The sequence below is a fragment of the Brassica napus genome, chromosome C6, assembly GCF_020379485.1.
Source record: "Brassica napus cultivar Da-Ae chromosome C6, Da-Ae, whole genome shotgun sequence".
NCBI classification, from domain to species: Eukaryota; Viridiplantae; Streptophyta; class Magnoliopsida; order Brassicales; family Brassicaceae; genus Brassica; species Brassica napus.
In genome coordinates, this window is record NC_063449.1 from 20,076,505 (window position 1) to 20,148,593 (window position 72,089).

General features: G+C 35.6%; 2 protein-coding genes across 3 annotated transcripts; one reads left to right on the forward strand and one right to left on the reverse strand.

Annotated features, from left to right (window-relative positions):
- The first annotated feature begins 28,541 nt into the window (after window positions 1-28,541).
- Window positions 28,542-31,290, forward strand: LOC106437979 (eIF5-mimic protein 1). The gene is made up of 8 exons (XM_013879010.3): window positions 28,542-28,752; window positions 28,945-28,968; window positions 29,277-29,382; window positions 29,456-29,524; window positions 29,608-30,101; window positions 30,311-30,572; window positions 30,709-30,917; window positions 31,011-31,290. The coding sequence occupies exons 1-8, from the start codon at window positions 28,748-28,750 to the stop codon at window positions 31,075-31,077; spliced, it is 1,236 nt and encodes a 411-aa protein (XP_013734464.2). The 5' UTR covers window positions 28,542-28,747; the 3' UTR covers window positions 31,078-31,290.
- Window positions 31,291-45,428: 14,138 nt separating this feature from the next.
- Window positions 45,429-52,464, reverse strand: LOC106373504 (aspartic proteinase 36-like). Of its 2 annotated transcripts, XM_013813670.3 has the most exons (10): window positions 51,211-52,464; window positions 51,012-51,141; window positions 50,464-50,930; window positions 50,229-50,391; window positions 50,085-50,155; window positions 49,863-49,953; window positions 49,627-49,702; window positions 49,479-49,550; window positions 49,302-49,405; window positions 45,429-45,705 (listed from the first exon to the last, which is right to left on the reverse strand). In XM_013813670.3, the coding sequence occupies exons 1-10, from the start codon at window positions 51,423-51,425 to the stop codon at window positions 45,673-45,675; spliced, it is 1,422 nt and encodes a 473-aa protein (XP_013669124.3). In that variant the 5' UTR covers window positions 51,426-52,464; the 3' UTR covers window positions 45,429-45,672. The 2 variants fall into 2 exon arrangements, with proteins under 2 accessions (XP_013669124.3, XP_048616518.1); XM_048760561.1 differs by having other exon boundaries at window positions 50,464-51,141.
- Window positions 52,465-72,089: the final 19,625 nt, after the last annotated feature.

Consider the following 72,089-nt stretch of genomic DNA (forward strand, 5'->3'; position numbering starts at 1 on the left):
TTATCAAGCTGAGATTTTTCGAACCAACCCTGGCACTACAGTGGATATCGAAACCATCCCTGGACCGACAGTAGGAAGTAAACAGAGGTTTTTTCCGGCTATATGTTTGCTTTCATGCGCAGAAGGAGACTTGGAAGACTTCTTGTAGGCCAATAATGGGTTTAGATGGAGCATTTCTAAAGTGGGACATAAAGGGTCATCTCTTGGCTGCTGTAGGACGTGATGGAGACAATCGGATTGTTCCGATTGCATGGGCAGTAGTAGAAGTGGAGAATGACACGAATTGGGACTGGTTTGTGAGACACCTCGCAAATGACTTGGGCTTAAAGGATGGCAAATGTTATGCTATATTGTCTGACAAACAAAAGGTAAACGTCTGATCTTGATTTTTTTAAAGCTTTTAGTGCTTAAATCATTACTGTATCTTAGTGTTTTTAACTGTCTCATGCTTGTAATTGGCAGGGTTTAGTGAAAGCAGTCCACACCATTCTTCCAGAGGTTGAGCATAGACAGTGTTGTAGACACATTTTCGATAATTGGAAGAAGAGCAGCCATGACATGCAGCTACAAAGACTCTTCTGGCGAATAGCAAGGAGTTATACTATTGGAGATTATAAAATGTGGAGTGAGAGGCTGAAAGAGTACAATCCAGGCGCCTATGCTACTCTTCAAGTCACCAAACCAGAAACTTGGTCCAGAGCATATTTCAAATTAGGGACCTTGTGCAACGATAATCTCAATAACCTAAGTGAGTCCTTCAACAGAACCATCTGTGAAGCAAGAAGGAAGCCATTATTGGAGATGTTACAGGATATAAGGAGACAGTGTATGGTTCGAAACTTCAGAAGGGCTGTCAAAGAATTTAAATGTCATAAAATGTAAGCCTTAAATTTAGTACTATTTATGCCAAGAACACAGATCAGTGTTGGTTACAAATGTCAGTACTTATGTTCAGCGTACGTAAGGTAAACCCTCTGTTTTCTAGAAGGCGAGAAACGTACAATATATTTTTTTTTTTCTTTTTTTTTTTGCAAAAAACAATATTATTCACTGTTGAGAAAAGAGATGTGTGATTCGATTTTAAAAACCTGGGTCTAAACACTAAACCCCTAGGTGATTTGATAATAGAAAATAACAACATAAATAGAATTCAAACTGTTAAGATTTCTGTATTTTAGCTAAAAAAATCATTTTTTGGTTTTTTTTCAAAATCTCAAAAGTGTGTAAAGTCTTGGTTAACCTGTAAACTATAAACACTTATTATATTATTTTTATATTTTCAAAATAATGGTTAACTTGATTAAAACACGAAAATAAATCGTTAATTATTAGTTGTGTAGTTTAAAGATATAAAAATTAAACATATATAAAAAGTTTTAACTCAATCAAATTATAAAATAGTCTTCGAACAAAAAAAATGACTTGCAAATTGTTGGTTCTATCATTAAACATTTGTTCAGTTTCATTTACAATACATAAATATTGAAGAAAATAATTAATTATATTGCTCCTAACATTTTTTGTTTCATAAGAGGATTTGAAAATATCAAAAAACGACATGAAAAACATAAAATTATACACAGTCGTGAATAAAATATTTTTAATTTAATTTAAGATAACATATTATAAACTTAGAAATCTCTTGAACTATATGATGCAAAAATTTAAGAGTAGTCTGATAAAAAAATTACTAGAGCTTCATTCTACCTTTAGGAACTTATTTCCATATATATAAACCGGCCTAGAGCATAATTATAATATTTTTCCTTTTACCATGTTTATAGATTTTGTTAGTTCTTAAAGTGATGATTTGATCATGTCCCCTCTCAAATTCATTTTTCAGAATCAAATTAAATTATTCGTATTAAATGGATAAATATGTTCTTGAAATGAACATTCTTGCATTCGTGGTACTAATAATGTAACCCCAATAAATAAAAAATAAAACATCATTTTTCTTGAGATCGTAAAATTGACAATCTTTCATAACACAACACAACATCCTAACAAATAAAATATTTCGAAAACATGCCCAAAAAAAAAAATCCAGCCTGCTAATTAAAATATTCAAACACCACCTAACAAATCACCTTATAAACAATAGTGATGGGATAATTACATGATGTGTCAAAGATCCGGGAAAAGGATTCGCTGATGAGATAGATTTATTGTAACTCTCTCGACGATGAGAGAATAATCACCTTGGTTTTGTCTTGGTGAGACATTTGAACAAACGATGGAGCCGCTCTCAGAAACTAGGGGTGGGCAAAAAACCCAAACCAAACCGATCCAAACAAAACCAACCAGAGTTAAACCGATCCAAACCAAACCGTGCTCTTTAGATAACCCAATTGGTTCATGTTTTACTCAACCCGATTGGTTCATGTTTTACTCAACCCGAATGGTTTGGTTTGGTTTGGGTTCAAACCGAACCAAACCAATAATCCAATATATTTTTATCTATAAATATATATATATATATATATATATATATATTGTAAATTTTAGTTAAAGTTTCGTTTTCCATTTTTTCTTAACTTCCATATATTTAAAAAAAAAATCCAAATATGATTCAAATAATCCTAATACCTAAAGATTGTACTAAAAACAAAACCTAAAAACTATAAACATCTAAATCGTAGCCATCTCGTTTCGTTCATCTTCTTCAATTTTTATTCTCTAAATTATGTAACAAAGTTATTATAGGATCAATAAAAACAAAAAGGTAGATGCAAATAGTCTTTTAGTTAATAGGTTTTGGAATGCTTACAAGTCTTTGTTACGCTAATTAGATTACAAATAGTCTGCTCTTTGCTTCTTATGTATTTCTTTCTTCGACGTGGTTAAGAGTTTTCTCATCGAGTTTTAAATTGTTTTTTGTTTCATAGATTTTTAAAGAAAACCAAACTAAATCTAAACCAAACCGAACTAAACCGAACTAAACCGAACCAAACTAAACCCAAACCGAACCCAAACCAAAGCTACTTTGGTTTTAATTGGGTTGAGTTTTATAAAACCCAAATTAACCAAACCAAACCGAACCCAAACCGAACCCGAAACTAAACCGATATGCCCACCCCTATCAGAAACAAGTCTCAAGAAAAAGTATTTATGAATAGAGAAATAGACAAGTAAAATAAATCTACCAGATATAATCTCTCATCCAATGAAACCATCCACCTAATCCATATCTTAAGTCATAAACATTATCACACATATCAATTTCATTCGCAAGTTAACCACACATATAACAAAATATAACAAAAATAGTACAAACCATAATATATGGAAATTCACATCCCGCGCGTAGCGTGGACCGACTCTAGTCTATATATATATAAAGTTAGATTTTTCCTTCTTATGACAAGTGGCAAGGAGGTTTGATGACATGTGTCTCCTTGTATTTTTTGTTTTTTCATTTTAGGTTTTTGTTCTTTTACACTATTGCAATTTAGCTTAGTACTTTTTAATTGTGCACTATAATGATTTCCACATTAACCATTATTATATGAAATTTTATAATCTACTTTATTGGTCAATACAATTGAAGATGAATAAAAAATAAATAAAATTATATAAATATATTTTAAATATTTTATTTATTCACAATTAAAAAATAACATAAACTTTACTATTTTATTATTTTTTACTATTTTCTGTTATTTTATTTACAAATTATAATTTACTTTACTATTAAAAATCACAAAATAACTAAACTAAAAAAAACTAGAGTACAATACATAATCTAAACCTAAATCTCTACAATCACAAAGAAAAAACAAAATGTTATAGTAACACTAACTCAATAAAGGTCTTGAACACAAATGAACGCGATTAAGCACCAATCTAAAACACCAAAAAAACATATCAGAGGAAGAATAATCACCGGAAGACCAAAGTCACCATGAAGCTGGAAAACACATGCCTAAAGCAGGAAAACACATGCCTAAAGCACAGCCACCAACTAAGAGGTAAGAAGCACCTCACAAACAAAACAACTCCATATAAGGAGCCCATGCCAACGAAGAACCACAAAGTTCTGAATAGAAGAGACCAAAGCTCCAAGAGACTAAATCCACACACCCATACCAAGGGAAGCAGGGGAAGAAGAAAAGCAACATAAGGGAGGGAGAATGGAAGCCAACCACAGAGAAACCATAACTCAAATTTGAGACAAGAAATAATATTCCAAACCTACAAAACATACACGAAGGAAAACACTATCCAAACCTGGAATGGCAAACATGGTGAAATGGTGAGCCACCAGAGACGCAACCAGCGATGAAAAGTGCAACGAGATGAGAGAACAAAGAAAGAAAAAGAGACTACACAAAATCAGCAAACTGTGGAACCGTGCTCGAACTACGAAGAGAACATAAAAGTCAGATCACCAAAAAACAGATCTTGAAAACCAAGACGAGCAGGGACTATCAACGGCAAGCCAACTACGATTCAGAAAACATTAAAGATAACTAAACTCTGATCCAACCCAAGGAGATGTAGTCCCTAACATTAGCCAAATCTAAGGAAGAAGAGGGAAAATATTGACCAGAACAGCGTACAACATCATGAGAAACAACCGCACAACTGGGAACTCATAAACCTGATCTACAACAAATATCAAATAATCTCACAAGAGAAGAAAACGAGGAAAAACAAGAGCAACAAAGGTGACTCTTTTACCGGTGATGGTAAGAAACACCGCATACCGGAAATGTAAACAAAATAAATAGATGGTGACGGCTCAAGTCAAAATATGCGGAGACGAAAAAAACATCTTAGGAGAATAATTTTCAATGTTGTTAAAAAAAAGAATAATGTTTAAAAATGTTAAAATATGAAATACAATTTTGACGCTGAAACCGTTAATTTTAGAATCAACAAACGCTTAAATTCAAAGTTATTGAAATTCAATATGTGTTATATTAGAAGCTCAATTCACCACTAAAAAAATACTACTATACACACAACAACACATTATTGAAAAGACGAACACATAATATATTAACATATAACCTAATACTACATAACACAATAAAATATTAAATCATGTTCTTCACAAATAAATAAGGACCACATAATTACATCATTCAAAAACATCATACTTAACCATAATAAAATATGACAAAAAAAACTTAACCATAATAAAATAATATTCCGCGCACCCCCTAGTTTGTAAATAATGAAATGTTGTTTCAGTATTGTTCTGATTTTTTTTTCAAACGAAACTATATTTCTTTAAACCAATCTGGGTAATCCAACACCTAACCAGATACATTCTCATAATCTGAATATCAAAATTTGTACACTGATCGACATGGCAAACGCCAAACTTAAACATCTTATTAAAATATAAACAATGTGTTGGACCTAACATCTATTTTGTAAATTTTAAACTAAATATATATATTTCTACTTTATAGTTAAACCTATATTAAATTACTAATATTCTTTTTTTTATACTACTATCAATGTTTCCAAACAATATTCTCATTTTTATATTATTATCCATGTTTCTAAACAACACTATAATTAATATTGTGTCCAAACAATACAAAATATTAGATCTCATTTTTAATAGTTTCTAACAATTTTCTTTCAAATTGTTCAGATAAATTAAATAATTGACAAATTCAAATAATTTATAAACAACAAAAATAAAGAGAACTTATTTTTACAGGTTTAAATACTACAAAACATTTCAATCAATAATAAATCAATTAAATTAACAGATTATTTTTATTTATATTTCCTAAATAATGGTTATATCATTTGTTTAAGTAAAATAATAATTCAATAATAGCCATTACAGATATATATATATATAAACGTTGTGTAATAAATATAATAACAAAATAATTATGAAAAATGTTCAAAATATAGGGAGAATTTCATATTTACCACTTTCATGATATATTTATTCATCTTTACCACCACTAAAGAGACATTTCAACAATACTTTCTTCATGAAGTGGCAAAATACTCTTATACACTTGTTTTTTATATATATAATAAATAATTATTTAAATAAATAAAAAAATATATTTTTTTTTATGTTTTTGAATTATATTTTTTCAAATTCGAACTTTTTATATAATTTTTTTTAATTTTCTTTTTTCGAATTTGTTTTTTTTCAAAATTTCTTTTTGAAAATCGAATATTATGTTTGAAACTATTGTTTAAAATTTTATAATTTTAAAGTATTTATTTATATATTTATTAGAATCCTAAATTTCACATTCCAAAAACTCTACCACACCCCTCAATTCTAAACTCTAAGTCTAGATTAGTTAACTCTAAGGGTATAAATGTCTTTTACCCTTCCTTAAAAGTGAGGGTAAAAATGGTACTATGAATGTGGTATTTGTGACAATTAACCCAAAATATATGTTATCTAAGGAAAAATGTTTAACACTAATTATTAACAACAAATTAAAACTGATTATAATATAAACGAAATTAGTAACAAGATAAATTACAGAAAACAATTATAATAAAATTAATTAAGCTATATAAAAAGAAGTAATATGATAAAGGCATATTTATATTTTATCTATCAATTTCTCTATCAAAATTTTGTATAAACGTCATTTCATAAAACTGCAAAACAATGAACTTTTTAAAAATTTGGATTAAAAGTTGACAAATTATGAAACTATAACAATTTAAATAAAATTGGATTACATATCGATCATTTTTTTTGTCAGCACATATCGATCATTTATCGGTTCAATCAGTTAGTCTCGGGTTTTAGTGATTTTTTTAACTATTGATATTTTTAAAAATCTAAATCGAATTATCGGATCACCGAATTAACCGGTTTGACCGTGGGTTGGGGTCAAATTTAAAAGCACTGATTTAAATGTAAAATATTTTAAATACGAAAAATTCTTACAAATTAACAAAATATTAGTTAAGTTATTAATGAAACTTTTCATCATAAAATATTTCGGGCTTGCAAAGCACGGATGAAGATCTAGTTAAACATTAAAAGTAAATATCTATCAATCTTATTAAAGTAGAAATACGTTTTGGAATTGTTTGGAGACATAGATAGCAGAATAAAAAAAATATAATGTTGTTTGAAAATATAGATAGCAGTATAGTATATCAAGAAGAAAAAAGTAATAAACTTATATTGTTAATAAAAACTGGAAATTCATTACATTATATTAACGTAAAACCCTCCAATTAAGTTTATTTTGGGTAAACACCCCTAAATTAAAAGATTCAACGGAAAAACCCCCGACCTAAGTAATCTTAATGAATTACCCCCTCCGTTACTCGTCGCGTTAAGATTTTGAAAACCCCCGTTAGTTGAAACACAGCGTTTAGTGTCAACAGAAAAACGACCCGACTTTCTTTCTTCATATTTGAGACTCGAAAATTCCCAAATATAAACTAGGGTTCTTCAAAATTTTGAGTTTATATTTGTTCCTCAAGTTAAAGCTTTCGTTTTTCTCTTCCCAATTAAGTTTTAGTGTCGTAATCAAACACGTACGGTGTTGCCGTGTTGGTTTCAACTGATTTTATTCTCGAAAAGTTTATGTTGCTTGTGTCTGTGTGTTGTAGCTTGTGTCTTTGAATATCATTGTGGTTCAAGGACTGTCATTGTGGTTGTAGCTGTTGAGATTGAACCTTGATTAAATCCTTCAAGAGAAGCAAAGAAGCTTGCCACACAAGAAAATGAACAAGAAGAAGAAGTGACCAAGGAGTCACGCAGAAGAAGAATGAAGAAGTGGAAGCAAGAGATTGCTTACCACCCAAGGAAAGAAGAAGAAACAAAAGCCAACTAAAAAAATAAGTCCAACGAAAAGTTGAGATATGACTTTAGTCACAAAGAATCAAGTTGAAAAGAAAACAAAAACAGAGAGCGTGAGTGAAGTAAAACAGAGTGAGGGCGAGAGAAGTTCACCAAGTATGAACAAGTGAAGAAAGAAAGGCTGGCCGTGAGAAGAGTGAGAGGTCAAGCCAACAGAAAAAGTTCAACAGTATCTTGTTCTAGTACTATCATCATTGTGGTTTAAGTGATATTTTTAACTGGTCTGTATGACATTTGATAGTGTTTCAAGTGTTGTTTTTAACTTGTTTTTCTACTGTTGTGCTTGAAGAGTTGATTAATAACATGACCCTTTAAGACAATATGTCTTACACTTGTCGTTGGAAGAAACAAATAACATGACCTTTCAAGACACATAGCAACAAGCAAAACGTAGTTCACTTCGTTTTAATGGTTCTAACGACCATAACCTGAGTTATAACAAAACACCAAAACATGGTTCAAATGAACTTAATCCTAGTTAACTGAAACACCAAAACATGGTTCAAATGAACTTAATCCTAGTTAATCTGAAACACCAAAACATGGTTTCTAAATCTGAGTTCCAAAATTAAAAAAAAAAAACAGCAAGTTCTTAGATGAGACGACTTCTGTGTCTGTTTCTCCTACTTCAGTGGTTGATTCGCCAAGTTGAGTGATTGGCTTCTGTTTCTTAGATGGTCATCCTGATCGCATATTTGGTGGCTTGGGCACATAAGGCAACGTGCATTTGCGTTTGTTGTGCCCAGTTTGGCGACAATTACCACATGTCTACAAACAAATAACAAGACAATCAATTCCAGAATCAACTCTTTCCCTTTCACTTTCACTTTTCGATTTCAAAAATACAGGAACTCAGCTTCTCGATTTCAACTTTTTCACCAGTCTCAAACTCACGAACTCAGCCTCTCTTGAATTCTCACAAGAATCAAACGATACCCAAAATCTCACTCTTTCGAAAATTAGGGTTCATCCCTCGTATCTCTCAGTAATTATGGGACTTTTACGACACTTGAAGATTAAAAGTGATAATGGTGAACTACATGACATTCCAATTACACATTGTGTTGTTTTTATTAACAGTTCGTGTTGTTTCACGAACTTCCCAAGACGCTGCGTTGTGCTTTAACGGTATATAAGTAACAGATGGCCTAATTCATTAAGATAATTTAGCCTGGGGGTTTTCTGTTAAATATTTAATTTATGGGTTTTTACCCGAAATAAATTTAATTGGGGGAGTTTTACGTTTGATTTTTATTCATATAGTATATATACGACTTTAATCTATTGTTATATCAAAAATTCATTCAAAAATATACATATATTAAAATTTTGATTTTTACTAAAATATTTTCTAATAACCATTATAAAAAAATGTTTATATATAAGAAAAATACAATACAAAGCCCAATTTCAAACACATTTAAATTATGGTTTTTATCTTTCACATTAAATTTTAAAAATATAATATATAGATTATTTATATGATGGTACATATAAAACACTATTAATTATATGATTACTTTATGATATGTACAAAATACGATTAATTATATGATGATACCTATATGATAGATAATATTGACTAGGGGTGGGTAGTCAGATACCCATTCGTGTTCGGTTCGGTTTTGTTTGAGTTTCGGGTTTTCTGAGTCAAAGATTCAGCCCCATTCGGATATTTCTAAATTTTGTTTCGGGTTCGGTTCGGATCTTTGTGGGTTCAGATTCAGATAACCCATTTAAATTATTTTTGAAATTTTAAAATTAATTATATACTTTAAAATTTTCAAAATCTATAAAAATTAATACATTACATACAAAATTTTAATAACACATGTAAGTGTACGTAAATTTAACATATAAATTGGTTTGGTTTATATATTTGGATTGAGAATCAATAATTATTTTAAGTATTTTGGTGTTTTGAGTATACTTTAACTATTTTAGATATTTACTTTTGACTTTTAGCTATTTTATATATTTAACTTAAAAGTATCATATATATTTTGGATGATTTTGTATACATTAAATCTAAAAATAATTTATATACAAGTATATAAATTTATTTAGGATAAATTCGGATACGCGAAATACTTCGGTTTAGATCGGATTATGTTTCAGTTCTCTAAATACCAAACTTTTGAATAATTCAGATATTTCTGTTTAGGTTTGGTACTACTTTTTTGGATCGGAATCGGTTTGGTTCTTCAAATTCAGATTTTTTGCTTAATCCTAGATATTGACATGAAAAATAAATAGCAACATATTTTTGAAAAAAATACACCAGCACACTTGCGCGGGTCAAAGTCTAGTTAACGTTAAACCACCGTAAACCATTACTTAAAATACCTAAATCATTAACCCAACCCTCAAAAATAAACCCTAAACTCTAACTGTAAACTAAGGACCCAAAATCCAAAACAATATCTTAGAAATTAAACCCAGAAACTACAACAATAACCCAGATAATATTACATTTTGACAATATTAATGTTGATTGATATCTGAACAGCAAATTAAATAGCGGATAAAAATAACATAGTGGGTTTAAATGTGGCATCCGTTATTGTAATTATGAGGAAGTGATAAATGGTTTTGAGGAAAAACAAGAGACAAACACACATAATTTATATATCCATTTAGGCAAAATCATATACATTCATTGGAATTCGAATCATTTGATCATTAGAAATTGTAAAAATGTGTATTATAACATATGCGTATGTCCCATGAGGTGATTACGTGGAGACGCCAATATTTTGGGAGATTGCATCAACTGTATGGTCGGGGCTGACTATCCAAGTATTATGTTAATATCACATTAACACTAACCCATCAGCCCTAAAGCCTTATCAGAAATACCTAAATCCTAAACCAAAATACTAAACCATAAAGCCTCAAAACTCAAAAGTAAACCGTAAACTATGAACACTAAACCCAGCCCTAAACCCTAATTGATTGTTAGTCTTAATAACTTAATCCGGTTTCATCTACACTTAGTGTATTTCCTTCAAAGTTTATATCTTATTTATTTGTGTTTTTTTAAATTTCTATGTGACATTGATGTAAAAATCAGTATAATTAATATTTCTTACATGATATAAGCTGCTCTCTGTTTTCTACAAAATGAGATTCATTATGTAAAATTTGTTGATAGTTTATATAATGTACTAAGTGGTAGGGGTGGTCACTTTACCCGATATCCGAAGCCGCATCCGAACCCGATCCGAAAAATCCGAACCGAAATCCGAACTGAAATAGCAAAATATCCGAACGGGGTATTGAATTAGGAGAGATTGGATATCCGAACTCGAACGGGTAATATCCGAACCCAAATGGATATCCGAAGATAACTGAACATATGTATAATTAATCATATATTTCTAGTTTACATCTCTCATTCTATATAAAATATTTATATTGATACCCACTTAAAATGCATGTCAAACTTTTTATTTCAAGAATTAACAAAAAGTTACATCCAAAATTTTAAAACAATAACCAAATTAATGTCTTTTTTAGTTTCAAAATGTTATGTCCAAATCTATTAATCATTCAATCTATTAAAAATAAAAAATTAGTTAAGTGAAAGTTATATTTTTAAATACAAGAAATTTGAGAAATGAAAAATTTAAAAAAAAATTTCAAAATCTAAATATCCGAACCCGAACTAAAAATACCCGAACCCGGCCCGAAATACAGAAATACCTGAACGGGTTCTATACCTCTATACCGAAATACCCGATCTGAACCTGAACGGATATCCGAACGGCCAGTGGCTAAGTACTTAAGTATATTTGCATTTTATTTTGGCTTAGATTTGTAATATGGTTTATTCGGTAAAAGAATGTTTCTCATATATAATAACGTATTTAATTTTTTTGTAGTGCCATGATTTTGTGAGTCAATGATTGTTTGCTTCGTTCATGTGGTTTATTGAATAGAAATGAATTTGTTAGGGTAAAAATCAAGTAATAAATGGTATCTGATACAACAATTAATGTTTGTATTGTTATAAATCATGAAGTGTATTGCTATTAACCAAGACCAGAAGAGAATGCCCATCAGCTACGACCAGGCCCAACTGCGGCCGCGACCAAGGGGAGAGAGAGTCGACTAGTTTTGGACCGGATTATGACGTTTTCCTTTTCTTGTTATCTTTAGTAGTTTTCCTATTTCCTCTTGTATTAGGTTTTTTACTCTTTCCATTTATCTCTTCTTTGTAACCCCTATATAAAGAGAACTTATTATTCAGAAATAAATACACAGTTTCCCCATTCTTTTACAACACGTTATCACCACGATAGTCTCCAAAACCCTGAGACAAAATCGAAACCTAAAAGCTTAAAACCGGCAACTCCTCTTAAACCCTAAGGACGTTCTTCATTTGTTCTAAACTCAGATGATCCATCTAAACTCTGTCCGTTCGGATCCAACGTCCCCAGCTCACGCTCCAGCTCAGACGAAACCCGATCAGCACACGGATCGCGTCCGAGACACCTCGTACCCGAGACAAGCCCCAGCTCGCGTCCGTCCCGATTTTGCGACCCGATAGGAGACTGCAAGCGTCCGTTCATCTCGTCTTGAAGTTCCATCTGTTCTCTCTCTCTCTTTCTTTGGTGGTCCGGTTCTAAACCTCTACAAAGCAAAGGTATATCATGATCTGAGAACCTAGAAATATCAAAACCCTAATCCATTATTATGGAAACTTTGTTCTTGATGAAACCCTAGAAATTACATAATTAAAACATACAAATCTCATAACTAGTAACAAGGATCGATTCCATTAGAACATAATTGATTGATTATTTGTTTCTGATCTGAATCTAATTTTGGAATCAAAAACCCTAAACCTAAAGCTTGAATTCGATTTTTATTTATTCTTGCTTGATTGATTGATTTGAGAAATCTGAGGTTTAGGATTGTTAAATTGATTAAAGTAATCTGATCTAGAATTTAAATCCTAAAGGCCTTGAAACCTTAATCTTAAAATCGACTTCTACTAGTGATTAATCAAAACCCTAGAATTAATTAAGGTTGCTTGCTTTGACATATGAATCTGAATATGGATTGCATTCATACTGTTTTTAAAGGATCGACCAGCATATATTTTATACAAAGTTGAAACCGTTTGCATTAGTATAACTACATGGTCGTGTGGCTTGATGATTGATTCGCACCATGATCGATTAGATTGCTTGTTTTTCATAAATGCGTAAGACATGTTTGTGGCCGAGCTTGTTAATTACCCTGCGGCCACATGATCACATTGTGAACCTAAGTTATGAATGATAATGTGATTCAGATGTCGAAAATCTCAAACAGAGACTATGCAGCCCTTAATCTCTCCGGAGATAACTACTTGCAGTGGGCGCTAGATACAAAGATCAGCTTAAGGTCAAAGGGACTTAGTGATACAATCATCAAGGGCAACAATGAGACCAATAAGAATCGGTACAGGGCAATAAGTATTATACGCCATCATCTCATTGAATGACTAAAAGATCAGTACATCACGATGGAAAATCCACTAGAACTTTGGGATGCTTTACAGCATAGATATGATCACCAGAAAATGGTGTTACTCCCAAAGGCTAGAAATGACTGGAAGAATCTCAGATTCATGGATTATAAATCAGTGGATGAGTACAATTCAGTCTTATTTAAGACTGTCTTGATGCTGAGACTTTGTGGTGAAGTAGTAACCGAATAAGAGTTACTTGAGAAGACAATCTCTACATTCCATTCATCGAACATAATACTGCAACAGCAGTACATGATGAAAGGCTTCGCCACATATACTGATCTGATCTCGTGCCTGCTACTGGCCGAGGCAAATAATGAGCTCCTGATGAAGAACAGTGAAGCTAGACCTGTTGGAACAGCAGCATTACCAGAGGCCAATGAGGTTGAAAAGAAAGATCCCAACGAGTGCAATTACATCCAGAATGATAAGAGATCACACGACAAAGGCCGACGTGGATACATGAACCGTGGTCGTGACAATTACTCGAACAGCCGAGACAACTACTCGACCGGCCGGAAAGGAAACCACAATAACCGTGGTCGTGGTTCCAATCCTGGCCGTGGCCGAGGTAGTTATGGCCGAGGTCGAGGCGGCATATCCAAACCGTCTTACTCGACCAAATCCGTTTGTCACAGATGTGGGATGGGCAACCATTGGGCCAAGAATTGTAGAGCTCTACCAAGAAAGTCTTAAGAACAAGAACCCGGAGGCTCACATGGTTCACGATTCCGGATATGAGGCTGATGATGATTCCGACATTGTTTAAGATGACTTAATGGATTTTGAGACTTCTGATTGTCTCAAAGACTAAATTTTTCGATACGACTTGTCTTATTGCTTTATGATTGCTTTGGTGTTTTTAATTTTATTGTCGGCGTTCTGAAATTTTAATACAGAAAGTTTTAAAGTTTTATAAAGTCTCTGAGATTAGAAATCTTATTACTTATAGAATGAAAGATGATATGAGCATACTCGTGGTGGATAGTGGCACAAGTCACACAATACTTAGAGACAAAAGATATTTCATAAATCTCGCAATGCAAAGTGCAAACGTACACACCATTACAGGTGTAGTCGGCCTGATTGAAGGTCACGGCCAGACATATGTATTGATGCCTAAAGGCACTCATCTAGAGATCAAAACTGCCTTGTATTCCCCAAGCTCTAAAATAATCTTATTGAGTTTCAAAGACATAAGATTGAATGGTTTCCATCTTGAAACATGAGAAGAAGGAAATAAAGAATTCCTTAACATAATTTCGATCACCAAAGGCAATAGAAAGATCCTAGAAACCATACCTGCAATATCTACTGGTCTATACCATGCAAAGATCAGTATGATCGAGGCTAATGCCTGCGAAATTTTCACTCTATGGCATAACCGGCTTGGCCATCCCGGTAATAACATGATGCAAAAAGTTGATAATGAATTCACAAGGGCACACGATTAAAGGAGTTGTCCCATACAATCTCACATGTGCAGCATGTGCACAGGGAAAACTCATAACTAGGCCATCACCAGCCAAAGTTAATAAAGAGATCATAAATTTTCTGGAAAGGATTCAGGGAGACATATGTGGACCAATACACTCACCTAGTAGGAAATTCAGATACTTTATGGTTCTGATTGATGCATCGACCAGATGGTCACATGTTTGTCTACTATCCACACGAAACTTGGCATTTGTACGCCTGCTTGCTCAGATAATAAGACTGAGGGCACACTTTCCAGATTTCCCTCTAAAGACTATACGTCTAGACAATGCTGGTAAGTTTACGTCTCATGCGTTTAATGAGTATTGTATGTCCATGGGGGTAAGTGTAGAACACTCCGTGGCACATGTACATACACAGAACAACTTGGCCGAATCTTTCATTAAACGTATCCAGCTGATAGCCCGACCATTACTAATGAGGTCTCAACTCCCGGTATCAGCATGGGGACATGCAGTATTACATGCAGCAGAACTGATTCGCATCAGGCCATCTAGTGAGCATAGATATTCAACATCCCAGTTACTTACGGGTCATGAGCCAGACGTGTCCCATATCAAAACATTCGGACGTGCCGTCTACGTTCCAATTGCTCCACCACAGAGAATTAAAATGGGACCACAGAGAAGGATGAGAATATATGTTGGATATGACTCCCCAACCATTATAAAGTATCTTGAGCCAACAACCGGTGATTTGTTTAAGGCCAGATACGCAGACTCACAGTTTGATGAGTCCACATATCCGACCTTAGGGGGAGATAACAGTCGGTTGAGCAATGAAATAGAATGGTCTCGACCATCAATATCTTGGCAAGATCCTCAGACTAAAGAATGTGATATGGAAGTCTAAAAGATAATACATCTTCAAAAGCTAGCTAATCAATTGCCAGATTCATTTGCTGACCAAAATAGAGTGACAAAGTCATACATACCGGCTTATAATGCACCAATAAGAAAAGACGTCCAGAAGGGACAAGGTCAAATGGCAACAGAGTCTAAACAACATCTCAAACGTGGTAGACCTATTGGTTCCAAAGATAAACAGCCTCGGAAGTCCAAGAGAGGTGCTGGATCCGAGAGCATCAAGGAAACCGTCCAGAACATTGATGGACCGGCCGAGCCGACCAGAACGGTCGAGCCAAGCGAGCCGGCCACATGAACTGATCCGACCATTCCAAATGATGGGTTTCGGGACACCGAACTTCATGGGACACAAGGGCCAGACAATCAAGAGATCTCTTTAAATTATATAATGTCTGGAACGAAATGGAACAGAAAAGATATCGACGTCGATGATATATTTGCATATAAAGTAGCACTTGAGATCATGGAAATAGATGAGGATCTAGAACCCACGTCCATATATGAATGCATGCAAAGATCAGATTGGATCAAATGGAAAGAAGCTATAAACGTGGAGTTAGAATCATTAAAGAAAAGAGACGTTTTTGGCCCTATAACCGTGACACCAAGATATGTCAAACCAGTGGGATACAAATGGGTATTTGTGAGAAAGAGAAATGAGAAAGGAGAAATAGTGAGATACAAAGCACGGCCTGTAGCACAAGGATTCTCACAGAGACCAAGAATAGATTATGAGGAGACTTACTCCCCTGTGGTGGATGCAACTACATTGCGATATTTAATCAGTCTGGCCGTAAAAGAGAAACTTGATTTACGCCTAATGGATGTAGTAGCTGCATACTTGTACGGTCCACTGGATAATGAAATTCATATGAGAGTTCCAGAGGGTATTGAGCTCAAAGATAAGAAAGGTTCTCGAGAACAACATTGTATTAAGCTGAATAAAGCCTTACATGGTTTGAAACAATCAGGTCGAATGTGGTACAACAGATTATCAGAGTACCTAATGAAAGAGGGTTATAAGAACGATCCAATAAGTCCATGTATTTTTATAAAGAGATTCGACAGCAAGGGCTTCGTGATCATGTCGGTTTATGTGGACGACCTGAATATAATAGGAACCCCTGGAGAGATTTCCCAAACAGTCGAATGTCTAAAGAAAGAATTCGAAATGAAAGACTTAGGAAAAACTAAGTTCTGTTTGGGACTGCAATTTGAGTATGTAGACAAAGGAATCTTTGTGCATCAAAAGACATATACAGAAAAGATACTCAAGCAGTTTAATATGGACAAGGCTCATTCCTTGTCAAGTCCTATGGTCGTAAGGTCCTTAGACCTAGAGAAGGACCCATTCGGACCAAAGAAACTGGACGAGGAGACACTCGGACCGGAAGTGCCTTACCTAAGTGGCATTGGAGCATTAATGTACTTGGCTAGTCATACTAGACCGGACATCAGTTTTGCTGTGAGTTTACTATCTAGATTCAGTTCATGTCCTACTCTTAGGCACTGGAACGGAATAAAACATCTGTTTAGATATCTGCAAGGAACAAAGGACCTCGGGTTGTTCTATATGAGCCGACTAGGAGATAGCTTGGCCGGATATGCAGATGCTGGGTACCTATATGACCCACACAATGCTAGATCTCAGACAGGATATGTGTTTATACACAGTGGGGCGCAGTATGTTGGCGGTCCATAAAACAATCCTTAGTGGCCACATCCTCTAATCATGCCGAGATCATAGCCATGTTTGAAGCAAGCCGAGAGTTTGTGTGGTTGAGGAACATGACCGGCCATATCCTAAAGGAGAGTGGCCTGGCCGTGGGAAAGGAAAAAGAAGAGCCAACGATCATCTATAAGGACAATGCAGCCTGTATAGCTCAGCTCAAAGATGGATACATTAAGGTAGATAGAACAAAACACATCTTGCCCAAATTCTTTTTCACCCACGACCTGCAGAAGGCTAAAGAAGTTCAAGTGGTTCAAGTTCGGTCCAGTGACAATTCAGCCGATCTTTTCACCAAGTCTCTGCCAACCTCAACGTTCAAGAAGCTGGTTCATCAGATGGGAATGCGCCAGCTGAAGGATCTTCAGTGATGCCTTCATCAGGGGGAGTGTCATGTGTTGTACTCTTTTTCCTGTCTACGGTTTCCATTTTTCCCACCTTGGGTTTTTGGTTTTCCTAGAGAGGTTTTAATGAGGGAACGTCGTGCATGAAACAAACCCATATGGTTATAGCATCCAATGGGGAGTGTTATAAATCATGGAGTGGATTGCTATTAACCAAGACCAGAAGAGAAGGCCCATCAGCCACGACCAGGCCCATCCGCGGCCGCGACCAAGGGGAGAGAGAGTCGGCTAGTTTTGGACCGACTTAGGATTTGGACGTCTTCCTTTTCTTGTTATCTTTAGTAGTTTTCCTATTTTCTCTTGGATTAGGTTTTATACTCTTTCCATTTATCTGTTCCTTGTAACCCCTATATAAAGGGAACTTATTATTCAGAAATAAATACACAGTTCCCCCATTCTTTTACAACATGTATTAAATTAAATTTCATATTAAGGCCACTATTTAGTTTTCAAATATCTAATGAGATTTGTTGATTAAAATGCATGACTAACCTTTGTTGTTTAATTTAATTTCATTTGATTGCATGAAATTATAACATGGTGGAAAAGAAAAGTATTTCAAAAGACTATAACTGAAGAAGAACATTTTCCACGCTTCAGACACAATAAGGATTAGAAACATTCTTCTTACAACTAGGGATCGTTACCCGCGCCAAGGCGCGGAGTTTTTGCCTCTTGCTTACTAATTTAGCATTCAGTTTTTCAATGCATTTTATCTTCATCCTCTCCTTTTGTCTTGTTTACATTTGTTTTCATGTTCAGTCGTTTGATTTGTCTTAGTTTTGGTTTGTGTAATAACTTAACCCTACTCATTCTTCTTTCATTCTTTACTGATTGATATTTTTATCTCGTTTAGCTCTGTGTTGCCACTAATTTTCTCTAATCATTTTTCATCATCTGCTTCGTATTCTTTTCATATTCATTAACTATTGTCTCCAACCTCTTTAAATCCTAAAAATCCTACGTGTTCTTTTGTTTATTAAATCACATATTAAATATTGTTGAAACTGTTTATTTATTCTAATAAATCATTACGTTTATAACTAAGATGATATGGATAAAAGACTGATTATAATTTAGTTGAAATTAAAGTCTAAAGTATAAGTTATTAAACTTGCAATCCTTATTTTTGTAATCCAAGATAGCTTTAGTCAAATCAATTATATTGATTTAGAAAACCCATAAGCTATTTCAATCCCAAACAACAAAAAAACAGGCGCATTTGTTATTGACGCTGCGATGAGTTTCCTTTACTATAAACATAATTGCTTGTCATAACTGTTAATAAACCCAAATGTGTTTACAAAAGCTACCCATATAAGAGATTCATACTCATTTCTCTTTCTCTAGTCATCTCCTATGTTAGTAGCTATCATAATACAATCATCATACAAAGGATATATCTCTGGGTTCCATATAGAACATGCAAAATGACTGTTTTCTGCAGATTCCATGATCACTGAGTATTATAAATATCAAACTCTGTCTATGGTCTATTTATATGTTGAGGAAAGGCCTCGAAATGTAGATTCTAAATAATGATTTCCAGGTCAACACATTGCATGTTAACCTCCACAATGGGATCAGTGGATTTGCAGATACCGCTACATGTCGAGTCGAACGCAGCGACACATATGTTCCCTGCTTGTGCCTTTCATTCACAATATGAAATTCTCCCAAGTACCAGAATCAATGTTAAATGATGTAAAAGTTTTAGAGTCACAACAGACTTTGTATAGCCAAGCCCAATAAACCCAAGCACCCAACGCAACATCCTCACTTGCCTATTTGTGCAAAAATGACTTGATCATTATATAGTAGCACCGAGAAGTTAGATGGAGAATGAGGTATGAATGCAAAGTAGACAAAACAGTTAAAATCTTACTGATTATGGGAAATATAAGAAATCAATTCTCTTGAAATGACGTATAACTATCCAATAGCGTGACAGAAGTACTTATTTATGTTCTCACCAAACATAATTGCTTGTCATAACTGTTAATAAACCCAAATGTGTTTACAAAAGCTACCCATATAAGAGATTCATACTCATTTCTCTTTCTCTAGTCATCTCCTATGTTAGTAGCTATCATAATACAATCATCATACAAAGGATATATCTCTGGGTTCCATATAGAACATGCAAAATGACTGTTTTCTGCAGATTCCATGATCACTGAGTATTATAAATATCAAACTCTGTCTATGGTCTATTTATATGTTGAGGAAAGGCCTCGAAATGTAGATTCTAAATAATGATTTCCAGGTCAACACATTGCATGTTAACCTCCACAATGGGATCAGTGGATTTGCAGATACCGCTACATGTCGAGTCGAACGCAGCGACACATATGTTCCCTGCTTGTGCCTTTCATTCACAATATGAAATTCTCCCAAGTACCAGAATCAATGTTAAATGATGTAAAAGTTTTAGAGTCACAACAGATTTTGTATAGCCAAGCCCAATAAACCCAAGCACCCAACGCAACATCCTCACTTGCCTATTTGTGCAAAAATGACTTGATCATTATATAGTAGCACCGAGAAGTTAGATGGAGAATGAGGTATGAATGCAAAGTAGACAAAACAGTTAAAATCTTACTGATTATGGGAAATATAAAAAATCAATTCTCTTGAAATGACGTATAACTATCCAATAGCGTGACAGAAGTACTTATTTATGTTCTCACCAAACTTCCTATTCTAAATGTAAATATAAATTTATTAGAGTTATTGCCAGCGCTCTATTGCAATATTTGTTAGCTAAAATAATCCATCCAACATAATAGGAAAAAGAAACCAACGAAATTGTAAAGCTAACCAGCTGAGATGCTTTTGCTGTCCTGACACATTACAAGCTTAGTGATTTCACTGTCAAAAGCAACAAAATCAGCAGTCATATACATCTGAGACATTTATTTACAAACGGTTCATAGCACAGAAAAAGCATATTATTATGCTACGGATGATAAGTTTGATGCATAAATACAGTTTAGAATTTTTTTTAACTGAACATTTGTGCCTACTGAATTACCTTACAACACCCACTGCATTGTGATTTTGGCATGTTAAAGCTGAGAATCAACATTGGAGCTTGCGTTAGCATTTGGAACATGAAATATAGCACCATCAATTTCAAGTGTTAATTCCATTGACAATAGCGGTGCAAAAGAACTCTGCTAGTAAGGTAATCGTGATTGGTAATTCTTTACATCTTAGTGCCGTGCAACTTCAAAACGATAGACACTTATAATCGACGGCTCTCAAAGATGGAGCGCAAACCATCTAATGATATGCTTACCTCGTCGTATAAGTAATCCATGTCACTTCCCTCCCACGGGTAACGTTGCTGGTGCAGATCAATTCCCTCCACCTCTTCCTCGTCATTAGGATGCTCTGCAATGTACCCTCTGTAAGGTTCAAATTTATGTCGCTAGAATTATCAGAGAAAGAAATATAAAGTACCCTCTAAATCTTCTGGATAATCGACATTTTCTTTATTCAATGATCTTCATTCAACATAACAACCATCAAAATAACAAGAATGTGAGGCACATAATCTTCAAAATCCAAGTTTAATTGATGGAAAAAAAAAAACTCAGGAAGACAGAAAATGTCAAACACTTCTTTTTCTTTTACTTCTTGGCTCCCGTAAATGAACTGTCAAAGCCATCATTATTTACAGGAAAAAAGATTAAACAAAGCAACTGATGAAAAGAAACAAATATGTTTCACAGCACATAAACTCTTCTTGAACAATCAGGCAATGAATAGTATGTCTCTCGTGTGACTCAGCTGAGTCCTCGATGGCATCCTGAACGGCAAATGTCTTCTTCTTCTTCTTGGTTAGATCAAAGGGTGCAAGCTAAGGATGACCAAAGAAAATTAAAACCACACAATCATGATTTACCAGGCAAAATAAAAGAACCGATGATGAATTTATTAAAGATGGGGAGATGTAGAGACTAAAGAAGATAAACTGATTCATGGAACTTAAAGAGCCAATATGTGTTTCTTAGATGAGTCATGAACCGATGATTAAAAATTGAAAGCCCTAAACTTTCATTGAAGAGAACGCTTACAGACCAAAGATGTCTATTGGACCTTTTTTTTAACGAAACTCATTTTAAAACGTGAGTTATAAAGTATTTATTAAATCATTAGATAAAAAAAATTAAGTTTGGGTCCCACAGAGAAAACAGAAGAAGCAAAGGTTTCCGACCTTCATAAATATATATTAGTTTCGGCCATCAATGTACAAAGTATCATTTAGTTTAGTGGTATAAATGTTGGTGTTTATAACTCAATAACCCGGGTTCGAGCCACAGACTTGACACTTTTTCACAATTTTTAAAAGTGAGACCCACTTACCTGCTGTCGTGGCGGCTCAGAAATGAGGCAACTGCCTCATTATATTATAGATTTTCTTTTTAATAAATAACTGAATTGAAATGACCAATTCTTGAGAAGAATGCAAGGTCTAATAGGATTAGAGATTTGAATGAAACATTGCCTTATTATTTTGGATTAGTTTTGATATTGAATTAATGTTGCATATCTGAGTTGATTTTATGATTGTGTTTGATGTATAAAATTTTAACTCATAATGAAAAAAAACTGTATAAGATTCTTCCAAACAAATGCAAACAAATTGATTAACTAACTGTAAGAATAGCTAACAGAAATGTAGAAGTCCAACAAGTTTCTTCTTGTAGATTAAATCTAGAAGAATCAAAAGTAATATTTTAGACAAAATAAAATTCTTATATTCAATAAATATTAAGCAACAAGAAAATAAATGGAATTCATTCCAACTAAAAATAACATACCTCGTCACTCCTCTCCTTCAAAAGTTGTTGAAAACTCTTTGAAAAAAATATTCATGACTTACCATCTTTGTCCACAATCAAAAATTTTAATCATTTTTGTAAGTGACTTCTGAAATAGCCACATAGAACTGTCCCGAGAAAACCCAGCCTAAGTAGGAAGAGACCAACTTATGAGAAAAATTATCTTTGACTTTTCTATATTGTTATAGCGAAATAAACTGCCAAAAGCAATTGACTTCGAGCATTTCAAAATGCAATATTGTATCGGGTGGTGTTATCATCAATCTTGGAATATACTATATTCCCAACCTTTTCTCTAGTGATAACTTAAACAATAAAATACATCTATTACTTATTGAGTAATCTGTAATCTTGTTTCATTGAGGAACCTTCATATAGGGTCAATATTCTTGAGAACCATCACATGACCAATGGCGGACCCAGGACTAAGTTTTAAGAACCATCACATGACCAATGGCGGACCCAGGACTAAGTTTTACCTGGGTCAAACCATGGAAAACAAATTTAAAGGTGTTAACTGTGGTCTTTGAAGTTGGGTTTAGGGGTGTCACACGTGGTCATTACCAACAGAGCTAGTGGTATTTCATTGTTTACCTATACAAATTAAATATTTATCAGATTTAAGGTGTGTCATGTGACACCCCATCCTCTCACGTGGGTCCGTCTCTGCACATGACAACTGATCTTCAGTCTAAGGCTATGATTCGGTAATCCATACACTTTAATACTGTTTAGAAAACTTGGACCAAGTGCTTCATCATTAACAGATTTCTTATCAGTGGAATCAATATTATATGCACTGAAATAAATCTTTTCTTCACATAAATAGAAATCATGTTTATTATAATATATAAATAAAATCCAAAATTTTAAAATGGTAATTAGAAATAAATGAAATACATTACCATCTAACTTATCGAGTATGTAATCATTAATCATATTGTCACTAGAAAACAGTTCATGTTTTTTGTTAGTTTGAACATTTTAGAGTGCTCCCAATGAAACGAAGAATTCATCGACGCCTAAATGATTTCATCCCTACAAGGTCCATTTATTTCAGGAAGAAATTGTCTAAATCACCTCCAAATACAACCACCTTTCTACCAAAAGTGTTGTTACTCTGCTTCCCAATAACATCAGAAAAATTTCAATTCAATGCTTCGAAACAATGCTTACTCATCTTTGGGGAATCATCCCATATAATGAGTGCTACCTCTTTCACTAAATTAGCTTGGTATGTTCCATGAGCCACAATAAATGAAGAAAACTTATCTGGATTAAGTGGTATCCTAAATCTTGAATAAGCTGTCCTACCGCCTTGTAACAACAAAGAAGCACTCTCATTTGATGCAAGATTAAGAACAATTTCCCTTGAGATCTAATAGATGCAGAGAGTAATCTCCAAATGAAAGTTTTCCCAGTGCCACCAAATCCATAAGCAAAAAACATTCCCCCTCTTTCTTCACTAACAACACTTACGATCTCATCATATATATTTTTTTGTTCATCATTCATCTTTGGAACATCTCTATCAATAGTTTCTAACAACGTGCCACTATCATAGCTTTCCTCATCTAGAATCGACATGTTTGAATCATTACTACATGTCTTTGGTAGCTTTGGCATATAAGTAAATCTTACAAAAGAAGTCACATTACGCTCAGAATCTTCTCAATCTTTTGTAAAGAATACTTTTTTGTCCTTGTCACTTAACAATAGTCCTACATAAACAAACACACACTTTGAAACATACACAAATACAACATGCAGATTTTCATTAAAAATCGTAAATTATAATAAAGTAAACGACATGGCCTATTGAAATCTTTCTCTTTTTATGCTTAATACCTTCAGAAAGATACTCCCAAGTTTTTTTCCCAAACCTTCTATGGCATAACTAAACTATCATTCATTAGCATCATAACAAACACTTGCCGTAAAACACTTGTTGAACATCAATTCAAAAAAAAAAACACTTGTTGAACTTTCATAACTTCTCCTTACTAAATATCAATGTACCCTTGATCATCATCCAACAACCCCAAGCAAAACATGCTTTTTGTAGCCAATATAAAGAACACCTTCAAATGATTTTATGTCATCATAACAGGTAGGGCCTTTGATAATGTTCAACAACACATGAAAGAATAACCATATTCCTTCTTACGTGGAACATGGTTAATTCGGCCAACGATAAATCCCATTTGAGAATGTTCATCAACCGGGAAAGCATTGGGATTTTCGCGAGCGGACGCCTCTGTTGCCTGATGAGGAACATGGAGGATGTCCTCAGCAAGAGTCGTCGGGATATCTAGGGTTAACTCGCCCGACTCTCCTCCTTCCAATATTTTCTTCTTTTTTGGTAAAGGCCCCTCTCTTTCCCCATCTGGGCTAGGGACATCATAATTCTAACTCGATGCTGAAAATGAAACCCGCACCAAACGGTGGTTATTAAAACTTCAAAAGAGCTGCGGGGGGGGGGGGGGGGGGTGGGGGGGGGGGGTTGAAACACAAAAAAAAAAGGAAAGAACTGACCTCCCATTATGCGAGAAAGGCATTCCCTAATCCTCATCTCACTAATTCCTAACCATGTGATATGCTCAAATTTCCTATAGAGCACTCTCTCAAATAAGAGATCGATTGTAGTATTTGGGGATTGAATCTACAGAGAGCGTGGATTACAAAATATACTATCAGTTATTGGTAAAGCTAGAAAAAATTTAGAAAGCAGTAAATCAAGCAAAACAAGATATCGGTTTGTAAGCAACTAGGGAAAACGTTAGATCCAGCAAAATCAAATGGGCAATCAAAACTCATATTAATAGTTTCTAAGGGTTTATTAAGTTCAATCCCATGACTCGAATTCAGTTATCAGTTATCCAACTCTCGAAGCGAAAAACTGTCTAAGTATAAATCCTCAAAAGCCAACTCTCGCTGCGTCTAACAACCTAGCTCATGCAGGATTCAGATCAGGAAATCAGTCACCCTCTCATTTATTTCAATTATCCTAAGATCAAGTTCTCAGTTAATTACACTAAGAGGGTAAGAACAATCTTGATGAAGGAGACAATGGATTACCCTAGCATATCTAACAATCACAACTCACAAGTTCATAAGACCTTAGAAGATCTCTAGATCTAACAAGTGGATTACTCAAACATGATACAAGAAACACAAATCATAATCTGAAAAAAACTGCATAAAGATTAAGGGTCAAAAATACTGGAGTTCCAATCAATCTCTGAAGGAGTTCTGATATTCTCTTTAAAGCCTCTCTAAGAATAATAAAGCGTAGCCTAAACAGTGGCCAGAAAATAGATATAAATAGGTTAAAACACGTCCATGAGTTTCTTTGCAAATAAGGAGACTTTTGGGCGAAAGTGCAATTCTTGAAAGTCCCGTCGGTTTAGTCATTCCGCACCAGCGTCGATTGACGCCAAGGAAGAGCCGCTCTACAATCACATCAGCTCGGTTTTGCTCCATAATCACCAAAGTGCTCCAAAACGCACCTAGCTTGACCAATAAATGACCTAAAACATACTCGAAGCAGATAATAAAGACTTTAAATATTGCCTAAAAGTATTTAATTCTAGTCCGTCATCTCGATGCTGCTTCCTGCTCGGCGTGTTTCTTAAGTCCATCATCCCCATTCGGGCAGGAAGCAACATCGGGATGACGGACAACAAGGGCTTATACGAGAAGAAATGTCTTTGTTAGTTCAATCGAAGAATTTAAAACTCAAAGAGGATTGCGATGACTTACCAACTTTGGGAGCCCACAATACACGAAGACCAATCGGCGGCTCATATATTGCTTTCCAACCCAACTTAACATAAAAGTAACTACACTGCCAATCGTGCATTTTGTTTGGGTGATCGGTGATGACATTCATAGGAGTCTTCATCTTCGTGAAAATATATCCGGTCGTGTTCGTTGTGACCGACAACAAACACAACTTCTCGGAAGTCCGGACATTCAAAGGAATGTCCATATCGACTTCCTTTACTAACAGTGACACTGCCAGTCTGACAGAACCGTCATCCACTAGGATAGTGGCATATCCTTTTATGGTAGTAAGCCGTAATAAGTCGAGGAATAGGAAACCACAGCTTGGTGTCTTTCCTGAACCACACCTCGTTGACGCATGTGAAACCTTCCGGAGGGGACCAAGCCCACATATCTCCCTGTGGGAAATTAAACGAAAGACCGGGGGTGCACCTTCTCAAGCCAGTAAACCCACCAATCTCGCTACCTTCGAACAATTCGGTTGAACGTTGGCCAGTCTTGACCGACAAACTTGGAAGGCCTAAGACAATCTCCCAAAAGATGAGGCAATGCGGCAAAGCCTCCATTCTCTTCTAGTCGAATTGGATAAACCGACATATCTAGGGTACTATTCCTCGTGGCCTCCATTGCATGAGTTTTCTACTTCATCAAAGAACGATCACTTCCAAAACTCCCAATTGACAGTATTCTAGTAGCTCCGACATGATGGTTCTCGGCGCTCCCACCCTCAACACTTCCACCTTCGACCCGTCTGCTATTGGCGTTCACAACCTTAACATGTATATTTCAATAGTTAACGTCTTCGGTAGACGAACCACCCTCTGTTATCAAACCGGCAGCCCTCGATGGGCTCTGCTGCTGCGCGAGAATCCTTAACTGCTGCTACTCAAATTTCAGCGCATCGGTCTCTCTCAGAGCACGGCGATGCTTCTTGATTGGATTTACAGCAAGCAGCGATCCATCTGATTTAGAGACTCTTTTTCCTTTTCGCAAGTTTTTGCGAATAAGATCCATCTCTTACGTCAACAAAGGGTAGGCACGAAATCGTCAAAACAGAAGATCAGAAACAATCAGAGTTAGAGAGAGAAAGTAGAGAAAAGCGAGGGAGAAGGATCGAAAAGTTAGAAATCGAAAAATGAATCCACAACAATCCACTCTGACCTTTTATAAAGGAAGCGCCACAATTACCTAGGCAGCACCATCATTACACGCTGGGTAATTAATACAATAATGACCCAAAAACCCTAATGATATGCCACGTTGCATCTTTCTATTGGAGTGGCGATTCCCCTTCCCGAGAGGGTCCAACGTTGATAAAGTTGGTTCTCAATCTCCATATATAGCCCGGTTTAGTCCCAAGGGAGCACTGCAAAACTCCCTTCGCCGAGCTCAGTATTTGAAAAACCAACATTCCAAAATTCATTACGAATGTCTCTATCCTTCGTAACGAACTGGGGGGGGGGCTTACTCTGTTGAAGAGGGATAACACCCCTCACCAAAGCCCATCAAATACATAACTCAGTCCGATCTTATCAAAGAACTCCGCCAAAACAACTCGGCCTAGCCGATTAGGTCAATGGCGATTCGAGGGCTTTAGGAAGCCTAGTTTAAAGAGAGACGAGGGGAAAAGAAGGCAATTATCCTGAAACGAAAGACAAGACCGAGAACGGCTAGAATTAAGGTTTATCATCTTGAGCCATGATTCTCTTCGGAAAGACCTTTTCGTTCTTGTTAATCATTCGAACATTCTTGTAATATTCTTCTTGATTGATCAATACTTGATGACCCAAAAAATCATATTCAAATACTCTTAGCAACAACACCGAACACATTCAACAACAGTGATTCTTTGATTAAGAATAAGTGTTTCACTTTGATATAAAAAGTTAGGTTCATGCAGTTTCTGACTACATGATTTTGTTAGTGTTGTGCAAAAAGCAGAAGTTGTTTTCATTAAAAAGAATGTGTTTAGAAGGGGATTTAGAGGTACCACCACCATTAGAAATAGCATGCCTTGGAGCTGCTAATGGTATGGAAGAAATTGTTATAGTAAAACGGTTTAATCTTAAACCAATCGACCATTGAGATAATTATAATCACAAACATCCGAACCGGGTGAGAAGATAGATATTTTAGGTGGTGAGGGTTATAGTCGCCTTCTTTCACAGCATCGGCCTACTTCACCTTTCCTTCCTCTTTCTTCTTCACACTCGATACGCTTCTCAGATCCACAGAGTCTCATCTCTTCTTTGATCCTTCTTCATCTTGGTTTATGAGGTAAGAATCTCCCACTGAGCGATGGATCGATACTTTCATTTGTTCAATATTCTTTGAAAGAGTATCTCCATCCATTACTACAATAATTAGGGTTCCTTGATTTTCGATTGCTAGGGTTTCTTCTGATAAAGAGCATCTGTATATCTATTATCTTCCAGTTTACTAATATGGTTGGTTCGTTTTGTTGTGCAGCTCGAAGGAGAAACCCACTCTCGGGTAAGTCATCTGGGCAATTTTGTGTTTCCCCTCAACAGTTTTAAATCTTTATCAACAGTTTTACTTTGTTGTTTGAAAACTAATCAGAACTTCAGTTTGGGTTTTCTGCATTTTCTTTTTGTGTATTTTCATCTCTTCGTGTGGTGATGTTGTTTGAACCATCATTTGTTTTGTGTTTGAAACTTGAGTGACCCATGATTGTTTTAATTCACAGTTAGAGGGGGGGGAAGGACTGTTATTTTGACTTGAGATTTCCTATTCTTCCATGATCTTTCTTTGCTTATAATATTCTTCGTATGTACGAGCAGAGGTACGCGGATTAAGACCCGCAAGCGGAATATTGCTGCTCCTCTGGACCCTGCAGCTTTTTCTGATGCAGTAGTCCAGATTTACCTTGATAATGCTGGTGATTTGGTATGTTTCGTGTCCTCCTACTCGTTATTAGTATATATCTGTTTGGTCTAAACTTGTATCTCTTGATTCTTAGGAACTTGTTGCCAAAAGTATTGAATCAACAGATCTTAATTTCTCAAGATACGGTGACATCTTCTTTGAGGTAATCTTTTGGACAAATCATTTATCCACTCTCTTGTTTGTTTTCCGTATCTCTTTTATGATTGGGAGATGTTTTTCTTGAAGGTTGTTTTCATAGGACGACGTACACAACCTGGAACAGTGAAGCCTGATGAGGGTGAACGCCATCCTTACTCTGTAATCGACTGCGAGCCCAAGCGTGAAGCCATTCTGCCGTCTGTTGTCTATATACAGAAGATTCTGCGGAGGAGGCCGTCGCTCATAAAGAACCTTGAAAATGTCACAAGGAGATTCCTGCAGTCGCTGGAGCTTTTTGAGGAAAATGAAAGGAAGAAGCTTGCGATCTTCACAGCACTTGCCTTTTCCCAGAAGCTCTCTGGATTGCCTCCGGAGACTGTCTTCCAGCCTTTGCTCAAGGATAATCTTGTTGCAAAAGGGATAGTGCTCACTTTTGTGACCGACTTCTTCAAGGAGTATTTGGTTGAGAACAGCCTTGAAGACTTGATTTCTATTCTGAGGCGTGGCAAAATGGAAGACAACCTTTTGGATTTCTTACCACCTGTAAGGCGAACTGCTGAAAGCTTTGCAGAGCATTTCACGTGAGTTTTCCTCCCTTTAAGTTTGTTCCATTTCAATATCATAGTTTTGATTATTACATCTTTGATCATTGTTCATTAATCAATCATATGGTGTTATATCCCTCTTTCGTCTGCCTCTACATGCCAAGTTTGCATTCTTATCTTCTGTTTTACGTTGTTAGTACAATTAGTTAACAAATAGTTTGTGTTTTACTTTTTTGGATTTTCAGGAAAGAGGGGTTGACTGATCTAGTTGAGTACCATTCAAAGAAAATGTTTGAGGTGAAGCTGAAGGAAATCAAAACCGTTCTTACAAGCAAGGTTACAGAGGAAAGTAGTGTAGATGAAGTCATTGAGACAGTGAAGCAGCTAGTCAAAGACGCCAAACTCCCAGAGATTGAGGTTGTGCGTGTCGTTTGGGATGGTTTAATGGATGCTGTTCAGTGGTCTGGTAAAAATCAGCAGCAAAATGCTAATTCTGTTCTCCGCCAGGTAAGATTCAGTTTGCAACTGTCATGTAACAGTTGCATATAGTCTATGTGTTTTATTCCATCTAGGAGTTGTATGTGATGATCCCTATTATGTATGGTCACGGTTATATCTCTTGATTTCTTTTACCTGTGCGCAGGTGAAAGCATGGGCTCCGCTTTTGAACACGGTCTGCAGCAGCGGAAAGCTAGAGCTCGAGCTTATGTACAAGGTCCAAATGCAATGCTATGAGGACGCCAAGCTTATGAAAGTTTTCCCAGAAGTAGTGAGGTCGCTCTATGATCTGGATGTCCTCGCTGAAGACACCATCCTCCACTGGTTCCGTAAAGGAACCAACACGAAGGGCAGGTATGCGCTTTGGTCCCGTAGCACTATACTCATTTGGAATGCTTTGTTTAACAAATTTATCTGATGGTTTTGTTCTTGTGGTAAATGTTGCAGGCAAACCTTTGTGAAGAGCCTTGAGCCATTTGTGAATTGGCTTGAAGAGGCAGAGGAAGAAGAGTGAGTGAACCGTGTTTCCAATAAAAAGAGCCTGCTCAGTGTGTTTGTGTTTCTTAAGCTAAAGACAATAAATCCACAGAGTTTATTTTCTAAACTCTTTTGCTGCACTCTGTTTTTCTTGATGTATTTTGGCAATATTTCTGCTCTGAGATGATTGTATTTCCTTTTTGTGTTGAATATTTTACTCTCTGTTTTCAATATGGGGTTTTGAATTCTTCTTGCTAACGGTTTATTCGAGAGGTGGGATGAAGTCGTCCACTCCTTGCAAGTTTGTTTGCCACGTGATTGTCTCCAAGGGCATCATTAACGGAGTGTGCAACTCCAGTCTCTTAGTTTAATTGGATTTAAAAAAAAAAGAAAATTAGTATAATTATGAGAAAACGTATCTTAATTAGGGGAAATAAGAAATGGCCTTTGCTGAGACACGTGTTGTCTTTTGGTTGTTCTTGTGTGTTTCTCTCTCTCCACGGAAGCAAATCACCGCATCTCTCTATCTCTGCAAACCTATGCCTCTATCGATTATCGATAGATCGTAATCGAATTCGGGAGGTGTAGAGGAACCGATCAACATGGGAAACATCTTTGTCTCGCTTCTCGCCTTGACGCTGTTGTTGCTCGCTTAGACACCCAGGCTAAGATGGACACCATCACCAAATCCATGACTAACATCGTCAAATCCCTTGAATCTTCCCTCGCCACAGGTATGTCGATTGTCATTAGGCGCTTTTGATTTGCTGATAATCGTTAATTAGGGTTTAGGTGAATGTGGATTTGCATGATTGTTTCTGGGTAGAGAGAGGTTTTTTCTTTATGGAAACCCAAGAGGAAAGTAGCGTCCTTTAGTCTTAATTGCATACTTCTTCTCTTAAGTGGAATGTAGCATGAACGAAGGGGAATGCATAGCATGAAGTAGACAAGTCTAAGTAGATTCATTGACTTGTATTGTATGCAATTTGAGGTTTTGTCTGTTGCAGACAAAATGTGTTTGATTGTAATGTTGGTTCTATCTGTTGATTTGATGCAGCAGGTAGCAGATGACTATGGTCTTGAAGTATCTGTTTGATTACCTCAGCCTGCTGATCATAATGTTTCCTCAACGTGAGCTTCACCACCAAGCAGGCCCATGGTTTTGCTTTTTCGAAATCTGGTCAACAACCCATGGTTATACAACTGACCAGTCCCGACTTGTGATGACTAAGCGTTGTAGTAGAACTCACGAGCTTCCTCTGCTGGTGTCAAATTCTAGACCAACGTAAGGTTCGGCTCCTGAGCTTTGACACTGGTAAGCTCACTGCAAATGATCCAAAGAAGGGGAAGAAAATACACACACGAGTTCATCGAAAATCTCACATCAGACAATGAGTTCCTAACTATTGTAAAAAGCTAAGAAAGCTAGAGAATTCAGAAGAAAGGAGGAGACTTTATCAACCAACCCCAGAGAAGATGCACTCTCATCTGAACTGAATTGAATTGAAGCCAACAACACAAGAACGTAAAAGCCAGACCAGAAATGTTATCTGTTTGATTGAAGTATCTGTTTGCTTGGACTATCTGCCACTTAGGACGAGTTCCTTATCATAATGTTACAGCTATTATCTGCAAACACTTATTGAAGCCACACATCAAGCCCACAACAAGCCCAAGACTGTCATTGGAGAGGTCCATAGAAACCCATGTAACTAGGGTTCTACCATCTTTATATATAAAGTTAAGTTTGCTCTCTCCTTAGGGCCTCCACGTTGGATTACACTTCACTAATTTGGATACTGTCAAGCTGACATGTGTCCACTTTAACAAAACACAACGTTTTAATAAGACGCTTTTAAACTCTGCTTTCCATAGCACCAGTTTGCTCTCTCCTTAGGGTCTCCACGTTCGATTACATCTCACTAATTTGGATGCTGTCAAGCTGACACGTGTCCACTTTAACAAAACACAACGTTTTAAGAAGGCGCTTTTAAACTCTACTTTCCATAGCACCAGCCGCAAATTTTTTTAAGGGTTTAGTGTTTTTCCACGACGAATCGAATAGTCATTTTCTTCTTTAATCTCTTGAGTATCTATATTCCTTTAAAATGGCTAATTCATCAAATCCTTTTCCTTTGATTAATTTTGTCGAAATTAGACATTCTGTAAACAACGTCTCCTTTTGGAGACTCCGCCATACAAACTCACAGATAGAAAATTCTGGAAACGTAACGTTTCCAATCGTGACCTTCGATGGGCTCATTAACAAGATCTTTACTTCCCTTCTCAGAATTTTTGACTATAAAAGGTATGTCTTAACCCCTGGATTTCATCAGTATTATCCTCTCAATCACTAGCTTTTCAAACATCCCAGTGATAACAATGATTTCGATTTTGTTTTCTGGGAAATGATTTCAATTTTGGTTTTGTTTGTTAACTTAGCTTACATTTGTTCATGTATAGATTATCTTTTTTTATTCCAGGGTTTTTGTGTATCGATGAAGATTTAGATTTGTTTGTTGATCTCTTTGATTGTTGCTTTTGATTTCATTAGTTTCGTCACCGGCTTGATCGGAAATCAAGTAAGCAAATCACGAACAGGGAGAGATGGGTTTGGGTTTGATCTTGGACTCGACGAAGGATGATGAACCAGATCCATATACTCGCGGATATGGTAGTTACTTAGCCTCGGACCCGATATGCTTCTTTTTTGAAAAAAGGCTCTTACTTGGCTTAGACCATTGTGGAATAAAGATCACTTTCGCCTGATTGTTTTTTTTAATGTCCTCAACTTCTCCATCTTTAATGCTGTAGCCTGTAGCCTGTATTTCCTGTACTCTCCAGTCTCTTTGTTATGTAGCTAAGTGCTGGTCTTCTCATCATCAGATGTTGTGGTCACTTCTTGGAAGGTATGTAAGAGTTGTTTCTCTTTCCCAAGTTTATATTAATGTCTCAACTCATACTTAGATTCATGCTTTTTTTGTTCCCATGATTATAGTAAAGGGAGTGCTGTACAGTTATGGACATGGCTTCTCAAGGTTTTGCAGCGAAACTTACCAAGTCCCAAGCCAAACAAATAACAGGTATTTTGTCTCATATTCTTGGCTTTCTTGGAAACAAACACCTAAGTCATACATTTACATGACGTTTCATTTCTCTCAAACACATACGATGTGTTTCTCATTGCTAATGCTCTGTGCCAACAGATTTACCAGAAGTTGTTCATGTCACACTTGATAGTTTATATGAACCTTTCTGCTGCCAATCCGAAAAATCTTAATATGGTGAAGAAGTTATCATTGGCAATGTTAACACAGGTACGTCTGTTTATTTTTACATACCTGTCATATCGCTTATGGTTCCTCTACTTAGATCTCAATCAATAAAAAAATATTCTGATATTTCAGGAGTGTGGCAAAAATCTGAAGTCTTTAACGACAATGGGATCGGAGGGCTGCCAAAACGCTGGGAAGGAGGTTGTGAATCACGAGAGGATTTCAACTCCTGCAACGAAAAGCTCATAAGAGCCAAATATTTAACCAATGGGTTCCACCCATTCCTGGAACACAGTGTTTGCACTTTGCATATTTTCTTAAGTTTTTTCGAGAGGTATCTTTTCCAAGTACCATCTCCATCTAAACGTTTTCTTTGATTTTCAAAGGGCACTGACCATGTTATAGTTATTTTGGTCCTCATGATTTGTGAAATTACCAATTAGGTTTACCCATTATGAGATGCCTTTACATTTTTGTAAAAGATTTTGCTGGAAATGAATCTTAAAGGAAAGACACGAGACCATGTTAACATTTAAAGGATTCTTTTGTTTTTTAAGGTCAGCCCATGTTATATTTACTTCAGTTTTGTGCTTAAAAATCTGCAAAGGGAGAAAAAAGTTTGTTGATGATCGTTTGCGTCTCTGTCAGTCCCTAGGTCAAAGCAAATCTTAACTCTCCCATTTTTTATTTGATTTGTTGTTTCATGGATGCTTATTTCAAATTTAAAGTGAATTCCAAGTGAAACTATGTACCGCCAAAAAGTATAGGTAACCTAAGCATTATATTTGTTTTCGTCCCTGTTCTAAGGTCTATGTTTCATTGATTTTGAAGCATATTGGATCACTTATGTTGCTTTGTAAAACTATGTTCTGTCCAATGGAATAAGGCGTCTCTCTTGAAAACATATTAGATCAAAGTAATTATATTTCCGTTGGTCTGCTAGAAATTTTGTGTAACAAAACAAATCCACATTTAAATTTTCGTAACTATACAATTTCTATGTGCATCCCCTTCCGAAATGTAAAACATAATATTCTATTATTTCAAAGTGTTTCTAAAGAAAAAAAGAATAATATAAGGTTATACAATACGTCTATGTAAAAAATTAATATATTTTCATGTATATATATATATATTCAAATTTTAGTTATGTTTGATAATCGTAAAATCATTGATGTGTGAGTGAAATAAAATTAATATATTTATAAATCTACTCTTCAAAAATTTCATAGAAAATATCCTAAATTTATAAAACTCGCTTAAGAAACATATTAGTAGTAAAACCATGTATTTAAACAAAGTAAACAAACTTATGATCTTTTGAAAATAACAAAATAAAATTAAAATACATTTATAATTACAGATGCTCTTTCATATATAAAATGTTTCTATACTATTTTTAATGTATTGTCCCGCCCGTAGGGCGGGTTTACCCTAGTTTAATATAAATAGTAGTTTAAGACTTTGTAAAAACTAATCGTGGCTGCCGTAAGAGCAGCCCTCTTCCACTTAATGAAATAACAATTCAGCTACTTGTGTTCTTGGTGACAATCTAGAGTTCATCCTCTCTTTACTTTCTTGCTTATGAATAAAGTTCTATGAGCTATTAGTCTTGCAATAGAGCTCTTTAGAGCACAAATCTATCTTATCTTCAAATGTTCACATGCTATCAGAGCTTCAGTCGGTTCATGGGTTATCATATCCTCGTCTAGCTTCTGCACACTCTTTCTAAGCCATCTCAAGCTTCCAACAAGCTCTCTCGGAAAAACAAGGAGTTAATGGGTGTTCTTTCATCACGTTCAACTTCCTCAACCTTAAGTCAGCTTCATTGTTTCGAAAATTATGAAGCGATGAAAATTTAAGAAGAACGAGTCAGCAAGGTTGTGGTAATGTTGGAAGCCATGGACGCTCGTTTCTGAAGACGTGAAGGCAGTAGAGTCACAAGTTCCTCAAGTTTTTCAGAGACACGTTAGAGCAAGGATGTAATGACAGTGCTAAAGCTTCTCATCTTTGTTCAAAAAAAAAAAAACTTCTCATCTTATCATCCACGAAGGTGCTCGATAAAAGGCCAAAGAGAAAGTCAGAAAGTCTGATGCAGATTGTAGATGGTTATTGAATGGAAGAAAGATGGTGGGTACGATACAAGTTGTTGTGAGAAGGTCCCTTTTTGTTATAAGACAAAAATTTTTTTTTGAGTTAAACGGGTCACAAGAGAATCCGGACTCTTTGTGGGAAAGAAAGGTCACAATGTACCTCTGAGTTAGATCGACTAAGCTCTCCAAGTTCAAGAGAAACTTCTGAGTGAAGCCATACGATACTCTCCAAGTATAGACCAACAATCTCTTTTATGTGGTGAATTGAAGACTACACCTAGCCATGTGATCATGCTTCCACTACTCATTCCACCAAGCCATCTGCATTTGCGGTTCAAACTTGTCATCTTGCATTCACCCGACGCCAATTTTCCGGGAGAGTTTTGAAGCCACACAGCAAGCCCACAACAAGCCCACGGCTGTCATTGGAGAAGTCCATAGAAACCCATGTAACTAGGGTTCTACCATTTAGTATAAATAGTAGTTTAAAACTTTGTAAAAACTAATCTTGGCTGCCGTAAGAGCAGCCCTCTTCCACTTAATGAAATATCAATTCAGCTACTTGTTTTCTTGGTGACAATCTAGAGTTCATCCTCTCTTTACTTTCTTGCTTATGAATAAAGCTCTATGAGCTATTAGTCTTGCAATAAAGCTCATTAGAGCACAAATCTATCTTATCTTCAAATGTTCACAACTCTGATGCATTTGTCTATATTGCTCACTTTGAGATTTGCTTTGTTTATCAGCTTTATATAAAAAACCCTTCGTGTGTTCAATGGTATGCTTTTGAGTTGTGCAACAAAAACATTTCTTTTTGAGTCAAGTTTGGCTTCATTGTCTAGGATACATCTTAGTGAGGATGATAGGTCTACGTTTGATCGTCCTATCATCCTTTACCGAAAGGAACCAGTAGATTCCAGAAACTTCAAGAAGAAACATGTAGATGGAACATAGTTCCAAGTGTTCACCATTGTATGTGTATATTGGATGTGACGAAGACATCAACTGAGATTGGATGCTTTTTTCAAATTTTTTTTTTATAATCTCTGTTTTTAAGTTTTTTATTTAAATCTATGTTTAAAATGTTATTTTTTATAATGTTTTATTTAATAAATAAATTTTATTTTTAATTAAATAATGTTAACATTTTTTTAAGAACTTTTAACTAAGAGACTCCCATTGGAGCACAAAAATTATGGTATCTCTTAGGTAGGTTTCTTAAATAACTTTTAACACTTAAAAGTATTGAAAAAAAAATTAAGAGATCCAAAATGGGTCTTTTGGAAAATGATGCTCTAAGAGATGTGAAGGTGTAAAAGCTAGGGGTGGGCGCTAGGGGTGGGCGTTTGGTCGTTGAGCTAAAATTTTAGGTTCTTATTAAAATATTTATATATTACGGTTTGGATCATTGTGGTTCGGTTGGTTTTGTTAATCGTTTAAATAAAAATTAATAATCTAAATATATTTTAAAACACAAAATTTAAAAATAATATAATATTTAATATGTAAATCCGAATAGTGTATGACCAAGTAATTAAAATTTACCCGAAAATTAGTTTGGTTTGGATTGGACTAAGAATTTGTAGATCTTTCATATGGTTTTGGTGTTTTGCATATTTTTGCCTATATCTGCTCTATTAAAACAAATTCTTATTTTTATCTACTGTAAAAATGTTGTTAGACCAACTCACTAGAAATTAATATATTACTTAATATTTTTAAAAATGACAATTCTTTCAAATAGACATTTTTAAGTTTTTGTCACAAAAATATACTTCAAAAAACAAAATGACCAAAATAGACTTTTATTTTAAAATTTAATATTTTTGTTAGTTCTTAAAATTTGAAATCATACCCCCAAAACTCCACCCCTTAACTCTAAACTCTAAACCTTAAATCATAAACCCTAAACCCTAAATTTTAAATCTTAAACCCAAAAACACACCCCTTAATAAAACATTTTGGTCATTTTGATCCTTAAGGGCTATTTTTGTGATAAAAACTTTTTTTAGTGCTATCCTAGGAAATTTCTCTTAAAAGAATGGAAAATATATTATTATCCTACATCTTAGGTTTTGTGACGTGATCTTAACTATAGTTTGGTAAATATTCTAAATTTAAATAATAAATGCTTTTATATGAAAATATATATTTGGTTTAAATAAACATAGGTATATATATATATTTATTGTAAACATATCTACATAAGTTTTCGCATCTAAATATATACATAATATTTTGAGATTCCATATTTTATTTGGAATAAAAAATGTTGTTACAAAAATATAAGAATAGTAGAACATATGATTTTTTTTAAAAAATAAACTATACGAAAATTATATAGTGATGAAGGTTTAAATTATTGTAACAAAAAAAAAAATTCACCTATATTTTTAGTTATATTATATATATTATTAAATTTTAATAATAAAATCAGTTAAATTATTATTAATTTTGAAATTTATAACAAAAATGACAACAATATCCGCGCGGAGGCGCGGGTTAGAATCTAGCTTTTATTACATTTGGGTACTGTTTGGATATTTTAGGTATTTTCAATAAATTTTTAATATATTTAATCTAATTGGATATTTTGTTAATCTAAAATAATTAATATAGTTAAGTATTACAAGTGTGTTACATGTATTTTTTCGGTTCGAGTCGGGTTCCAGTGTTTAGGCATTAAAATATTAGATTTTTTTTGACAACAAAGGAAACAAACTATTTAAGACTATTTTCCAAACTAGAAGTTTCATATCTCTATAAACTATTAATGTATGCAAAATTCGTGCACTCTTCGCAAGTTTGTCTGCCATTGTGTTTACGTCTCTCGGGATGTGTGGGACTGTAAAGACATTGAATCTCTACATCTACGGAACTAAGTCTGATGTAATCGCCATCTTCATTAACTCCAAACATTTTGTTTCAAATGCTACCAAAAATTGTCAATTCTAAATTGGTATATATTTATGTTTTTTATAACATTTAAAATATAAAAGATATATATCTAATATAAATTTTGAGGCAAATTAAGTCTAATGAAAGGGTCCAACAACCTTGAATAAGTAAATTTTTTAAGACTACTTCCTTTTTAATAGTATAGATTCACCAAAGTAAATGCTAATAAATGCCGATTCCTTAGAAGTTAGAAGTAAAAGGAGAATCCTAAAAATAGTTTCGAATTAAAAAAGAACAAGATAATGATATATGAAAAGGAGAAGAACTTCTCTAAATGCTATAAATCATATTGTGGATGTCCATAACCGGCCCAATGCTAGAGAGAGAGAGAGAGTTGACCGCGAGGAGAGAGAGAGAGAGAGAATCGGTATCTTGCATTTTCCTTATTAGATTATGATTTGTACTCTTTCCATATTTGGATTTCCTTTCTTTAGTCTTTCCATTATTCTATGACGGTGTAATTCCCTATATATAAAGGGCTCCTTATGTTTATGAATAATACAGAAACATAGATTCTATTCTCTAGTTTCACAACACGTTATCAGCACGATAGAATCTAAATCCCTAAGCTAAAACAAACTGCCTAAAACCCTAACCCTAATCGGCGAACATCCTTACCGACAAACCATCCTAATCCCGATCGCGAAACCTTACATCCCGATCTTTGTTTGCAATATGTTCCCGATCAGCTTCAACTCAAGGCGTTCCTGATCCTAGCTCAGACGATCTCGGCTTGTTCAACCTCAGCTCGCAAACAAGACGATCTCAGACAGGTCGCGACAACATCAGCTCGCGTTCCGATCAGTTCTAGCTCGCGGTTCATCTCTTTGGTGGTCCATTCAACCCTACTTGAGGTTAAGGTAATTCAAAACCTTAAAGAGAATCCATAATCGAATTTGATTGTTTGATAAGAATCGAAACCATAAAAACTACAAACCCTAATAGTATGATATAATGTTGAAATCAAAACCCCAATGAGTAAATCGAAGCTCATCCAGATTGATTGTTTGATCAATTAAAATCGAAACCTTAATGGTTTTGAATCTCAAAACTCCAATGATCTAAGATCAAAATCAAAATCTTAACATCCATGATCCTAGCCGCATACATGCTTATTGCATGAATGCATGAAATCAATTTTATTTAAAACCCTAATACTAAAACACATTAGATTTTATAAACCCTAATTCGAAATCAAATTGATTGATTGAATTAATTAAAATCGAAACCCTAATCTAATGCTTTGAATCGGAATTGATTGTTTGAATGATTGTATGTTTGGATATAGTATGCTAGCCTTGATTAATTAAAACCGTATTGAATTTGATCACATAGAAATCGATTGCTAGGATTGATAATCTCATTCTTGAATTTGATTGTTTGAATTGATAAAACCGATTGAATGATTTTTAAATTGAAGTCGTATTGATTGTTTGATCGAAACCCTAATGTCTTGAAATTAAAATCGAATACTATCTTGTTTGATTGATTAAAACCGAATGCTTGAATTGAAATAGAAATCGTTTGCTAGGTTAAATGATTTATGCATTCTCGTCTTGATAATGATCCGGCTAGTATTGATAGTTTTAATACATTCTTGAATGAACCCTAATTGTTGCATTGCTCGACTGTTTGATTGAAATTACACATTGAACTCTTAGAAAACCGTTTGCTAAGATTGAAAACGAATAACCATTGTATTGATTGCATTGAAACCATTTGCTAAGATTGTAGCTGTGCGGCTTGTTTGCATCATGCATGCATAATAATACGAACTGATTGCATATAGAATCTGAATGCTAAGATTGAACATGTATGCATCATATACGAATGACCTATTTGCATCATACCTAGAATCCGGATTGCTTGAGCATATTGATTGCATTCGCTTGAACACTTTTAAATCTAAATTATGAAACATATGATTTCAGATGTCGAAAATCAACAACTTGCATTTTGCTGCCCTAAGTCTCTCTGGAGATAATTACTTGCAATGGACACTTGTTGCTAAGATCATCTTAAAATCCAAGGGACTCGGTGAATGTATCACCGAGGGCAATAATGCAAGTGAGAAAGATAGATACAGTGCGATATTAATTTTACGCCATTATCTTATTGAGAGTCTCAAAGATCAGTATTTGACTATTGAGAATCCTCTAGACCTTTGGACAGAGTTGAAAACGAGATATGATAACCAGAGAACGGTATTATTACCAAAGGCTATGTATGATTGGAGAAATCTCAGAATCCAGGACTTCAAGTCCGTGGATGAGTATAAATCGGCCCTGTTTAAAATAGTTTCAAAATTGAAACTGTGTGGTGAGGATATAACGGATAATGATATAACGGATAAGGATATGCTTGAGAAAACCTTTTCCACTTTCCACACAAGCAATGTGTTGTTACAACAACAGTACCGTGAGAAGGGCTTCACAACTTATGCTAATCTGATCTCTTGTCTCTTGCTCGCTGAGAAGAACAATGAACTGTTGATGAGAAACAGTGTATTGAGACCTCCTGGAACAAACCCATTACCTGAGGCACATGCGACCGTAGAGGCTAAGAAAGAGTCGAACCATGTCCAGAGTGATAGCCAACACAACCGTGGTCGTGGAAAATGGCATGGACTTGGTGGTCGAGACCGAAACTCATTTGGTCGAGGCCAAGGCAACTCATATGGCCGTGGCTCCTATGGAGGCCGTGGACATGGCCGAGGCCGTGGTACATCTTTCAAGCCACAAAACTTGACCAAATCCGTGCGCCATAGATGTGGTATGGATAATCATTGGGTTAAGATATGTAGGACTCCCAAACATCTCGTTGACCTCTACCAAGAGAGTTTGAAAGGGAAAAATCCTGAAGCTCATATGACTTATCAAGATGGTGAAGATGATTTCAATCATGAACGAGACGATCTTATGGATTATGAAATTTCAGTTTGTTTAAAAGAATGAAGTTGAATTCGACATTTATGTTTTCGTGTTCTTTGCTTTATGTTTTCTATGTTTTGATTGCTTTGAACTTATTTTATTAATGAATGAAAGTTTTTATATAAAGTCTCTAAAGTATCATTCCGGGTATAGCCAGTCTCATAGAGGGCTACGGTCAGGCTAACATCTTGTTGCCTAAGGGTACGCATCTAGAGATATATGATGCATTGTATTCACCCAGCTCTAAGAGAAGTATATTGAGCTTTAAAGAAATTCGAATGAATGTCTTTCATATTGAGACTAAGGGCGAAGGAAACAAAGAGTTCCTTCAGATCATAGAGATCGGCCAAGGCTATAAGAAATTCCTAGAGTCTATACATGCGCTCTCTACTGGCCTTTTACAATGCTAAGGTCGGAATGATAGAGACCAATGCTGGTGAGTTCACGTCCCAAGCGTTTAATGATTACTGTATATCCATGGGGGTAAGTGTGGAACACTCCGTGGCACATGTACATACACAGAACGACTTGGCCGAATCATTCATAAAACGAATTCAGCTAATAGCTAGACCATTGCTTATGAGGTTTAAGCTTCCGGCCACAGCTTGGGGACACGCGGTCTTGCACGCGGCCGAACTGATTCATATCAGACCGTCTAATGAACATAAATATTCCCCATCACAATTGCTTACAGGTCATGAGCCAGACATATCCCATCTTAAGACATTTGGATGTGCCGTCTATGTACCAATTGCTCCACCACAGAGAACAAAGATGGGACCTCAAAGGAGGATGGAGATATATGTTGGATATGATTCCCCCACGATTATAAAATACCTTGAGCCAACTACGGGTGATTTATTTAAGGCCAGGTATGCGGATTGTCACTTTGATGAATCCGAACATCCAACATTAGGGGGAGATAGCAATAAGCTGGTAAAAAAATATTACATGAAATCAAACATCCTTATCTTGGCAAGATCCTCGGACTCATGAATGTCATTTAGAAGTCCAAAAGATTATATATTTACAAAATCTAGCTAATCAATTGCCAGATTCCTTTGCTGACCCGAAAAGAGTGACTAAATCATATATACCAGTTGCTAATGCACCAATCAGAATTGATGTTCAAGAGGGACACAATGAAGTTGCTACAGAGTCTAGACAACGTTTGAAACGTGGTAGACCAATAGGTTACAAAGATAAGAACCCTCGGAAAACTAAGAAAGGTGCAGAGAATGAAACCAAGGTTGTTGAAATCCTAGACATGACCGCGACCGTTCCTAAATCCCGGGTATTAGCAGCGGCCGATCCCAAAACCCTAATAATTATCGCGGCCAATCATGAATGCATAGATGCGGCCGGACCTGATGTATCTAATACTGATTCTTGGGACCAAGATTCAAGGTACTGAAGGTCCTGATAATAATGAGATCTCAATAAACTATGTCTTGTCTGGGATACAATGGAACAGAAAGAATGTCGACATTGATGATATATTTGAATACAAGGTAGCACTTAAACTTATGGATTTGAATGAGGATCATGAACCCACGTCTATTTATGAGTGCACTCAACGATCAGATTGGATCAAATGGAAAGAAGCTATAAACGTGGAGTTAAACTCTTTAAAGAAGAGTGATGTCTTTGGGCCAATAGTCCGGACACCATATGATGTTAAACCAGTCGGCTATAAGTGGGTCTTTGTGCGGAAAATAAATGAACACGGCAAGGTCGTGAGATATAAAGCACGGCTTGTTGCACGAGGATTCTCACAGAGACCAAGAATCGATTATGAGGAGACATACTCCCCTTTGGTGGATGCTACTACTTCTAGATTCCTTATAAGTCTGGCTATAAGAGAGATATTAGACTTGCGGTTAATGGATGTTGTAACTGCATACTTATATGGGCCACTGGATCATGAGATTTATATGAAAGTACCAGAGGGTATAGAGTTGAAAAACAAATCAAGTACTCGAGAACAACACTGTATAAAGTTGAATAAGTCACTTTATGGATTGAAACAATCAGGCCGAATGTGGTACAATAGGTTAAGTGAGTACCTAGAGAGAAAATGATACAAGAATGATCCGATCAGCCCTTGTATCTTTATAAAGAAATTCGGCCAGGGTTTTGTCATTATAGCAGTGTATGTTGATGATTTAAATATCCTAGGAACCTCTGGAGAGATTTCCCAAACAGTTGAATATCTTAAGAAAGAATTCGAGATGAAAGATCTTGAAAAAAAAAACAAAGTTTTGTTTGAGATTACAACTTGAGTACATAAGAGATGGAATCCTTGTGCATCAAATGACATATACAGAAAAGGTACTAAAGAGATTTAATATGGCCGAGTCTCACCCGTTGTCGAGCCCCATGGTCGTGAGGTCCCTCGGCCTGGACACTGATCCGTTCCGTCCTAAGATGGACGATAAAGATGTCCTTGGTCCCGAAGTGCCATATCTCAGTGCCATAAGAGCTTTGATGTATCTGCCTAGTCACACGACCAGATATATGTTTTGCATTGAATCTATTGTCTAGATTAAGCTCTTGTCCAACCCAAAGGCACTGGAAAGGGATTAAGCATGTTCTTCGTTACCTGCAAGGAACGAAAGACTTGGGTTTATTTTATACTTACCAAAACAAAGAAGGTTTAGTTGATTTTGCTGATGCAGGTTATCTTTCGGATCCACACAACGCTCGATCACAGACAGGCTATGTTTTCACACATGGTGGAACGGCCATATCATGGCGTTCCATGAAGCAGACGATCGCGGCCACATCTTCAAACCATTCGGAGATCTTGGCTGTTCATGAGGCCAGCCGCGAGTTGTTCAGAACATGGGGAGTAATACGTGTTGTACTCTTTTTCCTTCACCATGGTTTTGTCCCACTGGGTTTTCCTAGTAAGGTTTTAATGATTCAACATCTAAAACGTATTACAATCCATGTATTGTTATGGCATCCAAGGGGGAGTGTTATAAATCATATTGTGGATGTCCATAACCGGCTCGGTTCATAACCGGCCCAATGCTAGAGAGAGAGAGAGAGTCGACCGTCAGGAGAGAGAGAGAGTCGACCGTGAGGAGAGAGAGAGTCGATCGTGAGGAGAGAGAGAGAGAGAGAGAATCGACATCTTGGCTTTTTCTTATTAGATTATGATTTGTACTGTCTCCATATTTGTATTTCATTTCTTTAGTATTTCCACTATTCTATAACACTAAACACAATGTTGGCTCATTATTAAAATCTACTAGTTCTATATCTCTAATTATTTTGTAAAATGCAATGAAATCATCAAATAATATTAGACCACTTGCTCTGGTTTTCCACATCACTCAATTTCAACAACAAAAATTCTTGCGCATTTGCCTCAAAATCCTTTAATGATTGTGTCTCCGGTTTCCTACATACAAATATCCACGGTTAAAGTTTCTTCTACCATCTGAAAAAATGATCATTAAATAATTTTACTACAAGAGAAGAGTTAGACCAAAACAGTACAATATTATTATTATTTTTTTTTGTCATCAACAAACAGACTCATATAGACTCTGCGAACCAATCTGGTAACTCCGCATCCATGTGAACGACGAAAGACGATTGTTTCCTGGCACATCGTGCTAGACTATCCGCCTTTTGATTTTCCATTCGGGGTACATGAATAATCTCTGAGCTAGTAAAACGTGTCTTCAGTAGCTTTATGTCGTGCAGATAACTCTCAAACGCCAGCCATTCCTCTGGTTCCGAAACCATTTTCACCAATTGAGAACAATCTGTAGCAAAAGTAACCTGAAACTGATGTAAATTCCTCATACATTCCATAGCCCATATCAGTGCTTCCATCTCTGCATGAAGAGGTGAAATACATGCCCTAGAATTCCTTGCACCCATCAATCCCTGAAAGCCCTCGAGTATGCTATACCATCCTTGACCTGAATAAGGTTCTTTATCTTTCCAGGAACCATCTATAAAGCACCAACGACCAACCCGCGGCTGACGATTCAAAACCTCAATCTGTTGTGGTACCTGCTTAGTCTTCATCACCTGAGCCTCAGCCCAAAGTGTTGATTCAGTTTCTGCAAGCGTAAGTATATCTCTTGGGTCAATATCCAAATTACTAAAAACCTTATTATTCCTTCCTTTCCAAATATACCATAATATCCACGCAAACTGATGATCTTCCATTTTCGGGAATACCCTCCAAAAAAGATGATCCATATTCGTAAATAGAGAACTAGTGGGGAAGTAGGTTGGGTTAGACGGTATCTTTGACAAAGCCCAAACTTGACGCGCAGGAAGGCACTCAAAAAACACATGGTTTATTGATTCCTCCTCAGCTCCACATCTAACACAACAAATATCTCCCTTCATTCCTCTTGCTTGCAAATTCTTCTTAACAGCTATACATCCGGATACCATTTGCCATAAAAAGTGCTTAATCTTCAGAGGGCATCTCACCTCCCAGCAGAACGCTTTTAGAATATCCACTGTGGGACCATAAAACACTGATGGTTTTGCCTTGTCTGGATAGACCCGTTCTAACTGATATCCTGATTTAACTGAATATTTCCCATTATATGTGAAGTGCCATCCATTCCTATCCACCATCTGAGTCTTACTTAAAGGAATACTTTCAATAATTTGAGCATCCTGGGGATCCACCAAATCCCGAATTACTTGCGACTTCCAAGTTCGTGAAATTGGATCTATCAAAGAGTCCACTGTGAGGTCCTGATAAGTGTCATGTTGATTTTTTTTTGCTGGTCTCGGGCGAGTGGTTGGGAGCCTTGGATCACTCCATACAGAGATAGAGGACCCCATCCCCACCCTTTTGATTAGTCCTTTGCTAAACAGAGATCTAGCAGATACAATACTCCTCCAACCATACGACGGGAAGTATGAACGAATCGGTTCTAGCGGTGAGGCATTCGTATAGTACTGTCCTTTAAAAACTCTAGCAAAAAGAGTTGAAGGCTTCTCTATCAGCCTCCACAATTGCTTTCCAAGCATAGCCGTATTGAAATCTGTTATGTCCTTAAAACCCAGACCTCCTTCGTCCTTATTTGTACATACTTTGTCCCATGACTTCCAGTGCATACCCCTTGTATTTCCCCCTGGGCTCCACCAAAATTTTGATACCGCACTCGTCAATTTCTTCACCGTTGCCTTTGGTAACCGATAAACCGACATCACATGGTTAGGCAAAGCCGTGACTACTGATTTAATGATTACTTCCTTTCCACCTTTAGAAAAAAATTTAAACGTCCATTCACCCTATTATTCAAACGGTCCTGAACAAATCCAAAAACTTGTATCTTGGATCCCCTAAGACTCTCCGGCAGACCCAGATATGATCCCATCCCTCCTAAATTCTGTATCCCTAGGATGTCTCTCAACTCCTGTCTAGTGGACTCCTCAATCTTATGTCCAAATTGAATCGAGGATTTCTGAAAATTAATCAGTTGGCCCGAGACCACCTCATATTCCTTCAAAATCCTAAGGATAGCGTGACATTCTTCCTTTTGTGCCTTACAGAAAAAAAGACTATCGTCTGCGAACAACAGATGAGAAATCGAAGGGCAAGCTCTCGCAACCTTCATTCCCGTGAATTGATTATTCCTTTCAGCCTTCTTAATATTTGCAATCAAAGCCTCAGTACACATGATAAATAGATAAGGGGATAAGGGATCCCCCTGCCGTAAACCTCTTTGAGGAACTATATGTCCACGCGGCTGCCCATTCAATAAAACATGATATTGAACTGATGATATACATTCCATAATTAATTTAACCCAATGCGGATCAAAACCCATCCTGAGGAGTAACGCTTGAATAAAACCCCACTCCACCCGATCATACGCTTTGCTCATATCCGTCTTAATCGCCATATATTTACTTTGACAAGCCTTATTAGTCCGCAGTCCATGAAACATTTCCTGAGCAATAAGAATATTATCCGAAATCAACCTTCCTGGCACAAATGCTGATTGTGTCTCCGATATTAACCATGGGAGACATAATTTCAAGCGCTGACATAAAACCTTAGAAATAATTTTGTACCCTACATTACACAAACTAATTGGCCTCAACTCTGACATCCTTGTAGGCCTTTCCGTCTTGGGGATCATACAGATATTGGTAATATTTAACCTTGAATCCATTTCTCCTGTGATCAAATAATTATTCACCATCGCAACCAAATCACTTTTGATAATATGCCATGCATGTTGGAAAAAAAGCGCCGTCATCCCATCCGGTCCTGGAGCTTTTTTCGAATGCATCATAAACAAAGTCTGACGAACTTCCTCCTCTGTTGCTGGCCTCAGCAACCCATGATTCATCTGTGGAATAATAGACGGAACTATTTCCCCCAGGAAACTGTCAAAATTTGAAGGAGAAGTAGTACTAAACAAATCTTCAAAGTAGTCCACCGCCACCTTTTCTACACCCTTCTCTTCCGTTATCCAATTACCTGTCTCATCATAAAGACCCACAATCCTATTTCGAACCCTTCTTTGTTTTGTCAAAGCATGATAGAATTTAGTATTTAGGTCTCCACATGAATACCACATATTCTGACTTTTTTTGTGCCAATACTCCTCTTCATCCTTATAAGCCTCTTGCAATTTTCTAGAGACTTCCAAAATCTCCTCTTGCGTTCAATTATTATCCGATTGGACATCTTCCAGTGCTTTTTGGAGATTCTGAATTTTGTCCTTTCCATAAGGTGAGTTATTTTTCCGCCACGCTGCAATTTCATGTCGAGCATTGTACAATATTATTTTATCTTTGAAAGTTTTTTTTCTTTTTTGTAACACAAAACTTTGAGAGTTATAGAACAAATAATGTGTAAGTTAGTAGTCGTCTATGTAAATTATAAAGTAAAAGAGATGATGAAAAACCAATGCATCTCGTTTTAGCAAAACTATGAATTGAAGTAAAAGAAATGAAAAGTGAAATTAGTATGGACAATAATGTTGCAAGTGTTCAGTTAATCACCGAAGAAGACGAAGAAGAAGGAGAAGAAGAAGAAGCTATGAGATTATCTGCTTCGACTGAGTAAACAGCTCCTGATCCATCTTTCACTTTGATGCTTGACGAACCTAACAAAAACATATTTGGTTTTTTATTTAATCGATGGTAATCTAGTTTAAGTTTCAGGTTCCAGATACTTACAGTTGTGTTCTGCCCATCCAACGACCTCATTATCCAGATCGTATACCACCAACTTGTTTGAAAGCACCAAATCTGCATATGTAGAAACCACATATGGAGTCAGATACAAGAAAATTGTCGTAAAGTAAAAGCAGTTGAAAATGATAACCTCCCAAAAGGATACCATCAGATCCGTCCTGATTCGTCAGTCCACCAGATTGCCAACCAAAGCAATACAAATCTTTCTGTTGGTGAAATGAAAAGAGAGAGAGAGAGAGAGTGAGACAGTGAGCTCAATTTGTGGATGAGACAAGATTAAGAACGCTCTCTCTGAATAATTATGCAAGACCTATGTTGTCTGTCGGTATAAACAATTCAAAAGTAAGAAGTTGGCTATTGACTTACACGAAGGGAGAAAAGATAGTCGTGCGGATAAACACTCATTTTGAGGTTGTCCTCGAAATGAAGATTGACTACCGGAAATGCTTTATCTGTGCTGCAGGTAACAAGGAAAAATATCTTACAACATGTAATATACTCCACATCAAGACGTTCAAGCTCCTTGGCTATTTTGTATTTTTTATATATCTTGGCTAAAAAAAACAAGGAACACATGAGTCATCTTACTTTAACGTGAAACTGAAGCACGCAAAAGTCTCCTGTACGGTGTGCAGTTTCACCGGTTGCCGAGCAGTAATCTGAAAACATCTATGTGAGGATCGTGATTAGAGAGTTAAAAAAAAAAAAAAAAATAGTGGAAAAGAGCTTCACCTTCTGAAGTAGCGAGGTGTAGAGATTCTCTGGCAAGTAAGCTAAAGTTGTACCACTGTCAATAATGGTTCCTCCATTCCCGCCAAAAATAGCTATGCTTGGTGGGAGAGCAACAGGTTCTCCATCTACATCTATCCCCTTTAAAATGACGTTGTAATGTACCCTAAAAAAAAAAAAAGTTTAATTAATATAAGCAACACCACCAACCAAGAAGGTGTGGTCGGGTCTCACTTACTGATTGGGAACCAAAGGAGTAAATTTCACTAGTGGAGATTCGACTTCCCCAACAGCAAAAATTCCACCTCCGTTTACATTGTCTAGACAATGTGAAAAGATTCTCTTCTTATTCCGGGCGGCAGCGAGTTGCGAAATGATAGAGGTATTAGCTTGTCCAAATCCCATAATGCCATCAACTGCAGAGTCAGTCTTCCCAAGTTGTCCAGATTGATTGCTTCCACACCCGAACACGACTTCCTGGGCAAGGGGTGCAGTTCGGAGGTCTCCAGTGACTTGATCCAGGGTAATGTTATCCTTGACGAACTCTCCATCACTTGCGCTCCCATCTCCATACACAACATGATAACTACATGTCTTCATGGGTTCGCAAGCGTCTGGTTGCGAGACGAAGGAGCAGAAATCATCTTCGCACCCGACTTTCTTGGATGTGGAGGAAGCTTTTGAGTCGTACAAGGACAGAGGTATCTTACACATCAAACATATAAACACCAGTTGAGAGAAATGTTTCGGAAAGGTCAAGTAAGAGTTTGAAAGAAGCATCATTACATTGAGATCAGTTTTGACAGGACATTTAGGGCAAGGTGCACAGTTGACCCAGAGTATATCACTTCCTGTGTCAACTTGAACATGGTAGTCCTTTGGCGGTGATCCAAGCTTGATCTTCGTGTAGTACAATCTGAAATTATACACATGTCAAACAATAAATAATCTAGAGATATAGCTATTTTGGATTGTAGAAGAGAACCCGATCGAATCAGCTCGGCTATCCCCGGCGAGAGGTAGATGAAGGTTGGCAAGCATTCTAGCGTGACGGAAGCTGTCGTGAGATCTGAGCTCCGATAGCTGTTTATCTTTTCCAGCGAACTTATGCGTCACATTAAACACGAAATTACCAGAAGCTAATTGGATCACGGCCATGCACACCGCCGCAAAGATGCGTAGAGTTACACTCAGATTCATCACCCTCGTCGTTTATGTAAACTAGAGATTATCTCTCCTTCGCTCCGATTTCAAATTTCAGTTATAAAAAGAAAAAAGGAAGAAATTAAGAAAACGTGAAATTGCTTTGAATTGAATTAAATTGACTTTTTCTTTCTGATATTGTATTTTTTCTTTTAGATTTGGTATGTGATGGAAACTTAATTTCAAACATGAACCAAAGGAAGGGAGGGACACATGGGAACGAGAAGAGAGGGAAACCCAACCAAAAGCAACGCCTTTTCAACGGTGATTGATTTATGGGAAATTTGCATCTATAGGACTATAACCAAAAAAATTATAACAAAAATAAAATAAGAAGAAATAAAGTAATGATCATTACGAAGTTGCATTAAAACATAACCGATAAATTTTTAAATGGAAGAGTATTTCTTTACTTTAATATTAAGATTATTATAGTAAATTTTTTTCTATGAAATCACATCAAATATATAATATTTTGCGTTTTAAAATTTTATAAATGTTTTCTTTATTATATATGTTATTTGGAAGCTTTTTAAAAAAGAAACTTCAATAATTTTTTTATTGATTAAAGATATCTTAGTTTATGTTATTTAAATCATTATTTTGTAATAGTTTGAGAAATAAATTGATTTAAATAAAAAACTTATTAATTGTAAAATATATATTATGCTGTTTAATTTTATCTTTTAAAATAAAGGTTATTTCTTTACTTCAAAATCAAGATTATTTTGTGTACTTTCCTTTTTATGAATTCCATTATATATAAAATTTATTTTCGGTTTTAAATTTTATAAATGTTTTTTATTATTAAGTTTGAAGAATATAAAGAAAAATGAAACTTAAATAAAAAGTAAAAAGAAAATAAAATAGAATGATTAATAATGATAATTAGATATATTTGATTCATTAAGTGTATCAATGTAATTAAACATCATTAGAATTAATGTGAGCGACACATGTAAAAAACTGACTTCTCAAATAATATTATAGAGATTGTCACATTACTCTTACTGTGTAATTTGTTTTTTCTTTTAAATATGATTCCCCCTTTATTGTTCACTACTTTCGGTCACTTAAAAACAATTATTTAAATTTATAATTTACCTATATAAACATTTTATTTTCTGTACAAAATATATATATATATATATATATTTTTTTTTTTAATTTGAAAATATATTTATATAAATTTTGATATATCATATTAGATAAAGAGAATCAGATTTTCAAATCTATGTCATATTATACATTTATATTGAATAATTTAATTTCTAATTCAGATGAGATCACCATACTTGAACATGAACATTAGAGAGAACTAACATGATTCTTTGAGTTACGTGTTCTACGACTCTACTATATTTGAATCTATAACGTTGTAATATTTGCATGAGTCTAATTATTGAAACATACAGTCAAATCGAAATTCTTTGACATCTCCTATACAGTCATTATATTATGTTCTCTACTTCATCAGAGAAATGCTAGCTAGAAATCACAGGAAGAGTCCACACTCGACTGCAACCTTTTATAAGCTCACTAAAAGACTAATGCGCAATAGAATCATGAACTGCTATCAATTTAATCTATTTCTTTTTGTATACAATTGGTCGTCCTTACCATTGTATCCATAGCGTCAATTATATTCACAGAAAATATAGGTCCATCACCTTCATTGTTCGTTTTTTTTTCTTAAAACCTTTATAGTTCTTTATCTCCCTATTGCAATGGTTAGACAACTAAAAATGCAAACAAGCATGTCAAACGTAAGTACAACGACCTTTAAAATGTAACAAGGTTAGACAACTGATTATGCAAACAAGCATGAACTAAAGTTTAATAAGGATTTACAATTGACAATTCCATGATATATGTTCACCAGATTCGTTGAAATTATAACAATTTTAGATAACATGTGATTTCATGAATAAATTATTCACCTTCAGTGTTGTTATGCAAACAATTATATATATACTAATGTTCAACACTGCTTAACTATAGTAAACCTTTAGTTCATGAATAACTGTTAAGATAGTTTGTCGTTGCAATTATAACCAAAAACATTTGACCTACGAAGTTGTTAAACCGGTAAATAAACACGCTTAATTGTAAACGGTTTTCTAGAAGTCAATTCCACTGGTATATAATTTTTCGCTTAAAAATAATATGTCGACCTAATTGTTTAGGGAAATAACATTATGACATTCGTAATATGCAAGTTTAGTATTTAACTCTGAAATAGCTATTTTATTAATAATTAGCGATAAAAAGTGTATAATTTGGTTGATGTTTTAATGCCCAAGTAATTTTAAAGATATTTGGTCATAAGCACATCCTATACATTATGTAAGTATATATAGTTCACAAATCTAAGGACATTAAGAAACTATATTTTTGAAATATATAAATCGTGTTTAATGTTATATGGGTCTTAATTACTAACTAGGGTTGGATCCGCGCGCCCGCGCGGATATTTATTTATGTCTTTTTTTGTTTAAATGGTGCGGGGGTATTTATTTATGTTTTTTTTGTTTAAAACTGTTTATTTTCTTTTAAATACAATTTTTTATGTATTTGAAACATTTGAGTATGATATATATATTTGTTTAATATGGTAACTGTGCATATAAGAAACTTGCGGTTTATAATATATAATTTTATTTGTTGTATACAGCCAAAAAGTTCGTCGTGTGTTTATATATTAAAGGGAAATTAGGCCAAGTAGCTAAGAAAAAAAGAAAATTAAAAATCTAACCAAAATCCCCCTCTCTCTCCTACTTTCTCTTCCTATTTCTCTCTACACTCTCTCCCAAAATCTAATTTCTCTTTTTTTTTTGTTATTTAGCAAAAAAGCCCTATATTAAAAGCATTTGGTATGTAATTTCTTATAAAATTTCTGTGTTTTATATTTTTATTTATAAGGTATAAAAACTAAAAATATCTTAAAGTACCTTAACAATATTTTGTTGCACAATATTATCAAATATTAAATAAAAAATATTTTCAAACAAAGAAAATTTTAAAAGTTTACGGAAAACATTTAATTTTTTTTAAAAAAAATTAAAAATTACTTTATGAATTCCACATTTGCTTAATTTATAATATTTCATGTAATTTTATACGGAAACATGTGTTATTAGTTGTAAATATATACATTAAAAACTGAGATTATGAATTAAAAAACCAATAAAAAGTTGAAACGAACTAAACATAATATATATATATATATATATATTAATATATTAATATATAGTATTTTTTTTATTTTTATTTATTTTAGTTATATATAAGTTAAAGGTGGGATTTAAATTGAATAAACCTACATTGACATAAAAATAAATCAGATGGGTAAGATAATAAATGGACCAAAATATTGGTGAATCTTAGATTAAGCCCACAATTGATTAATAGTAACAGTTCTCTCGGTTGGTCAATCTCAACCTTTCTGTTCTCAACTTCATCTCTTCTCAACTTCATCTCTGTAACCTGTACAAAGATTATTCTGAAAGCATTCACCGACAGAAAAAAACGAAAGCTCATCCTTTACCAAAAAAAAACTTCATCTCTAAGTAATATGTCGATCAGCTTGATAGTAATGTTAAGCTAGATGGGCTTCCAACCTAAAACCAATTGGTAATAAGAGGAGTGGCCCATCTATCTTATATATTACTAAATATCCCTTCCAACTACCGATGTGGGACACTTTGTGTCTAATACGCCCCCTCGAGATGATGACTCTTTAAGCGTCAATCTCGGAATGTTTGGGCAAGGATCGAGGGCTAATTTTGGGCCGGGTCGATGTGGATCGGGCTGGACTGCGTGGATCGGGCTCTGATACCATGTTAAGCTAGATGAGCTTCCAACCTAAAACCAATTGGTGATAAGTAGAGTGGCTCATCTATCTTATATATTACTAAAGATCCCTTCCAACTACCGATGTGGGACACTTTGTGTCTAATAAGTAAAATGTTAGTCTCAATACTCTTTCCTGTAGTTGATGAGATTTTGTTGTACAGATTTGTTTATTTAGTATGTTTCATAATCATTAATTAACTATGTTACATCGTTGTAGATGGGCAAATCAGTCTTCTCAGATCATAACATAAAATTTATGAAGACAGACTTTTAGAGTGAAACAGAGAAGCAGAGGGATCAAATTGCATGTTGAAGATTTGTTTAGGACATGTGCTGTTCTTAACTCGTGTTCCAAGCAGAAGAATTTCAAAGTACCCGTGGTAATCTTGCGATTTTGTCTACAATTATCTCTCTCTTACGAGTTTTCAGGCGTATAGCGTCACTAATTAGACCCGACTCCTTGTTGTGGATAAATAAAGAGATATGACAAAACCGAGTTAAGAAAAGAGAGAGAGATTGTAAGAAGAGTTTCGAAGATAGAGACCGAAGTAATATATATAGAATCCAATACATAAAGTATTTGCAACAAATTTGGAAACCGGAGCAAGATACACTCAAGCTGAGACAGAGAGAATGAGAAGGATATAAAGATGAGAAGCCGTTGCTAATCATAGTGAAGAGCAGGAACATCAATCAATTGTGAGAGTGAAACATATTTTTGTAAACGACTTGAAGGCTCTATGCAGATGAATAATATTAGAGAAATGAAAAGAAAAATGATTCCTTATCAATTTTAGTGAGGAACAAATTTGTTTTATATTCCTCTAAAATAAAAAGAATGAGAAGGAATGCAAAGGAAAAACAATTTCTTGTAAATGGTAAAAAAAAATAGGAATTGTAAGGAATGCATTATTCCCTTTTATTTCTTGGTCACAGTTACACCTTAGATGTTGATCGTCTTGTCCGAAAGTAATTTTTTATTATTAATTACATGAACATGCATCCAACGAACATATTGTCCCCTTTGTAATTGAGTTTCCCTAAAGTGTACCCAGGTTTTCAATAGAGAATGCCAATTAGGTGATACCAATAATCTTATCTTTAAATTCAATACTTTAAAAAGTAAAACAGCAAATTAAACTATAAAAAAAAACCTAGTCTCTCTCAACTCTCTCCAGCAGCTGTCCTTGACAAATCTAGATCTAAGGCCGGTCGGTGGGTATCGGCCTCCAACATTTACCTTTTAGTTATTTGTTTGTCTTCGTCTTCGTAATCAGATTTAATTGGACCTGCTTAGTGGTGAGTAGTATAATGGAGAGGATGGTTGCGGGGATACTGGAAGTTTTGTTTCAGTGTCTCTTCTCCAACTTCCATTGCTATGGTTGGATATCTATGTTTTTATTTTTTTTGCATCTTTTTGTGGTACTTTTGAGGTGGGCGATATTAGTTCTTTTCAGTATTAGGGTGGAACCTCATTCCAGAAACGGATCATGATTTGTTTTGGATCTCATTCTGATTCCATTATCCTTTTTGTGTGGTCTGTGTTTTTTCCGTGGTGGGTTTTGGGATGTGTATCTCAATCCGGATTATCTACTTGATTTGTATTTTTAGTATTTCAAGCTTATTCAACGGGTGAGGGGGAGACGGATGTCACATTGTTGTATGATGACGTGTCCGGGGTGACACGTTGTTCTCCAGATAGGAGGTGACGAGTGTCACAATGATGTTTTTTTGAAAAAGTCTCTTGTTCTTATTGGAAATATTGATTCGGTTAAACATTGCTACCAGATTAAAATTATGATGTTGAAATTTTGAAATACATGAAAAAAAATTCAAAAATCGTTTTGTAGACTAGCTGATATCCCATAGTCATTTATTTTTGAGAAAATTGCCAAAACGGAACAAAAATTTAGGATGGTTGTCTTCTTAGTATAATACCATCACTAAGTTGTCCCTATAGTATAATATTTTTCATAATGCCAAAAGTAACCTTTCATTAGTCAAATTAAACATATATTAAAACCATTTTTAAAAGTTTAATGAAAAAGATAAAAATAAAATGTTTTAGAAAGGCAAAAGAAATGTAAAAACAATTTTTAAAAAAGGAACAAAAGACACTGAAGTACGGAACCAAATATCCCTACTAACCCTAATCTTCTTCCATATCAAAATCCTCCACAACCATTCTTTTAAAATCTTCTAATGTAGAACTTGATTCCAATAACAGTAGTCTACCCCCTTTGTCATCAGCCGAAAAAACTCATCCAGTGGTTGAACCAAATTCTCAAACACCACATGTTGTATAGATATGCATCATAGAACAAGAGTTTGTGAAAATCACAAGACAAACTATGGAGAAATCATATATTGATGAAGAAGAAAAGGAAAAATTGTTTTTTTCTATTTTGGCAAAGCAAATCGATCAAAACACGTTTTAGGAAGTTAGAATATTTTTAGAATATTTTCTTAACAGAAATTTCCTTAATTTTCGAAAAAATAGGTTTTCTTATCCGTAGAAGGCACCTTCTACAATGAGTAGAACCATGACAAAAATCTTGAATGCAATTTCTACCTCATGTAGACGTACGTAGTTGAGGAAATGAGTAGTAATCTATATAAAATTTGTGAATATGAAGAAAAGGTGGCTTAACGGATGTAACGACGATACATAAAAGGGGTACCCATGATGGGTTTGGTGAAGACAAGGCACAAAGTGGTGTAGATGAGTTTTGAAGTGATACTTTTGAAGATGACAAGTGAAATTGTTTTCTAGAAACTCCTGGAGAACCACAAACAATATCCCACACTTATTCTCCAATGGCATTTTCAACATCTTCTAAAAACTTCGTTTTACTATGGTGATTAATACTTTTCTTCTTTGGTTTCGTCTCACAACTAAGTGAAAACAATCGCAATGGGAATTCTAAATCCACATTTGTTTGAATTGATATCATATACATAATGAATAATAGCTTAAATGTTATATCAAGCAATTATCTAATTTTAACTAAAGACTCTCACAAGTTAATATATAGAACACCACTAACAAAATAAAGAAAAGAACAAAATAAAACAGACACCTTATTGAAAGAGAATGAAAATAATATAAGTTTATGGAAGAACTAATAAGAGGTATCATGGATATGAGGAAGAAGAGTCAAACTTGAAAACCTGCCTGGTTGTGGTAGTTTTGAAGATGGATGTATATCGAAGCCCTAATTAAGTTACTTCACAATCTAAAATTTTCTTATTTTAATATATTCACTAATAAAGAGATTTAATTTTAATAACAAAAATATGAAAGTAAATTATTACACAGATTAATAATTGGGAATTTTTTGAGCAAAACTATATTTAAATCAAATTATAAAGGGCAGGTTTCAGATTATCAAATTATTTAATTGATTAATAGGCTACGTGAGTAGTAACAAATTTGATATTGTTGTTGTTGTTGTTCATAGTTGAGCTAGAAGAAGCGTGCTATTCACAAATTGAGTCTCACAAGTTTCAACTATATGTTTCTATTGAGGAAAAGTAATGTTTCGATGCCTTGGCGATTGATTGTATGCCGTTTGAAACTGAGTAGGCTACTTTTACGCCTCCACCACAAGGTAATTTATTTGAGTAATCCTTCTGACCAAACAAGAGATTGGTATTGCTTCTAGACTTGATGTCCTCTCACATGAACTACAAAGGTAATCAGTAAAATCCAGCCATGATATAGAAGCAAAAGAAAATTAATCTTAACACCTTCAACTTGTTTTAAGGAAATTATTATTTAAACCCAAATCTTAACGATTTGTTTTGTAGGATCAAAGGAACTTATTTCCTTTCTTCCAACCACTTTTTTTTTCCTGGATTTGAACTGCAGTGGCATAAACAACACCATTATTGTGTCCTCGCTTCCAGTCGCAAAAGAAACATAGATTGTTGCTTCTATGTTGCTACCAAACTCAAAAAGTTTGTTTCCGATGGAATGAAGGCATCATGAACACTTAATGAAGATAATCAGCTGCTTGTGTCATATTAAACACATCAGTGAGGGAATCCTTCATCAACAGTGTTTCTGGTACATCATGACATCATATAACTCATATGAGTTGCAGTTTTCTCAGCAACTGCTTGAACAACTTTGGTTCTATAGGAATCAGTGGAGCTGTTTTCCATGGTGTCCACTATTAGCTTCACAAGGTATATGGTAAGCAAAGACTATGCCAGGAAGCCTAAAATTTTCACGTGTGTCCGCTTCCAGCCGAGAAATTCTTGGGTTCACCCCCTAGGGTGAACCTCCAGATTCACCAACCAATAGTGTTTGGGTAATTGATATTTGATATCTTTTAAAAAAGGAAACATAATTGAATTTCCAAATAAGATTATATTTTTAAAATAAAACAATAAATATACATAAAAATAGTTACAAAAAAAAATATATATTGTTAAACCGTTAGCAAAATATTAAATCCTATACCCTAAATCCTAAACTCCAAACCCTAAATTATAAACCTTAAATCTTGGATAAACCGTAAACCATTGGAAAATTTTAAACCCTAAATCATACATTAAAAACTAAATTTTAATAACACTAAACCCTAAATCCTAATCACTAAACCCTAAACCCTTGGGTAAACTCTGAACCCTTGGATAAATCATAAACTCTAGGATTTAATTTTAAAATATTTAAAATTAAATCCTAGAGTTTATGATTTATCCAAGGGTTCAGAGTTTACCCAAGGGTTTAGGGTTTAGTGATTAGGATTTAGGGTTTAGTGTTATTAAAATTTAGTTTTTAATGTATGATTTAGGGTTTAAGATTTTCCAACGGTTTAGAGTTTATCCAAAGTTTAAGGTTTAACGTTTAGGGTTTAGGGTTTAGTATTTAGGGTATAAAGTTTAGTATTTTGCTGAAGATTTAACAATATTAATTTATTTATTTTTTGTAACTATTTTTATGTATTTTTATTATTTTATTTTAAAAATATAATCTAATTTGGATATTTAATTTTATTTCCTTTTTTAAAAGATATCAAATATCTAATACTCAAACACTATTGGTTGGTGAATCTAGAGGTTCACCCTAGGGGGTGAACCCAAGAATTTCTCCTTCCAGCCAAGACATAAGCGACAGTTACTTTAAGAACAAAATTTAGGTTCACTTCTAGAAAACAAAACCTTTAAATTCACCTCACCCTTTAGAACCAATGAAAATGACACATAGATTATTAATTAAAAAATATTAAATTAAATAAAAAATAACTAAAAAAAATAAAAATGCTAATTTTAACGACGCTAACACCGCTAGCGAAACCCTAAACCCTAAATCTTAAATTCTAAACCCTATACCCTAAATTCTAAACCCAAATCTAAACCCCTAAACCCAAACCTTATACCCTAAACCCTAATCCTAGACCCTAAACCCAAATTATATACTTTAAACCTAAAAATACACTATAAACCTAAACTCTATACTCTAAATCCAAGTCTTAGACCCTAAACCCAAACCGTAAACCTTAACCCAAACCCTATAGCATCTAAGTTTGGGGTTTGGGCTTAGGGTTTACCGTTTGGGTTTTAGATATGGGGTTTGGGCTTAGGGTATATGTTTTGAGTTTAGGATTTACGGCTTGGGTTTAGGATTTACCGTTTGAATTTATGGTTAAGGTTTTGTGTTTATGGTATATAATTTGGGTTTAAGGTTTACGGTTTGGGTCTAGGGTTTAGGACTTGGGTTTAGGGTATAGAGTTTAGGTTTCTAGTCTTGTTTTTGGGTTTAGGGTATATAATTTGAGTTTAGGAGTTTGGATTTGGGTTTAAGGTATAGGGTTTGGGTTTAGGGTTTGGATTTGGGTTTAGAATTTAGGGTATAGGGTTTAGAATTTAAAATTTAGGGTTTAGAGTTTAGCTGGAAGCGTTACTGTCTGTTAACATTAACGTTTTTATTTTTTTGTAGCCATTTTTTATTTAATTTAATATTTTTAAATAATAATCTATGTGTCACTTTGATTGGTCCTAAAGGGTGGTATGAACCTAAGTTCTCTCCTTACTTTAATATGTGAGAAAGATTAATAAGATTTATAATAATAGGAACCTTAGCCTTTCATATATAACCGAAGAAAGAATCAATGATTTAGACGATGACGATGGTTATATAACCCTAGCAACATTCGTATACGTCTAAAATTTCTTAAACGTGATTAGTTGATATTATATATTATGTGGTTAATATGAAATATAAAATTGTGGTTAACATGTCCTTTATACAATCAATTTCACAAAACAAATATGACATGACTACTGAAATTGTTGACATGTATTATAACTTAATATGACATGGACAATTGCATTTAATGTTAATTTATATTTTTAGTAAACTTTTTAAAATATGGTAATAACTCATATATTACATTTAATGTCAATTTATATTTTTTGAAATTTTCTTAGAATATGGGAATAACTCATAAATCATCATTAAAATAAATATATTCAAATATGACATTATAAATTTTGGAATATATCCCCTAGACTATATTTGCGAAATGATTTTGCCACATGTCCTTTATACAATCAATTTCATAAAACAAATATGACATGACTACTAAAATTGATGACATGTCTTATAGCTTAATATGATATGGACAATTGCATTTAATGTTAATTTATATTTATGGTAAACTTTTTAAAATATGGTAATAACTCATATATTACATTTAATGTCAATTTATATTTTTGGAAATTTTCTTAGAATATGGGAATAACTCATAAATCACCACTAAAATAAATATATTCAAATATGGCATTATAAATTTCGGAATATAATTTAATTATATATTTTTAATTTATACATTTTTATTACTAAAATTTTCAAAAATGTATACAATTTTCTTAGAAAATTAAAAAACATTAATCGTAAAATCATTATTTTTTTATATCTATAAATTTTATAAATATTGTTTAATTTTAATTTTTGGTAATTATGCAACTCTTACAAATTTATTTAATATATTTAATTATAATAAATAGATAGAAAAATCTATCTAAGATTATAATTTCAAATATATACATGCATATTCTTAAATATAATTTTTATGTTTAATTAAATCAAATTTATATTAAAATATTGATACGAAAAAGAAAATTTACAATATTAATAAAATTTTGTTTTAAAATATAATTTATATTTATCTGTTAAAAAAGTTTTTAAATTTTTTTACTGCACATGGTGCAGGCAGACACCTAGTATATAATTATTCATTAAAGATATCATCAACATTAACATGTCTAACTTTTAATGTGAGAGCTCAAATGCGAAAAATCAATTCACGGATAATAGTATAGATAGATTTTCCTAGGTGTGTGACTCTATAAGATTATATAATATTAGTAATTAATTAATTCATATATTATAAATAGTTTCCAACAAAACATTATAACCACTCAAATTATACGATTGTTGCAATCTCGATGTCTCAGCTTCAACGTCTCTGACTTCAACAAGAATAAATACAAATGACTTTAATATGGGCGTGTAGGGGCGAACGAGTAACATGTACTTTGCAGCAATTGATCGGACTCTCCAGGAGTTTTGAGGTTCATCAGAGCTTGATGAATGTGCATATGACCAGAACCAACGTACTTTGTCTAAACATGAGCAGCTATTTGCTTTGCTAATTCCAAAACCTTGGCAAACAATTCTTTATGTTTTCTGAAAACCAAACGCTTTACAATGATGAGAGTTATACATTTAAGAGAAAACTCTGAACATCACTTTGACGAATATTTTTCAAATCCTAAAAAGGGCAGCGACAAGAGAAGAAAAATAATACTGTAGCTCTAAAGAGAATAACAATTTCCAAGTAAAGTATTCAGTAAAATAAATTGTAATAAGCTGGAGAAAAAAAAAACATCTTAACTGATTAAAACTTATACTAATACGAAATACCAACTCTCTAACTAAACAACACCATTACAACAAAAATGATGCAATGGCCTAGTTTCATCCATCATTTGCTGCCTCTACAAGCTTTACGGTAAACCTAAGCTTCTTGATTTTCAATTTAATTCCTGAGAACATAATGCTTTCCATTCATTGCTTAACTCTTTTCATTTCTCCGTTCCAAGGTTCATCATCAGCTTCTTAAGCTGTAACTTCCTCTGCCAATCACTTAAACCTTGCAAAATCGTGGTCTCAAAGACTCTCAAACGCATCTTCAACAACGCGCAACTCATCATCATCATCATCATGACTCTCTTCTCCATCAAACTCACCTTTCTCCGGCCCGTTTTCATTTACAGGTACATTATTACTTACTCGCCCATTTTCCCTAAAGGCATTTTCCTGATTCAACAAAATCACTCTTAACTGTTACTGCGATAGCAAAACTTTAGACTTGGAAACAGAAGTTGACAAAGCGGAACCAAAACTGTAGGTTGGAAAACAAAAAACGATAAATCAGTCACTTGGTCATGCCGATGGTGAAAAACTGTAACCGTTCCACTATTGTCAGTCATCATTGTAATTCTCAATCATATTATTAAACTGAATGAACCTAGTTTCATGCCTTATAGGCCCCTCATGTTTCTCATCATTACATATTAAGTCGTTTAAGTCTCCAGTAACAAATCATGGATCATTTCCATACGGATAATGGAACATCGGGAATCCTTTTTTTGTAGGATTAATTCGACAGAACTTACAAGTCCTCCCGACCGCAAGATAGATGTGATAGAGTCTGATAAGGATATCATACTAAATTCAGACTACCCAATCTCCCATGTGAGTCTCAGTTAAAGGTTATGATTGTTGAGTGTGCAGTTAGCGCCTTAAAAACAAGAGTATTGATTGATGCATTGCTAGGTTGCGTGTTTAGTAATACGATGATATGATCATAATTGATGTTTGTGAGAAATATTTGGTTATATCGTTTGGGCTTTGGCTCCGGGGGGTATAACATGTTTGTGATATATTGATATTGTGATGCATTTACTTTTGTGATTGTGTTATATCTTTCAGGCATCACCTAGAGGGTATAACATGATTGAGCATGTTGTAACAAGGGAAACCCTTATGGCCACATACTTCCGGTAAAGAGTGATCTGTGAGGGTCCGACACTCGGGTGGAGTATCATGAGATTCATTGGTGTCTACTCGAGGGATGTGCCTTGTCTAGGGTTGTACCAACATTAGTTCCGTGTAGGACGTGAAGACATGTGTGACAGGTTTAGCTACCCCCAACCGTGTGGCTGCGTGACAATGCTACAGTATTATTTATTGGAGATTAGCTTTTTAGACTTTGTATCTAGAGTTGAGTCCTACAATACGAGGTAGACTTTGTATAGATTAGATCAATGGCGAGAGGCAATCCTACACTATCAAGAGGATCACCCACCTGTGTAGGGTGGATTCTTGGTTTACTTGATTTATTTATTTCTATATTATATATTTCTTAACATATTTGATATTTTCTGCTAGATGATTGATGCATATTTGGGGAAATGATTTAATTGTTAGAAAACCTTGGCTCACTGAGTAAATTAGTTTTTCATTAGATTCTTTGTTTTTTAGGTAACCATTGTGGATATATTGGGTTGTAAAGGAGAAGTGCTGCTGACTTAGTGTTTATGCCTTTTTGCGAATGAGTATGTAATGTAATATGTATATTTAACAATTACCGGCTGGATCTATACATATATATCGTTTGTATGTGTTTCATACACATGTATTATATTATTATATGAATAAGAATGGTTTGCAAAGGAGTTTCTATTTTCATATGATATTAGTCCTTGTCTAGGACGAACCAACTAACTGTTTCAAAATCGGGTTACAAAGCGTTAATTTGGAACCGCTAGGATACCCGTTCTAGGACATTTGACCTTAAAGATATATTTAGGAATATATATGGAATTTGGGATCTGATATATTAATTTAATGGTATTTGCAATGTATATGATTTTGAATTCGATGGATTATTTAGGAGGAGCTGGGACATTTAACAGACTATTATCATTAAAAATCAATGCAACATCATGGTTTGTGGTATATCGCAGTATATGTTAAAAGATTTTTAAAAATTGATTTGGTTTCCTATGACATCAAAGTTCACTTATTTTCATTGTCAACTATCTAGAAAAAACTTCAGAATTAACCCTGTTTGAACTGAAGTAGTATAAGGATGGGTGACCTATAGTCAAAAATATTTTCGTTACTATGTGAATAAGGCCAAAACACATGGAAAGTGTCACATCCAGTCCCGCCAGTATGTGGGCTTTTTTTTATGAGATTGGACAAAAGCCCATCTTCTCTCTTCTTTTATTTCTGGCCCACATAATAAACCTTATAATTTTCACCTCTTTTCATATAAAAAGGAGGCTGCTTCTTCTGTTTTCCCAAAATGAAGAAAATACGACAGAGTTCATCAGATAGTTGACCTAACCGCCTCCTTTCTATTTCTTCTTCTAGATCTTGTTGCTGTTCTTCTTCTTCCCTTCTTCTTTCTATTCTTCTCTTCTTCTCGATATGGTCGCTATTAAAGGAGATAAGTGTAGTTTGCTGCCGTGTCGTGGTCTACTTTGAGTGTTCTCGTGCTAATTGAGATGAATCCAAGCCATTGGAGATCCACAACTAACCAATATATCTCGTTTTCTAGATCTTTCTTGTCTTCTTTCTAGATCTGGTCATCGGCGAGGTAAGGAACCCTAGTTCTCGTTTTCTCCATCTCATTTTCTCTTTTATCTTAAATCTCTCATCCCAGATCTTTTGGTGGTAGTACCAATCATTTCTCTTGTAGATCTGGTTTGATGAAAGCCTTATGTTGTAGATTTGCTTCTCCCTTCCCTTCCCTTGGCAGATCTAAGGCCAAGGTGGTAGCACCAATCATTTCTCTTGTAGATCTGGTTTCAATCTCGCTTCATAGTGGGAGCTTTTATCGGCGACATTCATACCTACGTGTTATCTATAAGCATACGCATATTTTTGATAAGTGAACTATATCACATATATACACACACACACACACACACACATATATATATATATATATTATTGTAATATGTGAATGCCTAGATCTACTCATAGGTTGTTAAAAGGAATATGGTGTATGATGATTTAGACTTGTATGTGGGTGTTTGCATTGCCTGGAAGCATATGTGGGTAGTGTATATGATATATGACATGGCTTAAGGCCTATGTGTGTTGGTGGAACGTGATGGAGGTATGTACATCTCGGGCGTTGCATCGATTCTTGTTGGATCATGTGGAGACCGTGTGAGGTTGCATGATTCATTGTTGGAGTGGACATGTGGTGTGCATGTGTGAAGTTAAGAATGTGGTAATACGGATCACGTGGAGACAACATGATTTGGTGTGCTCGTGTGAAGGTGGTGGTGCAGATGACGTGGAAACATCATGATGTGGTGTGATCGCGTTAAGGAGTAGAACTCACGGAGACCACGTGAGGTGGCGTGGTCTCATGTTTGCACCGTCGGAGTTTATCCTCGTTTCTTGTTGATTGCTCTTGATTTATTGGATGTTCTAGGTAAAGATTTTGTTATGTTGTGCGGTGAATGTTGGGTGATGATTTTGGGGCTCGTAGAGCATCCCTCATTGAGCTTTTGTTGAAATGTTCACCCTTCTTCTTCCTTTTCCTTTTCAAGGTTCGGTTCATATTGATAGGTTTTTGTCAAACGCGTCATGTAATCCTACTTTGTTAAAAACATATTGTTTCAGTCTTTGTAGCTTGAGACAAGTGTCCTGATACCGCCGACTATTTCAATTATACTGGGTTTGGTGTCATAGAAATATCATGTATTAATTGCAATATTAGTAAATAAGTCTTTCGAGCATTTGAAAAATTAAACCACCAGCAATTGCATGGAATAAGGTGAAAAGCCGAGTAAAGAGACGTGGGAAGTCCATTAGCTATAGGCGATCTGAGCTTTACAATCAAAGTTATTAGGAGTTCCGGATCATTCACGCACAGAAAACAAAATGCTATATAATAAAACAAGACACAAATAATAAAAATATAAGTACAGTTCATGTTTATAAAGACTCCTTACAAATGAGTGCAAACAACGGCATACACTATACACAAAAAATGTAAACATAGATCACAGTTATGACTATGACGCTTTACTACTGCGAAAGATCACAGTTATGTTTACAACTCAACTGAAATTCAAATGCCTTTATCAAATGGTTACTTACAATGATGAAGATAACTGAGGCCTCCGAAAATAGTCTGGAGTATTGAAAGCAAAATAGCTGCCAAAACAGCGAAAGATGATAGAACAGTCCAAGGAGAATCAAAGTGAAGGTTCTTGAACCTTGCACACTCCACATTCCATCTGTTTGAAGTGTAATTGTTAATCCCTTCAAACTCTTCTTTCAAGTAACTATTACTCATGTCGAAGGCGACATCTTTGCAAATGAATTTGAAGAATTGAGAGACGTCACTCCCATTACCAACATAGTTTTGTATGATTCCTTTCTCACTAAGATAGGTAGCATCTGCCTCGTCATTCATCAGACATCCCATGAAAACCACATAGCTGGCTATATTGTTGAAACACTTTGTAGATAACTGCTCAAAAGCAACACAGTTTAGCAAGACCGAACTGATGAATTCATCAAACACTATTGGTGGTATGTGATGTAGAGTATATGCCTAATAAGGTTATATTGGTCAATATGTAATAGCTAGGTTAGCTATGTATCACTATAAATACTGTACGTAAGTTTTCTAATGAATTATTCAGCCCACAATACTATATGGTATCAGAGCACATCCCTAGGGATCTGAAATTTTTAAGCCGCCACCCCCTTTTCAAAACTTCTTCTTCCCCAACCGCCATTCATGTCGCAGTCACCGGCTTCCTCCACTGAAACCATTGTGGTCTCTGAAACAAAGACCCTTCTCAACGTTAACATGACAAACGTTACAAAGCTTACGGCTTCGAACTTCCTGATGTGGTCTCGCCAGGTCTCAGCCTTGCTTGATGGCTATGATCTTGCGGGCTATCTCGATGGCTCTGTCATCATCCCACCAGAAACCATCAACACCGATGGTGTTCTCACAGCAAATCCGGCGTATACGATCTGGAAACGTCAGGACAAGCTCGTTTACAGCGCTTTACTTGGCGCCATCACCGTATTGATTCAACCGATACTCTCCACCACGACCACTTCCGCGCAGATTTGGGAAATACTGTCGGTTACGTACGCGAAGCCCAGCAGAGGACACGTCAAACAACTCCGGGAGCAGATCAAACATTGGGAGAAAGGTACCAAAACCATTGATGAGTATGTACAAGGTTTCACTACCCGATTTGATCAAGTTGCGTTACTGGGAAAACCTTATGATCTGGAGGATCAAATTGAACATATCTTGGAGGGCTTAACCGAGGAGTACAAGCAACTTGTAGATCAAATCGAAAGTCGTGACTCCACTCCCACCGTTGCTGAACTTCACGAGAAACTCGTAAACTATGAAGCTAAACTCCAAAGCAAGACCACTCCCACCGTACCGATCACTGCTAATGCTGCCTCGCACCGTTCATCCTCTGGCCACAGCAACAATCGCAACAACTCCAATGGCAACCGCAACACTCAATCGTGGCAAACCAACAGTAGCTTTCCTCGCTCCGATCAGCCAACTCGTGGCTATCAAGGCCGTTGCCAGCTTTGTGGGGTTCACGGTCACAGTGCACGTCGATGCTCCCAACTCCAGAGCTCACAAAATCAGTTCAACCCCACTACGCGCAACTCCTCTCCTCTGCCTCACTTCTGGTAGCCGAGAGCTAACTTTGCCGCTGCTCAACAATACAATCCAAAAAATTGGATCTTGAACAGTGGAGCCACGCACCATCTCACCACTGACCTCAACAACTTAGCGCTGCATCAGCCCTATACCGGAGGCGAAGAGGTCACTATTGCAGACGGCTCCGGTCTCCCCATCTCGCAAACTGGTTCTACTTATCTCAAAACGCCCTCAAATTCTTTCACCTTGAATGATGTTTTATATGTTCCTAATTTACACAAGAATCTTATTTCTGTTTACCGCTTATGCAATACTAATAATGTGTCCATTGAATTCTTTCCTGCACACTTTCAGGTGAAGGATCTCAGCACGGGGGACAGATTACTCCAAGGCAGAACTAGAGATGAGTTATACAAACCAAAACATCATTTCCCTCTTTGCTTCACCATCACCAAAAACAACCTACTCTTCTTGGCACTCAAGATTGGGCCACCCTTCTTTACCTATTTTGCAAACTCTTGTTTTTAAGTTTTCTTTGCCTTTGTCTTCTTCAGAAAAACAAAACCCATGTTCTCATTGTTTCATTAATAAAAGTCATAAACTTCCGTTTTATACGAACTCTATCACATCCACACAACCGCTTCAATACATCTATACAGACGTGTGGAGTTCGCCTATCATATCCTTCGATCAGTACAAGTACTACTTGGTCTTGGTCGACCACTATACACGTTGCACATGGTGTTATCCGCTGAAGCAAAAGTCACAGGTCCGAGAAACATTCATCGCGTTCAAAGCCTTGGTTGAGGTTCATTTTGCCAGCAAGATAAGAAACCTCTTCTCTGATAATGGTGGCGAGTTCGTGGCGCTAAGGAGATTTCTCTCCGAACATGGCATCTCCCACTTCACATCATCGCCTCATACACCCGAACACAACGGGATCGCCGAGCGCAAGCATCGCCATATAGTTGAAACAGGGTTAACTCTTCTTCATCAAGCATCACTCCCGACCAAATATTGGACCTATGCCTTTGCTGCCGCGGTGTATCTCATCAACCGCTTACCCTCTCAAGTTACAGATGCGATCTCACCATACGCCAAGCTTTTTGGACGACCTCCTAACTACTTGAAGCTGCGAGTCTTCGGGTGCCTTTGTTTCCCGTGGCTCAGACCGTATAATACTCACAAGCTTCAAACTCGATCACTGCCGTGTATCTTCATGGGGTATTCACTCACACAGAGTGCCTACACGTGTCTCCATCTACCTACTGGCCGACTTTATGTCTCGCGCCACGTTCAGTTTGGGGAGAATCAGTTTCCTTACGCTGCTCCTAAATCCTCCCCGGCTCCTGTAGTGGAACCATCTCAACCGTCGTTCTCACCACCCACCTTGGTTCCTCTCGACCCGACATCACTCGTATAACCCACCTCTCTGCCTCCCCCGAGCGGAAGTCCTCACCTGCAACATCAACAAGCTCCGTTGCCCACTGGTTCTGCCCCTGCAGAATCGGGTAACGAGCCTGGTGCGGGAATTGATTCAATGGCTACATCATCAAGTACTTCTCCGCGGTCTTCAGCAGGTAATTCTTCAAACCCTCTACCACCTGTTCCTGAAACCCAGCCAGTAAACACTACCGCTACTGCCTCCACCATTCCTGAAACCACCTCTGTTGAACCCACTAAAATTCTCGACAATCATCATCCCATGCAAACCCGAGCCAAAAACATGATCACCAAACCTACTAAAAAGCTTACCCTTGTAGCCACTACTTCACAACTCAAACCCACCATTCCTACGACCCTGAATCAGGCTATGCGAGATGAAAACTGGAAGCGCTCAATGAGTGCCGAGTATGATGCTCAAATTGCTAATAAAACATTTGAACTTGTTCCCTGCGAACGAGATCAACATGTTATTGATACGAGATGGGTTCACACTATTAAATTTTTTCCTAGTGGTGATGTTGACAGGTACAAATCTCGCTGGGTTGCTTGAGGATATACGCAAGAGTATGGCATTGACTATGCGGAGACGTTTAGCCCGGTGGTCAAGTCTATCAGGATTCGTCTAGTCCTTCATCTTGCGGTCACTCGGTCTTGGCCAATCAAACAGCTCGATGTCAACAATGCCTTTCTACAGGGAACACTTTCAGACGAGGTATATGTCACGCAACCTCCGGGTTTTGTGGATCCAGATCGTTCTCATCATGTGTGTCGTCTCCGGAAGGCTCTCTATGGTCTCAAACAAGCCCCCCGGGCTTGGTACCAAGAGCTCAAGACGTTCCTATGTCAGATGAGATGCACTAACTCTACTGCGGACACATCGGTGTTCATCTACAAAACAGAATCAACATCATCTACATTCTTGTCTACATCGATGATATTATCGTCACTGGTAGTAGTTCCCAGCTTGTCTCTGCTTGCATACATGTTCTGTCCCAGCGATTTTCCTTGAAGAAACCGAGACTTGACCTACTTCTTAGGCCTTGAGGTCACACGCACGTCAAATGGACTTCACATAATGCAACGGAAGTACATTATTGACCTGCTCGCCAAAGTGAATATGCAGGAAGCTCAGCATGTTTCCACGCCTCTCGCAACCTCTCCGAAGCTCTCGCTTACCTCTGGTCAAGTGCTCGACAATCCGAAGGAGTATCACATGGTGATCGGTAGTCTGAAATACTTGGCTTTTACACAACCAGACATGCACCGTCCCACGGATGAACACTGGAAGGCCGCAAAACGCATTCTCCGATATCTTGCTGGTACTCTCTCATATGGTATCTACATACGGAAACACTCTCCTCACACAGTGCATGCGTATTCGGATGCGGACTGGGATGGAGACAGCGACGACTATGTCTCCACCAATGCATTCATTGTCTATATGGGTTCTACGCCGATAGCATGGTCTTCTCGCAAGCAGACTGGAGTCGCGCGTTCCTCCACAGAAGCGGAGTATCTATCGGTGGCAAACACAGCAGCTGAGCTGCATTGGGTTTGTTCTCTCCTTACTGAGCTTGGAGTTACTCTCACCAACACTCCGACCATA

Excerpts from the sequence above, each read along its gene's own strand:
- LOC106437979 (XM_013879010.3), top strand. Across the intron at positions 29,383-29,455 it reads TTGATAATGCTGGTGATTTG|GAACTTGTTGCCAAAAGTAT; the intron begins GTATGTTTCGTG and ends CTTGATTCTTAG. Across the intron at positions 30,918-31,010 it reads GGAACCAACACGAAGGGCAG|GCAAACCTTTGTGAAGAGCC; the intron begins GTATGCGCTTTG and ends TAAATGTTGCAG.
- LOC106373504 (XM_048760561.1), bottom strand. The coding sequence starts at position 51,425 with ATGAATCTGAGTGTAACTCTACGCATCTTTGCGGCGGTGTGCATGGCC. Across the intron at positions 51,142-51,210 it reads AGCCGAGCTGATTCGATCGG|ATTGTACTACACGAAGATCA; the intron begins GTTCTCTTCTAC and ends GTATAATTTCAG. Across the intron at positions 49,954-50,084 it reads TGCTTCAGTTTCACGTTAAA|CACAGATAAAGCATTTCCGG; the intron begins GTAAGATGACTC and ends TGTTACCTGCAG.